Source organism: Capsicum annuum, chromosome 8, assembly GCF_002878395.1.
Source record: "Capsicum annuum cultivar UCD-10X-F1 chromosome 8, UCD10Xv1.1, whole genome shotgun sequence".
In the NCBI taxonomy this organism is placed as follows: Eukaryota; Viridiplantae; Streptophyta; class Magnoliopsida; order Solanales; family Solanaceae; genus Capsicum; species Capsicum annuum.
The window spans coordinates 69266838-69338926 of NC_061118.1; the positions used below are offsets into that span (position 1 = coordinate 69266838).

At 31.7% G+C, this 72089-nt stretch overlaps 2 long non-coding RNA genes across 2 annotated transcripts; both read left to right on the forward strand.

Annotated features, from left to right (window-relative positions):
• Positions 1–30329: 30329 nt before the first annotated feature.
• On the forward strand, positions 30330–36134 carry LOC107856985. Its single transcript, XR_001670757.2, has 3 exons — positions 30330–30653; positions 30731–30827; positions 35836–36134. It is a non-coding gene; the product is annotated as an uncharacterized LOC107856985 (long non-coding RNA).
• A 4255-nt stretch (positions 36135–40389) lies between these two features.
• Positions 40390–46203, forward strand: LOC107856982. Its single transcript, XR_001670755.2, has 3 exons — positions 40390–40740; positions 41982–42803; positions 44702–46203. It is a non-coding gene; the product is annotated as an uncharacterized LOC107856982 (long non-coding RNA).
• Positions 46204–72089: the final 25886 nt, after the last annotated feature.

Sequence of the window (72089 nt, forward strand, 5' to 3'; positions counted from 1 at the left end):
GGTGTAGATTATACCACAGTGGGCTTGAATCTTCTTAAAGAAAGCAAGATATCCGCGCCTCAACCAAAAAGAATATTATCTTATTTTTTTCAACTTTTGTTCATTTTATTTTCAACTGTAACTATTGTAATTTGTGGTATATACACCAACAATTTAAGGAGATTCATGTTTTGTTACAGTTTGAAAAATCATGGATATCATGATGAGAGATCTCAAAAGATGAATGGCAAGAGATAACCACGTAAAGTATCTTTCTACTTCTCTACTCAAGCAGAAGAAAGGTAAAACTTTTCTGCTTATTGTGGAGAAAAGCTAAAAAATTACCTATTATTTTTCATGAATAAAATGATACTTTTCATGAAAGTTTATTTTCTTAAAGTCTCAAAATAGTGGGAGTTAATGAAATGAGAAAAAATCACAATGAAAAATGTTATTTTTGCATTTTTGAGGAAGATTTGAAAAAAAGTTACAAATGCATAAATTAGTCTTGGAATAAATCACATATTACTATTTGTAAGTGACTTGGGGGTTTGGGCCACTGGTGACAAAAGAGTTTTAAAATGAGGTGTAGGTGACACAAGTCTTAATTATTAGTTGGAGGCGACAATTACTTTATTATGTATTAAGAAAGTTGGAGAAGTTTTAAAATAACCCACAAGTTTTTAAATTTATACTTTGATCCCAATGTATACTTAATAACGGGAAACGGAGGGAAAAAAACTGACTTTCTCTCTCTTCTTATCCATTGTTGTTTTCTCTCTCTTAGCGATTTTTGTTGTTAATTGTTTCTGTTTCTACTGCTTTATTCATCATCTTCTGCTTCATCTTCTTCTTGTCGACCATTTTTGGTTATTGTTGTTGTTGTTGGTACAGCGCTACTGCTGCGATCTGACCAATTTCTTAGGTCAAATTTTGTTTACTAAATCACTTTCCACTTTGGCATTACTTCATAGGTTACTTTCGTAAGTAAAATTATGATTTTTATTCGTATTTGTCATCTGGGTACACTTCTGTTTTTCCAACAATGGATAGAACCCCTATTATGAATCCAGTACAAGTGCCCACAATTTAAACAGATCAATCATCTGGTGCATCAGATAAGTAATCTGTTGCATCAGACTATTTATCTGTTGCATCATCATATTATCTGTTGCATCAGACGTATTATCTGATGTATCAGAATGTTTATCTGTTGCACCAGACTAATTATCTGTTGCAACGAATGATTAATCTGCTTGAAACAACACAAATCAACCCCTTCCACAAACCCAACAGATAAATCTTACTATTGCTACTGGATTCTAAATTATTCCTTTTTATGTCGAATCGTCGAAATATTGTTGAGAAGATAATAGACAGAATAAAAATTAAATATGAATTAAAACGTCAAAGATCAAACATAATTTATTTATTAAACAAATAAAAATACATATGATAGACTAAAAGAAAAATAATAATCTAATTATTATTATTATTATTATCAGCATCATCATTGCCAGCTCCTCAGCCTACGTATCTGTGGAGCATTCTTGATCTAACTCCTCCCAATTCCCATTGCAGATCACGAACTTGATTCTGAAGTTCATTCACGGCGTCTTGCAGAAAAGCAACGTCCCACACTGGGTCAGCCATAATCTTATCTTCTAGAGTGTAATATGAAAGACGAGATGCAATAAATAAATAGAGTGTGTATTTGAATAAACGATTGAGTAAGGACAGACCTATTTATAGAGGATTGAATTTGAATAAGAGGCAAAAAGGCGCGACTATTCACCTCCATACATTAATTAAATTTTTGATTAAATTAAAAAAATAAATATTGTGATATAAGTTATGACTTGTCAAATTATTATTATTAATTAGTCTTTCAAAGAACCATTTTTATTGAGTTGTGGTAACAAATTCTATAGCTGCTGCATCAGATAACACATCTGTGACAATAAATATATTATCTATTGCAACAAATAAAAAATATGTTGCATCAGATAACATATCTGTTGCAACATATAATCTAACTGTTCACCTCTATTTATTAATTATATTTTTTATTAATGTGAAAAGTAATGAAATAATTAAATTAAGAAATATTGTGATAAGTCATGACTTTTCAGATTATTATTATTAATTAGTTCTTTCCAAGAACTGCTTTTATTGAGTTGTGACTCGATATAGGTTGCATCAGATAAATCATCTATGACAACAGATATATCATCTGTTGCAACCATAGTGAACCTGTTGCATCAGATAATTTAATTGTTGCAACATATAATCTACCTTTTTAAAAAAATAACTATATCATCATATCATTAATCCAAATTTGCTTACTTTTTTATTTTATAAATAAAAAAAATACCTTTTCAAATTCCTTAATAAAATAATAATTATTTTATTATATAATAAATAATTTAAAAAATAAAAATGGTGAAAAGTCACGATCAATTATTAAAATTGTGATTATAAATTGTGTTTATTATTTATTTTCTTATTATTTATATATGAAACATTTTTCATATTGAATAATTGGAACTCCGAGTCATGTCTTTCTTTTCACCCTCTCAATAACAACAATAGCCTTTTTTTATTAATAACTGCCAGGTGCAACATATAATCGATCTGTCGTAGCAGATTAACCTCTAACTGTTAACACAAATTGCTGCTCAATCCCTACCACCAACCATTGACATGTGGAGAATAAGGAATAAATAGAATGATTATTATTAAATACTACATAAGAATTAAAAATTCAAAGTCGACAACAAAATGAAATGAATGTTCATAGATTTTTGAATCCCTTGGGTAGATTTGATATACAAAAAGAGGAAAATAATCGCTAAAATAAAAAAAACATTACCTAATTATTACTACTACTACTATTATTGTCAATCAGACATCTTTCATTCATCCGGCAGCCTTGCTCCAAAGTCAGCCAAATATCTCTCTGGAGTTCATCAATCAAACTGCCTTTGAAGTTCACTCAAGGACTTGATATGAATATTCTTGTACGAATTTGGATCATCCATATTTGTAAGGTGAGACCTATTTATAAATTATTGTATCTCAGAAAGAAAAGAAAATTGCTTTAAAATAAATCTAACAGATGGGTAATCTGTTACAAAATATATTCTTTCTATTAGATAACTTACAACATACTGGAAATCTTTTTGCAATAGATGTATATATCTGTTTGATTTCTGTAACAGGTTGATCACTGTCGTAACAGATATCTCTAATTGATTGACAATATAAACAGTTGTGTCATCTGTTGCAACAAGCTAGTCATCTGTTTATTCAATTTAAGCCATAGTGGGCTAGGAATAATAAGGTGCGTATAGATGGATCCACTATCATATGTGTGGGAGTTAAGTATGTATTACTGATAAGGTTACAGGAACAACACACACAAAGTACAATGTTTTTGTGAATGCAGTTTTTAATTGATTAGGCATTGATCATTCAAACAAGATCCTGTATTGTACCGTTAAGTTTGATGGGTTCAAAATTGATAAGGCCGAGGACCTCATGGAGATGGTACAGATACCCTGTTACGAATTACTGATGGTTGGTGCTCGTGTTTATGCGTGTCAAGTTTTAAGAAGGGATCAGTATTTGTCGTCACTGCAAAGAACCAATATCGATTGGACTTAACTTTAAGTATGCATTGGACCCTTAGAGAGCCCTCGAAGCCTCGCACTGCATCAAACAAGAATGGAAAATCAATATAGTTATTGCCCTGGCCAAAATTTATATGGTTGGGTTGCTCGCTCAGGTTGATGATTATATGCCAGAAGGTGCGGTAAGAGAATGGTTTCAAGGGAAAATGGGTTGTTGATGAAAGACTATATCATCTGAGAGCTAATTGAAGGAGAGACACAGGATAGAAAGTAACTTCTAACGAATCTGGCCAATGGAATTATCTTAATAGATGCGAAATTTGAATCAAGTACAAATATGAAAGTGTATCCGGTAATGTAATTTCGTCTGTTGTGTCTCTGAAAGAAAAACAATGCAGATGGACACTTTGCTAGGGAACTGCATGGTCGAGATTATCACCTAGGTAGAAAATAAGAGAAGACCAAAAAAGTAGCCTCATGGGCATCGAGGGTAGAAATGATGTTCAGCAAGTCTAGAAAACTTACGGCAACAATAACTGCAGTGAAAATAAGGAAACTAAGAGAAGGCGGTAATTTCTGAATTTTAAATTTCATCCCATCTTCTTGTTTTCGATCAGGTCCACTGCCATTGACCTGATCGAAACCACAAACGAGATTGAAAGGCAATAGAGTATCATTGCTTCCTTAGTAATATGGTTATAATTGATTGTGTTTTCTTGCCTTGACATGCTTTTAACATTCTTTGGAGAAGATTAGATGCTTGCTGCAGTATGTGAATCCCGATAATTTTCAAGTTTGCCTCCAGCTTGTTGATTCTATATTCAAGTTGGTCGTTACCATCTTCGAAGTTGGTAAGGAATTCCTCGTCTCTTGTGAGCTCGATCAGGAACACTACCTTCAAAGTTGTGGCATTCTAGAAGCCCTTCAGAATACTTTCTCTTCAGAAGCTTTAAAGGAAACATGGAGGGTCGCCGTGTTTGTTTTAGGTCAAAATATGTTGATGCACGTTGAAGATGTGGTCCCAACAGTTGAACAACACACTTTTATCGAGCATTGGCATCTTGCTAACCTAATTTGATAAATTAGTAAGCATGGAGTTACGTAGCATGTGATTTAAATCGGCTCTACCAAGCCTATCAAACGTTACGTAACTCCAAGCTCATTACCCTATCAAAACAATATGCCCAAGTTAGTGTACATAGAAAAAAAGCCCAATCTTTCAGCCTTTCTGCTGATCACTCTTCTCCAATATAGATGACAAGATATCTGCTATGAAAAAGTCTACACCATCGCCAGACATGATTGCCTGGGAACATGTCTGGTGACGGTGTAGACTTTTGCATAGCAGATATCTTGTCATCTATATTGGAGAAGAGCAATCAGTAGAAAGGCTGAGATATTGAGCTCGTTTAATTTATGCACTAAATCGGTTATATTTTTTTTTATAGAGTAATGAGCTTAGAGTTACGTAACGTTTAATAGGCTTGGTAGAGATGATTTAGATCACACGCTACGTAACTCCATGCTTACTAATTTATCAAATTGGTTGAGCAAGATGCATGGAGCAACGATAGGTAAAAGTGTGTTGTTCAACTTTTGGGACCATATCTTCAACGTGCATCAACACATTTTGACCTAAAATAAACACAGAGACCCTCCATATATCCTTTAAGGCTTCTGAAGAAAGTATTCTGAAGGGCTTCTAGAATGCCACAACTTTAAAGGTAGTGTTCTTGATCGAGCTCACAAGAGACAAGGAACTCTTTACCAACTTCGAAGAGGGCAACGACCAGCTAGAATACAGAATCAACAAGCTGGAGGCAAGATTAAAAATTATCGGGATTCACATACTACAGCAAGCATCTAATCTTCTCCAAGGAACGTTGAAAGCATGTCAAGGCAAGAAAACACAATAAATTATAACCATATTGCTAAGGAAGCAATGATACTCTATTTGCCTTTCAATCTCGTTTGTGGTTCCGATCAGGTCAACGACAGTGGACCTGATCGAAAACAAAAAAGAAAGCATGGGATGAAATTTAAAATTCAGAAATTTTTCGCCTTAGCTTAGATTCCTTATTTTAACTGCAGTTGTTGTTGGCATAAGTTTTCTAGGCTTGCTGTACATTATTTCTACCCTCGATACCCGTGAGGTATCTTTGTTGGTCCTCTTCTATTTTCTGTCTAGGTGAGAATCCCGACCACGCAGCTCCCTAGCAAAGTGTCCATCTGCATTATTTTCTTTTTGAGACACAATAGATGTAATTACATTGCCAGATACGCTTTCATATTTGCACTTGATTCAGATCTCGCATCTATTAAGATAATTTCACCGGCCAGATTCATTAGAAGTTACTTTCTACCCTATGTCTCTTTTTTAATTAGCTCTCAGATGATATAGTCTTTCATCAACCACCCATTTTCCTTCGAAAGCATTCTTCTACCATATATTCTGGCATAAAATCATCACCGTGAGCGAGCAACCCAGCCATATAAATTTTGGCCAGGGAAATAAATATATTGATGTTTTGTTCTTATTAGATGCAATGCTAAGCTTCGAAGGCCCTCTAAGGGTCCAATGCACCCTAAAAGTTAGTCCAATCGCTATTGAATCTCTTTACAATGACACAAAAATTAGATCCCTTTACAATGCTTGACAAATAAACATGAGCAACAACCGACATTAAATCTTAACAGGCTATCATAACCATATTCATAGTCCCTCAGCCATATCAATTTGGACCTAACAAACTTAACTGTAAAATTATAGATATCTTGTTTGAATGATCTATGACTAATCAGTAAAAGCATCATTCACAAAATCAGTGCACTCTATGTGTGTTTCCACGATAACATTATCAGTAATACATAACTGCCACATATGAAGTGGTTCCATCTACAAGGAGCTTATTCCTCTGATCTCATCTTTACTTCAGCCTCTTGAGATAGTCCATCAAAAGTTGATCAACTATCAGTTCCTTATATCTATAAAGAAGAGAAAAAAAATTAATGTCATAAAAAGAACATTGTCCATCTGTTTCATCATATGTGGAGTCTGTTGCAACAGATGTGGAGTCTGTTGCAACAAATGTGAAGTCTGTTGCAACAAATGTGGAGTCTATTGCAACAGATGTAGAGTCTGATGGAATACATTAAACCAACCTTTCTGGTGGTTTTATTTGTTCCAACAGTTTCTCCATCTGTTACAACATCAACAGCAGCATAAACATCAACAAAAAAGAAACAACATTTGTTCCAACAACATCATCAACAATAAAGAAGCAACATCCTTTGTGCCAGAACCATCAACAACACCACAAGTTCTAACAACGCCAACCCCACCACCAACATCAATAACTGCATCAACAATAATAAAATAAATAAAATACATACAAAAAAAATGAAACTGCCAACAAGGCTTTTAAACTTCTCCCAACAGATGACTTTTTTCTCATATTATAATAAAAATTCTCGGATTGTTTATTCAACACTTACAAGTTCCTTAAAAAAATTTTAATAAATATGATATGGGTAAATAGTAATTAAATAAAAAAGTAGATGTAAATAACATGCAAAGAAGAAGACGAGAATGAAAGAGCAATAATGAACCATACCTTAATATCAAAAAGGGAATCAAAATAGAAATTTAAGTCGAGGAAATATATGGATGGGTTTAGATCCAAAAAAATCTTTATGAGAAGAGAAGAGAAAAGAGAGAAAAAAGGTTGTGACCCTAAAGAGGAGAGAGAAAAAGATGAGAGTTGAATAAAATAAACTGCAGCTGAAGGAAGAGATGAGATAATTTCTATAGATGTATTGTGTACGTAGACGTGGTGATTTTTAATATTCATTAATTAATATTCATTAATTTCATTAATAATTTGAGGGGCACGAGAAAGACTAAGACTACTGACATTAAAAAGACAAGACAAGACTGCTCAATGAACTCACTTTTAAGATATCCAAAAAATATTTTTTACCGCCTTTAGTAGTAAGTACTACTACTTGATATTATCTACTTGGACCAGAAGCTTCTTGCTCTAAAATTAAAAGAGATAAAAAATTTTCAAACAGATATGTCATCTGTTGCAACATATATAAATATCTATTTAGAAATCTGAACAGCTCAGTCATCTGTTATAATAGATATAAATATTTGTTTAAAAATCCCAAAAGCTCAGTCATCTGTGATAACAGATGAAAATGTTCATTTGAAAATTAATAAAATTAGATATGTCATCTATTACTACAGATACAAATAATTTTTTGAAAATTTTCAACAGCTCAGTCATCTATCACAACAAATACAAATTTCTATTTGATAATTAAATTAGATATGTCATCACATATATGTACCTGTTTGAAAATTTTCAATAGCTTAGTCATTTATTGCAACATATTTCATAGAAATTGATTTGAGTGGAACTAGGAATGAATGAATAAGCTCGCAGGATTAACTACAAATCTAATCGAGTCTTTGCAATTGCATGGCGTTGGTATTGCGCTCATACCAACTCGAGTCGTTGATCGATCACTCTGAATTGAAATGAGTTCTCATTAACTCAATGTTAGGATAATGATAGTACCTAAGTTTATTTAGGTGAAACTAGGGATGAATGAGTGAGCGCGCAGGGTCAACTACAAATCCAATCGAGTCTTTAAAATTACATGGCATTGGTATTGCGTTCATCCCGACCCGAGTCGTCGATCGATCACTCTGAGTAGAAATGAGTTCTTATCAACTCAATGTTAGGATAGTGATAGTACCTAAGTTGATTTAGGTGGAACTAGAGATGAATGAGTGAGCTCGCAAGGTCAAGTACAAATCCAATCGAGTCTTTCCAATTGCATGGCGTTGGTATTACGTTCATCCCTACCCGAGTCGTTGATCGATCACTCTGAGTTAAAATGAGTTCTCATCAACTCAATGTTTTAAAAACTATATCTTTTAAAATTTTTAAAATTAATTAAGATCAATTCGGACCAAATTAGCAATTTTAAAACTTGTCATTCTTTTCCAAAATTACAAATCAACCCATAAAAATCATCCATTTGCGCGAAAAACTTTTTATTTCAAATCTTAAGTTCTCGCTCTTCTCTCTCTCTCTCTCGGGGTGTCCTCTTCCTCTCAACAATACAAATAATACAAACAACAACTACTCAACATAGTGCTCAACCCGTCAAAATAGGTCGATTTTCTTCCCATTTACGACTACATATAGTTGTTTTTTTCGACTTTATTCCCTCTTGTATCCATTGTTTTCTCTATCTTCTCATGTAACAGAGTTTGAGAAGAGTTCTACATTTGTTCTTTATTCTAAAAAATAGGGATTTTTAGTTAATGATAAAAAAGAAAATTTTTAGTTGTATTATCTTCAAGAATGGGTTAATAATTTTGAGTTTTGATGCAAAAAAAGTAGGAAGCACCCAAGAAAACCCTAGTTTTTCTCTCAGTGTTTTGTTGAATATCGTGGTATTGTTGGATGGTATTTGTAGTATTGTTGGTGGAGTTGGTATTTGTGCTTTTTAGCGGTGGTGTTGGTGGTGTTGGTGTTGGTATTGGTATTGGTGGCATTGGTGGTGATCCTGGTGGCATTGGTCATGACATTGGTTGTGGTGGTGGTGGTCCATCTGTTACAACGGGTGAAAGATCTATTGGGAGATATTAAATAGGTCTTCAAACAGATTCCCCATCTGTTCCAACTGATGGATTATCCGTTGGAGTATTTTCTTGTAATGTGGTAGAGAATAATTTATTGAAATTTCTCCACCTATTGCAACAGGTGGAATATCTGTGGGGAGATATTAAATAGGTCTTCAAACAAATTCGAGTTCCCCATCTGTTCCAACTGATGGGTTGTACGTTGGAGTATTTTTTTGATTATGTGGTAAGAATAATTTATTGAAATTTGTCTCACCTTTTTTAAAAAAAAGTTATGCAGACATCAAATCTAATGTATTTTTTGTTGTTCTTTTGTTTGTAGTTAAAAGATGTCTCCCAAAAGAAAAGAAATAGAAAGTGGATCAACTTTCCATCACTAAACAAAAAAGGCTAGAGTACAGATAGATTCAGAGGAACTTCCATAACAATCTCAGTCAGGGCAAAATAAAGCCGAGGAAAGTGATAACTTCTCCTCACCAATGATTTTGTCAAAATCATTAGTGTTGACAAGTTTCGAGTTGCGATGCCGATGAATAACCTTAATACTGTATTTGGTGATCTTGTCCTTAAATGTCAGTTGGGGAAATCTTTTGACGAACTTAGGAGTATTATGAATTAGGAAAACATAGATGGACTTTTTAAGAAGAGCTGCTTTGCACACTTTCTTGAGCTGTCTGGGCCCCGCCCTCTCCGTTTCTCAATGATCATGGTATATGGCCTTCTCAAGCGCAGGATCATGTATGCGGGGGATGATGGAGGTCCGAAGGACAACAGAAATAAGATGGATAAAGTCTGGATCAACTACTGTGGCATGCCAATTTGTTTTGGATTGAAAGAGTTTGCCATTGTGACGGTCTTGAGATGCGATCGTCCAGAAGAACCTGCCATCAAGAAAACACCCCACAAGGGGTCCAACAAATGCAAGGTAAAAAAATATGGGTTGTTGGGCATTGTTGGACCTAGCTACAAAGTGAAGGATTTGATAGTGGATCTCAAGAATAAAGACATACCAAAGCACTACAGGGAGAAATAGTGCTTAGTTTGGTTTGTCCATTCCATTTTATTGGCAAGAGACGTCAAGAAAGTTATAGAACGTGATTTGTTGGCGTTTGCTGATGATTTTGGGAGGTTCAACGATAAACCCTAGGGCTACGACAGCTACTACTTAACTGTCAAATATTTACTGAAAGAGATAAAGCCAAAGACGACCACATTATACGTCTTTTCTTGGGCTTTCATGGTAAAATTAATCACTATTTTAACTCATTCATTAATTTATATTGAATATACTTGTGATTATTTTGCTTGTTTCCTGTTTACAATTTTTAGGCTTGGGCATGTGAAGTCATTCCTCCCCTCCGAAAGCATTTCACGAATTACTCGGATAAGGTTTCTCATCCAACGATCCTTAGGTGGTTGGCTGCAGTAGAGAGCAGCAAAGAAAATATTAACGAGGCTGATCTCTTTAACCCTCCGGATGATGCAGTACGTCTTCTTTCAACTAAAATAATTTTCCTCAAAGAAAGATATTAAAACAGATGTTCCAACTGTTGCAAGAGATTACCCGTCAACTGTAACTGGTGTAATGGGTAATATGTTGCAACAGACGATCGATATTTCACAACAGATTAACCATATGTTGCTCTATTCTCTGAACCCTACTCAACAAATTACCCATCTACTGTAAATTGTGCAACAAATGGGTATTCTAATGCAACATATTATCAATCTGTTTCAAAATATAGATCAGCTGTTTCGGTAGCTAGATCGTCTGTTGGATAAGTTGGCTGTGTTAACATAACCCGAGATCCATGTAACCTAACTCACTGTAAATTATTATTATATGATTTAAATTCCTCCTATCATTTTTATAGGTTGTGCATCCTTGGATCGTGCCTACCATTGATGAACTGGGGATGTATTCTTTCGTACTCTGGGTCTTGTTGATACAAAAAAAGATCCAACGGTGGAGTTAATAAAGAAGGAATTGGGTGGAGCAACATCCATAAGAAGAGCAGTTAGGCAAGGTCAGTCTAATCTTGAAGCTCTTCACGACCTAACTCAAAATGCAATAGATTCGGGTGCTTCTTCTGGGGGTGTTACTGATGGAGTTGTTTGCGATGGTGGCAGCCATCTTGCTTCTTCTTATGCTGCCAGTCGTGATTATGAGCATGTTGGTGCTCAGCAAAAAATAAATATATTTGAAAACACCCCTTGCACAGGTCCTCCCTCCCACCCATATACCGGTCTCTCCCGCCCTTACAGTGGTCCCTCTCACCCCTCCTCACCCTCATGTTCTTATTACAAATATAAAGTGTGCAAGGACAGAGAGGATAAATTTCTCAAAAAGCTAGAGGCTATTACTGAAGCTGCAGAGGAGTTGAAATCTAGGAGGGATGTCATACCATCCAATGAGGTGAGGGAGCCATGCACTCCTACAGTGGAGGTTAGGAGGAAGAGAATAAAAATTAGACAAATTCTCTCCGTTCTGAAATCAGCAAAAAATACAAATCCCCCACTCTAATAGTTGTTGAAGTTCAGGGGACGCCGAAGAAGGTGGACATATTTGCGGCACTTGGCAAGGAGAAGATGAAGGAACTGGAAGAATTCATCAAGATGAAGGTTAAAAAATAATACACCATCCATTCATTTGCCGCCAAAGACTTCTCGAATATAACAAATATGTGTGTGTGGTACGAGGACAAGGTAAGTTTACTTTTGCTAATCTACCCTTCCAATATACTCCATGAAGAAGAATCTACGCAGAAGATGTGTAATCTGTTGTAGTAGCTTGGTATTCTGTTGCAACATAATACACATCTGTTGCATAAGTTGCGTTAGCTGGGTAATCTGTGAACTGATTCAGAGAAACCTCTGCATCAGATTCTTTTCACTGTGTTTTTATTCTTTACAATTACTAACCTATTTAAAAATTATCTTCTTATACCACAGTATGTTGATGAACTTCTCTGCCTCATGAGGGGCAGGCAATTAGTGTACCCAGATGCTTATGATGCTGCTGATAGGATAATGGACCTCAACTTCTACAATAATTTCAAAGATAGGTACGTTGATCTTCATAATTTAGCTGATTCTGGTGGTCTGGATTTGATCAGTTAGTTTCTGCATTCCAATAGGATGAAGAAGCAATTAAATATGTTAGAGGAAAGAGGTCATATCCACACGGCAAGAGCTGGACCAAGGCAAAGAGAATCTTTGCAATCATGAACGTGGATGTCACCCATTTTCTCACTGTTGAGATACTACTATATGAGGGAAAGATTAAGGTTTATGACTGCAACTTACCTGTGTTCAGCGAGAAGACATTTTTAACCCACATGCAGCCACTCTTGAAGTTGTTACCCAAGTTATTGACGCAGAGTAAGCTGATGGATCATTTACCGGCTGAAATCCTAGTGAAGGAATCATTGGTTTTTGAAGGTCAAAATAAGAACATCCAGCTCTCAAAAAATACAACCGGTGTAGCGTGCGGGCCGTAATCGCTTGCATACATGGAGTGTTTGCTGACCAACACACAAATGACCGGTGTATGTGACACCATTGTGGGAAAGATACAATAAGTCTGGCCATATGGGGTATTAACTAAATGGTTGGAACCCGTGTATAAAAAAAAACATGAACAAAGACAGAGATGAACACGATAATAAATTTTTATTTCAAGCCAATTCACTATACATATAGGGGCAATAATTTTTATGTCTGGCAAAGTTGAATTTTTATAATGCAAAAGATTTTATATCTATTGTAATAGATATAGTACCTGTTGTGATATATTAATTATCTGTTGGAATAGGTTGGTCATCTGTTGCGTTATGCAGATGTTCTCCGTCTGTCTGTCGCAACAGATTTACGATCTGTTGCAACATATAACTTATCCTTTACAACTGATTGGTAATCTGTTGGAGCAAGTCAAAAAAGTAGGAAGACCTGTTATATAATTTCCAGCAGATAACCTACGTGTTGCATCTCATGTTGCAACATATGTCTAAATCTGTCTGATAAGATATGTCGTCTGTTGCAGCATATGTATTATCTGTTGCGATAGTTGAATCTAATACTCCATTTCAATTAACATGTTCAAAACTCAGAATTAATTATATTCATAGACAGAATAAAATAAATCGAAGCATTCAGAAATTACATGAAATAAAATAACTCAACAAATAAATGAAATGTAAAAAAAATTATTATGAGTACAAACGATCTACTCTACAAATAAATCAACAAGTTAAACCAATGAGGATAGGTTATTACATTGGCGGACTCGAGCTATAAAGATCTAATCAATATGGACAAGTTGTTCTTCATCTAGTGCTATGGAATTCGGCTTTGGTAGTCACGGATATTTAACGTCGGTTACGTACGGCTTCTGAGCTTTCGCTTCTCCATATTTCCATAAAAGACCAGCATATCTTTTGCAAAGTAATCCGACATCAAGTCCATCATTTAGTACTTGTAATCCATCGCTCAAATACTCGGCATAGGTGGCAACATAAGGACCGCAATCCCTGCGTTATAAAAAAATAGATAATCCATATCTTGCAGTTCATGTAAGCGTTGTGAAATAAAACTAAATCATGACACTTAAACTTACAGGCTACCAATGGTTTATTGAGAAATTTCGTTAACGTATTGTACATCAAATGGATTAGCCATTTTATCCCGGTATGCTTCAATCATCGACCAATCAGTACGAACCTTTTGATCCAAAAAGTTACTCATATCAAGGTAAGTAGGCAATATTTTGGACAGCTTTTGTAGCTTAGACAACGTCCCGAAACATCTCCTTCGCGACATCGAGTCATAAACTCGGATGCGCCTCTCTTTTAGAATGACGACAGCCAACACCCAATGGAATTCATACCACAATTGATTGGGATGTACACTTCATCGACCAAATAATGCTAAAACCTTTGATGATGTTAATTAAGCATTCCTCATTTCGGGAAACTTTCGATTGTTGTGGACAATACCTATCATAGGCATTATTAATGTAAACTTTGTATAAACAATTGCTTGTTGTGTATCTGTATTGTTCTTGTATTTGCAACTTGGCCTTCTTTCGGAGGTAGTAAAAAATGACATCGATGTGCTGCACATATTATCAAATATTTTAGATTACGTGATGAAAAATCAATACACAGATGCAATTAAATAAAGTATTAATTAATAGTAATGTGTATGGCCTTTAAACCTCATAATTCCAACAAGTTTGAGGCTATGACATCAAATAGAACCAATTCTTCATTCCAGGATATGCAATAACAAAGTCGAACATAGAAAAACCAAGACTCGATTCGTTCACTTTGTAGAACTCGTCATTTTGTTTTCTACATGATGATTTATATGTGTTAATGTTAGTTTCTTACAACAAGAATTGTATAAACCAATATCCATAAAATTGATTTATGTACCTGCCGGTATGATGCTTTAACAGTCATCAGTAATCCATTCTGAATAGTCGTTGATCAACTATATTAGTTTTTTTGGAGCTTCGTCCGATATGTTGAACCCGTCAAACGAGTAATTCTTCCGTTCTTCCAAACTGATAGGCTCCATTTTTTCTTCATCTTTGGAAGCATTTGATGGATTATCAACTGTCATATTATGCTCTTCGGCAGTAGTTGTGACATCTACCTGAAAAGCCAAAATTATCAATGCTAAGAAGAGATATACAATAGATTTTCCATCTGTTGCAACAGATGATTCTTATGTTGCATCAGATAGATTATCTGTTGGGATAAATTCGAACAGGTAAATCAGAGCAGTTCGATAATTTCAAATAGATAACCCATTTATTGCAATATAAGACTCATCTGTTAAAATAGATAACGAATCTGATGCAACAGGTTAGACAACAGTTACAACAGATGTATACATCTCTTTGATAATTTTCAGCAGATGTATCATCTGTTGAAATAGATATGTGCTTGTTTGTTTTTGGAACAGATGATGTACATTCACCTTCTTTAGCTCATACTGCTCTTCTGTGGCCTTTGCACACTAAACATCGATGGAAGACAAAGACAGAGGCATTGCAATCTTGCTTTTCTTGATGATTATGATACCTTGGAAGTGTCTTTCCTTCTCCTCTTAGCCGCTTTGATCTCTAGTGGAGTGTCTGGATATGAAATCCTCTTTGATGGAATGACACCTCTCTTAGATGTCATTTTTTTTAAAAAAGCAGTTAGTGCATTAATAACATTAATCACTCCATCGTGTTTTGCCTTGCAGTCTTGACATTTGCATGAAGAACATTCGCTAGATGCGGCAAAATCTGAAAAAAAATCTGTATAACCATTATGATCATAATCATAATGGCTTGTTGTTTCAAAAACTATAAGAGGAGCATCATTATCCCCACCTTCTAAAATTATTTTTCTTGTGATGGCTGTTGCTCTAAATAATTCCATTTTTTATTCCATCAATGACCTTAGGGTTCGATAAAGTTTGCACAAAAAAAATGGCATCTTCAACTCTCGGTTGGTTGGAACAATCCACGGATAGACAATCTAAAATAAATTGGTACATATATTAAGAATGATGATGAAATTATTTAATAATTAATTAAAATAAAAACTTAATTAGAATTGGACTTACTGCTTCCTTGGGGGAATTGAAAAGATCAAGAAATTTTGCATTTTTATCGGTTTTAGCCGACAACCATCTCAGAATTCTTGGACAGGAAACTTCTTCCTGGTAGTTCACTTGTTGTCTCAAATAAGAAATGGCTTCAAATTCCCAAGCCTATAACATAACGCCAATAAATTAAAAGCATTATTGAATAAAAAAAATGATGAATCATATCATGATAAAAGAAATATTTACCATGAAGGCCCATGAAAAAACATATAAGTTGACTATTTTTGGCGTTAACGGAGTCAACAAATATTCGACAGTCATTTTGAAGCTTTCATAACTCCAAGGATAGCTGTTAAATGCCTCAAGATCCTTAGAGAAATTTATTAAACCGAGGCTTATGTTGTTGTTAACGTCTCTCGCCCAAAGAATATTATGTACAAACCAAACCAAGCACAATGATTGCGTGTACTTCTTTGAAAGTCTTTTACCTTTCAACGCTTCAATCAGATTTTTGTTTTTGAAGCTTGGACCAACAATGGACACCAGGCCATCACGATCACTCGACTTGCCTTTTTCTTTTTTAGGTGTGCGAGGTGCTTTTTTGGGTCAGAGCAGGTATAACTTGAGAAGGAGAAGGAGGATAATATTTTAGTTCGGTAACTATGGCAAACTCCTCCCAACCAAAACAAACAGGCATGCCACAATAATTTATCCATACCTCATCCATCTTATCTTTGTTTTCATACATAAACCTGCACTTGAGAAGATCATATACCATTTTACCCAAAGAATTTTTTCCGAAATAAGAATCCAATTTTTGTTCTCAAAGTATTTTTCTGAAGGCGTCGAAAGATTTTTCCATGACTGACTTAATCATGAGATCAACCGTTAAATCTGTGGCACCATCGCACTACATTCTTACAGGGTAACGATCAATGCTGAAGGTTTTGACCAACTCTTCGACGAAAGGGCTATTAGCATTTGGATCATCTCTTTTGAAAGATTCCTCCCTCTGTGTTCATTATCTTCTGCTCCTGATTGAGATAACGCTTGTAAAGCAAGCTCATAGAGTGGTGGATGTAGCTGAGCTGCTGTACTTGTTCCTTTACTTGGACTTGATTCAACTTCTTTTATTTTGGGAGCCATGTTATCATAAATTAACAGGAACATAACATAGATTATAATTGATTAATGTATAATAGTAATATAACAGTTCCAACAGATAACTAATTTGTTGCACCATGTATGTTATCTATTGCAACATATAACTGACCTGTTTTAATGGATGAGTAATACGTGGGAACCATGAAAACAGCACTATCTGTTGCACCTGATATTTATATGATGCAACACATAACTGACCCATTGCAATGGATAAGTAACCCATTGGAAATAATAAAAATAGATCACTAATCTATTGCACCAGGTATTTTATCTGTTGCAATATATAACCGACCTATTGCAATGGATGAGTAAACTGTTGGAAAGAATTAAAATGGATCACTAATCTGTTGTACCAGGTATGTTATCTGTTGCAACAGATAACCAACCTGTATGAGTAAATCGTTGGAAAGAATAAAAACAGTCCTAATCTGTTGTAAAATGAAGAGTAAACCGTTGGAAAGAATAAAAATAGATCAGTAATTAGTTATCTGTTGGATCAATATTGTTTAGATTTCTTCCAAATAGAAGAGTCGTTTGTCGCAACAGATGAATGATCTGTTAGATTGTTCACCTGTTGCATCAGATTTTCATAGTTGCATCAGATTTTTAATCTGTTGCATCAGATTTTAAAATGAAGAGTAAACAGTTGGAAAGAATAAAAATAGATCACTAATTAGTTATCTGTTTGATCAATATTGTTTAGATTTCTTCCAAACAGAAGAGTCGTCTGTCGCAACAGATGAATGTTCTGTTAGATTGTTCACCTATTGCATCATATTTTCATAGTTACATTAGATTTTTAATCTCTTGCATCAGATTTTCATCTGTTGCATCATATGTTTCATCTATTACATCAGATATTTCAACTGTTGCAATATCATTTCTACCAAGACAAACAACAAATCAACCCAGCAACACCAACATATCACACACACACATACACACTAAGAACATCAACTGTGACCAAAAATCATCAACAAATTTGAATCAACAGTACCACAACGAGAAGAAGAAATACAAAAATACCAGAAATTAGGGTTTTATTCAGTCCACATTTCAATACCAGAAGAGTGGTTGGCTTAAGTTCCTCTGTTTCATCATAATTTTTTACCTGTGAAAAGAAAATGGGAGGACGAAGAACTCGAAGTTGTTGTCACCGGAGAAGTATTCACGTCGATTGATGGTTGAAAGTCAAAAAAGAACTCACCTGACTATTTATCGTCGGAGGTTGAAGGGAGAAATTTTGCAGAACTGTTGGTTGGAAGAAGCTGGAGAGAGAGAGTGGTTGATTAGGATTGAAGAGGGGTGTGGGTTGGGTTGATTTGTATTTTTAAAAAGATTAGAAAGTTTTGAAAATATTAATCAAGTCCACAATTAACTTAATCAAGTTTTCTAATGATGTTTGACCCTATCTGTTGGTCAATGTCACCAATCCTTCATTCAAGACTTAAAAGACACCTTTCCTTCAATTTTCTCAAGTGACTTGATGTCTTTAAATATGGCTTTAACATATTATCAAATAAAGGATAAAAAATATTGAGTAGCCATTTGACATTAAATATTTGGGTGAGATAAATTTCATTCTAGGAATGAAAAATACCTAATAAATCATGTGATGAACTTTTTCTTGACATGTCACATTGTGATGGAAAAAGAATTGTGAAATACATTTTATTGATTATATGAGTCATGCAACTCCTTTTAATTTAAATATATAAAAGTTGTGTGAGAAAATAAAAGGAGTTTACTAGCCTAGTAAAATATGAGATATGGCTAATTGTACTTGGCCGAAAATTATATAAAAGTTCTTAAGCATGTTATACAAGCAAAATTAGGTATATTTACTTGAAATAAAAATGTGGCTTGTTTTATTAAAATAAATCCTGTTGTACTTGAAAGTATTTTTGATGGAAAAATGAAAAAATAACTTGGTGCTATTCACTGAAATAAAGAATAAATTATGATTTACTAACTCAATTATGGAGGTTGAACTAACTTTTTTAGCTTAACTAGTAAAAAAGTAAATTGATCAATCACTTTATGTTGAGAAATTAATTTCTCTAATTTTGAGTTATTGTGATAACACCAAAATTTATTGATAGAGCATAAACCATTATTATAATGGTAAATTCAGACCATAAGGAGAAAAATGCAATATTGTGAGATCATATTGATCAATGGTATACCAATATTAATTGTGTTAATTTTATGGTAATCTTGTAGATGAACTAGGCCTTGGCAAGATAAAAGGTCTGAAACGTATCGAGGGGGAGGAAGGAAACCTATAAAAAATCATGAGTCTTATATGAGAAAACTCAACCTAGGGACTAGAGATCCTATAACCAGGCTCAATGGGAAGAACGAATCATATAATGACTTTGTGTAAGATGAATTATTATTTAATCCTTTCTATGACGTGAGTGCATTTCGTTCCTGTAATAATTTGTGAAGGTTGATTCTAAGAACTCTTAATGAAATTACTTTGTATCTCGTATGAGTGGGGTGTCAAAATTATAGGACCACCCTTGACAGATTTCATCTATATGAGTGTGGAAGTAGACCTTTTCCTATGAGAATGGGGATTATTCTAAAAAATACTCATGAAAAATCGGGATAGCGCATGGCCATAATGTGCAGGCTATTAAAACTTATGTCAATATCTTGATTGTTGTGAGTAAGCATTTATACTTTATTTCCCTTAAGCAATCATAGTTCCAGTCCGAGACCACTATTGACTCTGAAGTAAAGTCTATTGTTTTACTATGTGGAGGTTCAATGCAGAGCACACCTTCATTATGTATAATGATCTCCTTCAACTAAATTGGTGAAGAACTCTCTTATTTGAATATTAAAATGAGTGGGAATGTTAGTGCATTTTAATATTTTAATTATATTAAAGTGCATTATATCAAATGACAGAGTGTGTTGTTGATGGTTGCACTTCTCCAATGAACATTAGTGAAATATTATTAAGAGTAAAAGTGTGTATTTACTTTGTGTAACTCTTATAACCACTAATACTTTATTTCACTGATTATTTATGGTAGGATGTGACATTTAGTTCTTGTAACATCTACCATTCGTTTACCTCATTACTCTTGTAACTCGTATAAAATTTGTAACCTATAGACTATTCATGTACCCACTTTACTATACCATATTCTTCTTATTCAATACAAGGATGAATTCCTCACCTATAAATAGAGGTGATCTTGCATGTTATTGTATGGACAAGCAAATATGATAAGTGTGAAAAGGATTATAGTGTGTAGTAGTGAAAGAGAGAGTTGAGACAAAGAAAATATTCTAAGTCTACAACTATATTCACTATACAAAAAAGAGTTATTATATTAGTGAAAGAAAGAGTTGAGACAAAGAAAATATTCTAAGTCTTTAAATATATTCACTCTACAAAGAGAGTAAATATATGTTGAAGGAAGGTGTTCCTGTGGTGGAGCTTTGAACTCTTCAATTAATTCGGAGTTACTTGAGTTGTACAATAATGATGGGTTGTTGTATCTTAGAGGGGACAAGTCAAGAGATATACTACTGGATCGGTGCAGATTATGCTGCAGTGGGTTTGAATCTCCTTAAAGAGAGCAAGATATCCGCTCCTCAACCAAAAAGAAGATTATCATGTTTTCTTCAATATTTGTTCATTTTGTTATTTCAACTGTAATTATTATAAATTGTGGTATATTACACCAACAATAAGTTTTAAAAACTATTAAAAATAATCATAAGTTTGTAATATCAAAAATAAGAAATATGTTGCAGTACTTACGGGCAAAACATCATAAATAAAAATACATTTGCGTTGCATTAAGTTTTACTCACACTACTTTTTAACAAATATAATGGAACAATATCGTTATATATTTGAGAGTCAAACAGCAAAAAACACATCATAAATAAAAAAAAAAGTATATAAATTGAGTTACTCCTTCATGGTGCGTTTCTCAAGCTTGTCAAAATTTGTTTACATATCCCCTCGCAGGTCCTAATTTGTCTTCTTCAGGGCAATCAGTGAAGCACCTCTTTCTTCTCTTTCGAAAGAGGTAGTAACAAGGTATAGTGGTGTTTTTATAAAAGACTAGTTTAACTGTAAGTGCCTCGCACGTATAACAATTGATTATTAAAATTAGACGATTTTGTCTATTGCGAAGATTTTTTATGAAGTGCAAAAGGTTTAAATCACTTCTCAAAGATCCTTCACACTTTAATAAAATAATATAAATATAACATATATTTTATTATAAGCACATATATATTTTACCACTAGAAGTTTCAAGTGGCTACTAGATTGTCACTTCTGTATTTGTCATGTAATACCTCTTTTTCTTGTTGCTTGAGGCTAAGAGAGATGCATCGAGTTGAACCATGTTTGTAGTATGATTATTTCTTTTATTTTTTCTATATTTAAAATCTTTTCTTATTTTTAACGTTAAATTCTTAAAAAATCTTTGATTACTTAAAACTTTTAAAAATTTGGTATTTCTTATATTTTTCTTATTCTAACGCTTTCATATTTATTTCTAAATTTTAAATCTTCTTAAAATCAATTTTAGTTGATTTATAATTCTTAAACTAATGAAAAAGGTATTAGTTGTCATTAATTTTGATGACTTCTAATAAGGAAAGGTTTTACTATAAAATATTTAATTAATTTTAACTCTTAAATATTAGAAAAATAGGGAAAAGATGATTTTATCTAAAGCAGAGACTTTTAATGAAGGACAAAAAGTTCAAAAAATATTTCTAAGGCCCTTTACACTTTTAATTTAGTTGTACGTAGAACCTTCTCTTCTCTCAGGTTTAGAGGAAAACTCCTAGTTAAATCTCTTAGCGTTTCAATGGATGCACATTGATAAGAGGAAAACTCAAAATTTTTGTCATGTATGTAGTACACAACAACTTTTATCTATGTGAATGAAAAAGTTGATATATTCATCATTCAAATAAAAGTTATGGATACTAAGATTCAACATTTTATGATAACGTAATAATTTAAACTCAACCAATAATAAGTTTAACTAAAGATTCAACTATAATACTAATGATTCAAATAAAAGTTATGGATATTAAGATTCAACACTTTATGATAATGTAATATTTCAAACTCAACTAATAATAAGTTTAATTAAAGATTCAACCATAAATTTAAGAATAATATTTCAAAATATCGTCAAACAACATAATCAAAACTAAGACACTTAAATAAAAAAAGAAAGAAAAAGGGAGATAAACCTTTGAGTTTTTTTTACCACTTCATTTGACGGAGACATACTTATTTATTTCATTTTTTTGATCAAAAATTTTCAACTGAAAGAGAAACACGAGAAATTATAGGAGAGAATTCATTATCAATACCAAAGTAAGGGGGAAAAGTAGAAGTAAAGCGTATGTATGTTTTTTTTGTAAATTTTGGTCTAAATATGATTTATATAGAATTATAGAATTTGTTTTATATAAGGTAAAATTATGTTAAATATTATAATTTCTTACCTAAATTAAAACATTATAGATTAAAGAAGTTGCCGACAAAATTAATTGTAAATAAAACTTTATCCAAAATCTAAAAGAATGTATGAAAAAGAGGTACTACTAATTAATTGAATTTTTTAAAGATTTACTTAAGGTTAAAAATTTAATTGAATACGAACACTCCAAAAAAAAAATGTATGAAAATGTATATTATCAATTCATTACTGTTATGAAATATAAAGTAAATACAAGAAGAATAGAAAGAGAAGAGAGGAGACTTCTTTATTTCTCATGAGGAATTCTTGAGGAGTGAATTACAATGAAGGAAACCCCTTTTATTTATAGGGAAAAACTAACCTTGGGGTTTCTAATTTTTTCATAAATAGTCATTCACTATATACGGTAAAGTAGACATTCACTATATATGGTAAAATAGACATTCACTATATATGGTAATATATTTATAACACCCCCCCTTGAATGTCTAATTAATAGATAATGTGTCTCGTTAAAACCTTACTAGAAAAACCCAGTGGAAAAAAAATCTAATAAAGAAAAAAGAGTACACATCTCTAATAATACGCATATAGGTTGCCTCATTACAAACCTTACAAGAAAACCCCATTGGGACAAAACCTCATAAGAAAAAAAGAGTACAACGCGTATTAACTCCCCCTAATGAGAACATCCTTGAACCTTTGCATCTCGATCTTATTCACCATCTTCTTGAAAGTTGCAATTGGAGGAGACGGGTGAATAAATCAGCCACGTTGTCACTTGAACGAATTTATTGCACGTTAATATCACCATTCTTTTGTAGCTCATGTGTAAAGAAAAACTTTGAAGAAATATGCTTCATCCTATCTCATTTTATGAATCCTCTATTAAGTTGTGCTATGCATGTTGCATTATCTTCATAAAAATCATGGGTACTTTATCACATTTCAAACCATATTTTTCTCGAATGAGATGTATCATGGACCTCAACTATACACATTCTCCGCTAGCATTATGAATAACTATTATTTCAGCATGGTTCGATGAAGTGGATAGATAGAATGTCTTGTATATCTCCAAGATGTGATAGTATCCCCACATGTTAACACATTGCATGTTTGAGACTGAGATTTATGCGGATTAAATAAATACTCGGCATCAGTATAATCACAAAGATCGATACTGCAATCCTTAGAATAATATAAGATTATATGTTTGATCCCATTTCGATGCCTCCTAGTAGGAGAAGAAATATATCTTGCTAACAAATTGACTGAAAAGGCTATATCATGCCTTGTAGTATTTGCAAGATACATGAGTGCACCAATTGCACTAAGATATGGTATTTTATAACCAATCCAAATTGGTATATTTCTCATTTCAGCAAATAATCTATTGCTTTTGAAAACTCTCCAAGAGTGTCAACAATTTTCAAGCTATAAGTTTATACAATATAAGGATTATAAATAAGTTTCCTAGAAACTTTTATATGCTTCAAACATTTTGAATCCTTTAGGGGTTTTTATATAGATTTTTGTCAAGTGACAATATCCAGAATTTCGTATATGACATCTTCTAGTCTGGACTGTAAATCAAATAAGTTTGATGCTTACCAAAATGAATCCTTTCATGTTACTTGATAAATGTTTCTACGTCAGCATGCTTAAATAAACGTAGAATTTAGATCCTCGTATCCTTTACAATATTACGCTAATATTGTATCAATGATATTGATGATACATTATTTCGTATCGATTCACAAGGTGACATAACATTTTGATATCGCATCACTTCATTATTTTCAGGTACCAGAACCTCTCATAAGATTTCATGAAGTGTTATGCCATAGGCTTTTCAAGCACACATTGCCTTCTTATTATGATTATTTGCTCTTTATTCGTTTCAAAAATTATTTTATTTGGAATCGATTGGTCTACCACACTTTACGTATGCATAGACTTTGTTCTTTTGAGACACAAAATAGGAGCACTTGCAGCTTAAGATGAGATGCTTTCGGCATTTGACTTGAATTATCTTTTGAATGAGGATCTGATAATAAGTCCTCACATATTTCATAGCTGCTTATAATCTCCCCCTTATGTTAGAAAAACTAACATACATCCTCTACTTCTTTGAGGAATCCATCTTTGTGCATCAAGATATATTCATTAATCGTATACCGCACATAAAAAAAATTAGATGGAATATTTGGTTTATGACCTTGAACCAATTGGGGGGAAAGAAATAATCATAATCTATTAGTCTAATGCATACAAGTGCTATTGTATGCAACACATCATATTTCAGACCAACACATGAAGCTTTGTTCTCATTAGCAATGATTTAGCTATTTATCAAAGGCATTCAATGTCAAACCATCATCATCAAGATGAATTGTCTTGATTATACAATCTGAAAGTTATGTTCTTAACTCAATTTTATTGAGCAAGCAACTTTATGAATGTCAAACTGCAGGTTGACAATGAATGTACATGTGATCATCTTAGTGATGCATCTTTTCAACATATCACATGATAGGTGAACAGACCCTTATTCACCTTTTGTAATTTTTAGATTTTAAAGGATCTAATCCCAATATTAGTTGGTCCAACCAACTTGTCATGAGAACAAGCGACATAAACAATTCTTGAAGAATCTTTTACCTCTTCAACATATGTCTAATACTCAATATGCGCATATTCATAATGGCAAATCATTTATGTTAATAGATTAAATGATTTGTATTAGTAACTCCAAGTTATCATAACATGTGCAAAAATTCTTTAGTAAACATCAGGTTTACTATTGCATGAATTTAGTATCAATAAATCATAAACTCTTAATTTATTATGGCATGTGATTTCATCATGCTTGGGTAACTTTTCACATTCGTGTTTCTTATTATAGTAACTTGGAAATATTCAATCTTCCAATTATTCTACCTCCTTTAGAGGTGGATTGTGATATCTTCACAACAAAAAATACGTTCGAGTATATATACAGTCACATTCACCTCTAGGGTATAAATTTGTATTTGTAATAATCGAAATTCTCATTCCCAAAAATGAAATATAATCATGCGTAGCGTATCAAATTATGATAGCTTAGAACCTCTTTCAAGATTGAGGCATACATATGATGTAGAGAATTTTTTTCTAACATATCTTATGATCATAATATGCATGTGAAAATATCATCACTTTTGATGATCATTATTATATTGTCCCTCCACACATATATTCATGCATTCAATCACTTGTCTTCTTTCAGACATATTATGCAATGCTACCACAGTCACTTCAGAGAATGGAGCAGTTCAATGGGACTTGTCACGTGAATTTTCACCAAAAACACATTATTTTTGTCTTAGTCATCATAATATCATCAGTGTGGTGCATTGAGATTCAAACTCAAATACTCAATACTTTATCCATATAAAGACGTCTTAGGCATAAATCGATGGGACTTGAACTCAACATCTTATCATTATGGTGCATTGAAACTTTTAACCCTATATCTTACCCTCTTAATGAGATGAGATTTAAATCCATCATCATATCTTTTAATTACATTGTTCTTCATGAACAAATTTAAAGCATAAGTGGTTCCAAACCAATTATTTTTCCTCAAATTCAACAATAATTATATCATTAATAACAAAAGACTAATAACATAAGGAATTACTAACCTTGAAATTATCTTTAGATTTATAATTTCACCTTGTTTGGTAAAGTCTCGTGTTGATAACGTGTTATGAAATATAAAGTAAATACAAGAAGAATAGAAATAGAAGAAAGAAGACTTCTTTATTTCTAATGGGAAATTCTTGAGGATTGAATTACAATGAAGGAAACCCCTTTATTTATAGGGGAAAACTAACCTTGGGATTTCTAACTTTTTCATAAATAGTCATCTATTATATACGGTAAAGTAGATATTCACTATATATGGTAAAGTAGGCATTCACTATATATGGTAATATATTTATAACAATTACTTTCTTTTAAATAATTTATTTAAGGTAAAAATTTCATTGACTTTTATTTCCTAAATTTTTAGGTACATTATTCAAATAAGGAAAGGTATTAGTTGTCATTAATTATAATCACTTCTAATAAGGAAATTTTTTACTATAAATATTTAATTAATTTTTTATTTTTAAATATTAAAAAATAGTGAAAAGACGATTTTGTTTAAATCGAAGATATTTAATGAAGGTCAAAAAGTTAAAATAATATTTCTAAGGCCCTTCACACTTTTAATATAATATAAATAAACGTTTGACGTAAAATTTGAACTTCTAAAACTTTTTAAAAATATAATTTCGCTCAAATACTACTCTTTTTAATATTTAAAAAATTAAATTATTTATCAAAAATATTTTTCAAATAATGATAAATTCTATAATCAACACTATTTATTAATTTTTTCCTCAAGAATTACTTGAAAAATCTATGACTAAACGGTCCCTTAATTATCACATGTGATTTTTTTTTAGCTAAATCATTCTGTTGTGGAGTACAGTAGGACGAATTTTTCTGATGTATAATTTCATTGAACTTCACACAATTCATCAAATTCATTGGAGAAATATCCTTCCCACCTATAACATCTTAACATTTTAATTTTCCCCATCATATTTAAATTTGTTGAATTTCTGAGAGGATTCATCATTTTTTTTTATTAAATAGATATGTCTATATCTAAAATAATTATCAATAAATGTGATAGAATATCTTTTTCCTCCTCTTATTATTTCATTTAATTCACATATATCAAAATGTCTAAATCCAAGCAATTTTAAATTTCTTGCAGCACTAAAAAGAATATTTTTTTTCATTTTTAGTCAAATTTAAGTTTCACATTTATTTGATGATTGTGTGCTAAACACCCAATTCTTGACATTTTCTTTTAGCTAAAATTGGGCAAAGGCTCATTTTATTAACAAAAGAGATGCTTAACAGACTAGGCCCAAAAGTGGTGTGGCCCAAAATGCCCCACACATATTACAAGGATAAATTACACAAATCTCATACTCAAGAGATTATGTTACATAATATCCCTTACTTTCTAAAAATCTACATAAAATTTCAATTTTCAACTTTACTCTTGATACATATCAACAAAACCCCACAACCTATTTTTACTCTACCATTAACTCATTCAAGCTATTTTTTTTTTCAAAGATTTTCTTCCCTAAAATATCTCCCTAATATCAACAATTAAATCATCTTCCTTTCTGTTTTTTTCTTTTCCATTAATGCTTAAATCATCTTCCTTCCTAATTATTTCTCCTCCATTAAAGCATGCAACATTTTTTCCCTCTCTTAAATCTCTCCCATAATTTTTTTAAAAAATCTATTGATACATATATGAATTTATTTAGTTAGTCATACATATTTATTCTTTTAATAATGATTCATATGAATGATAAATATGATATCATTATATGGGTATTATGATGATTCATACGATAGATACATTTGGTATGATTTTAACGGATGATACATATGATATTAGTGGGTGATACGATATACGATATGATATTAATAGGTGATACATATTGTATTATGGTGATTCATATGGTAGCTCAATTATTTATTTCAATTATTGAGTGATTCATATGATATTAGTGGGTGATATATATGGTATTATGGTGATTCATATGGTAGATACAATTATTTATTTCAATTATTGGGTGATTCATATATATGGTATTATGGTGATTCATATGGTAGATACACTTATTTATTTCAATTATTGAATGATTCATATGTTATTAATGAAAGGTAATGATGTAGTCAGTGTAGAAAATAAAAGTAATAATATTTTTTTAAAAAAAAATTAAAAGCAGAATTGAAACATATTAATTTATCCTATTAATATACACAAAGAACGATCACATTCACAAGTAAAAGACTTCATAATTAAAGATGAAAAAAGAGAAAAAAAGATGAAAAAAACATATCTTTCATAATTAAAGACCAAAAAAAGAGAAACATAATTAAAACACCTAAATTAAATCTAAAAAAAAGGAGAAAAATTAGATATCTTTCCTTAAATAAAAGAATACAATGAATAAAAGAGAATCTATTATTTCCTTAAATAAAAATCTTTGTTAGTTTCAAATATTTTTTATATGTATCACTCTATAACATATGTATAATCATTTCAAAAATCGAGATAAAATGTAATTAACAAAATAATCAAAATTTTATATAATATCACTATTCAAGGATTTACGTAAGCTACCCATGTTACAAACAACTAAATCTAACAACAATCACACAAATTAGGAAAGCTTCAACCAAGAAACTTCTAGGCTTCCTTGATCCTTATCTTTCAAAACTGATGTCAAAATTGATGTTTTGATAGGGTTACAAAGGAAAATTTTAATATGGATGAGGCTTACCCAACAATAGTTATGTGAGGCTCCTCTTAACTTTTTGACAAGTGTTTTCATGGGATCTATTTTGTCATCAAATGCTTTCTCTACTCATATTTCCCTCAATTTCTTGTTTATATTTCACTATTTTGTTTTTCTTTCTTGTTCTTTTTTTTTTTTTTAAAAAAAAAAGAGCATTACCTCTTTATTTTTTATTTCAATCTTCCTCTTTTCTCATTTGTACTTTTAGCTCTTTTTTAGGAGGATTTTAGCCATAAAAAGTATAAATATTTTAAAAATATATATTTAAAAAAATATATAATATTTAAAAATTAAAATTGTGTTTGATCATAAATGTGAATCAAAGGTATTTTTAAATTTTTAGGAATAACTTAACGTAAAAATATTTTTTGTATTTTTTAAAAATATTTTCACAAAGTCAAATATGAAAGGATCTAGGATTTTTACTAGGAGAATTAAAAAATAAAAATTATATGCTTGAGATTTGAATTTAGAACTTTAAAGTGAATTTTAAACCTCCAAAATCACTGTTTCTACTCGTAATATAGTGTCAGGTAATTAAAAAAACTATATGGCTACATAAATAATAAAAATTACCTTATATATACAACGTGATTTTTTATCGAGGTGGTTCTTCTTGTCCTTTCAGATATGTCTATGATCCAGGTACTTCTCAAATGACCCCTTGAAAAAAATGTTCCTATTCTTAACTCATTCTTTGATTTTACTCCGACATCGGATTTTCCTTCGTTCTAAGTGACCATGTGTACATGTTTTTTTTTTCCAGTATAATCTTATATTTTTAGGTTCATCTAAACTTAACCCTTATTTAACTCTATGCACTTTTACTAATTTTTTTAGTATTTCATCACACAAATCAAACAGAGAGATAAAAGAAGCCATAAATGTTGTGGGTTAGAAGTTTAGGAGATCTAAAATAAAATTAATTTGATAATCTTACTTCATCCGTTTTATATTAGTTGTTCATCAAACTAAAAATAGTTGTCACATATTGGTGTCCACCTTACTAAATCGAGAAAGTATTAATAATTTATTTTAATATTACCTTTGCAATTATTTCTTTGTGAAAGTGTTCACGCTTGTTTGTAAAATTTTCAAAAAAAATTTTAAGAATAAAATAGTAAACCTACTTTTTTATTTATGATTTTTTAACATCGTGTGAAAAAAAGACTAACTAATATAAAACGGATTGAATATAATTTCAAGAAGTTATCTATTAATTTTTACTTGTAGCTAAGTAATAGAAGAAACAAAAAATAAGAAAAAGTTTAAATTAACTAACGAACTCTAGATGTCAATTATACTAATATATGCAGCAACGAGACAGTCATGACTATAATACTGAATTTATATGAATTTAGTTATGATTAATTAGGAGTTGTTAGAATTAATTAGGAGTTGTTAGAAAAAGAAAAAAAAAGTGAACAAAAATAAAAGAATTGAAAAGATAAAATAAAAAGAGAAAAATATGAAAATCAGTGGCTGCCATAACTTTATGAGTGAGAAATACACACTTTTCATGCATAAACACCCTTAGACAGTCTCAACCATGTTAAAGTTTTCCGGGTTGCAAACTCCACTTCTTTAGCTGCTATGTGATGACTATCACCTTCTTCAGTTTCAAGTTTAGCTAAGTCAATGGGTCCTTTAATCGAGCCTCATCTTGTTCCTTTTACTCAGATCGATGGATTGAACTTCAATCGAGGTTGATACCACTATCAGGTCTCAATAATTAGAACTTGATACCACTGTTTGTGAACTAACCATTATTTCTCGTAATAGGTACAATCTGCTTCAAATGGGAAGGAATTAACACCAACTACTGTACTTGCCGCTGTGGGGATATTTGTACCCGTCTTACGCCAGGCTCACATCAGGTGTACGTACGCCCATTTCTTGAACTTTTTTCGCACAATGGATTCCGATTTGTTGGATTTTTGTTTCCTTTCCATGTGATTTCTTTTTGTTTACCTGTTTAAGAGAATGTATTTTCCTTTACACCCACTGTATTAGTTGACTTGTGCACATCTTCTGATATAGGTTATTCCATGTTTTTCCAACTCAATTATGCTTCTTCCTCTAGCTCGTACCTCTTTTATGTTGTTCAACTGATATTCACCTGCAAAATCAAAAGCTAAATTAGTGAAAAGTTCAGCAAAAACGTCACCTTCTCACAAGAAATGTATTAATCATACTGATATGTGTCTCATTAGACACTTGATGATATTAATCTCCACAGCCACATTCCATGGGGTTTCCCAAGTCCCCCAAATGACTTGAATAATACTCCTAGAATCAGATTCTACTATGACCTATTGTAAGGAGTTATTATCACAGAACATTAAACATCTCCTTATAGTAATAGCCTCAACCACCAAGCCGTTTGTGTCTTGAATTTTCTCCTTTAGCCACCATTAAATCTTCATTTACATCTCTAATACAAAAAATAACTGAGTTGGGGATAGGATTTCCCTTTGAGGCCCCATTAGTGTTAGCTATCAACCAACCAGTAGGTGGAAGGATCCATCTCACCACTCTTGAGATATAGGAGGTTATGTACCTCTTTAAAGCATCAACAATAGCAGTCAATTAAACCACTCTTGATAAGGAGTTTCTGTACCCTTTTAAAGCATTAAAAATAGAAGGCCAACTTTTCCCTTCATCTCCATGTTATATCTGAGTTTAACAGACCTTCCAATAATCTTATTTATTTCCCACATCACCTTTCTGTCATGATAAGAACCACTATGTAGTCTAGTGTTTCTTCTTTTCCATAGAAACCAAAGAACAATGAGTGGTATCACCTAAAAGATTTACTTCTCTTGTATTTCCATTCTTTTCCCTCCACATCCTTATAGTTTGTGTCAAATTCAATCTTTGGTCAATAATACCTGTAAAACCACAATAGTGATGCCAAATCTTTTCTGCTACCTCTCCTCTTATAAACAAATGTTCAATTATTTTCTTTTTTTGGATTGTGACAACATCCACAAGTAGCAGAAATATTAGTGTCCCATTGATTCATGACTAGCACCTTCGCTGACTAGATTCTCCATATAAGAAAGGAGAATTTGAAAGAGATGCATTTACACCAAATAGCCTGCAAATTAACATTAGGGTCAGCCCTTTGTCTAAGTATCTCCCAAGCACTCGTGATGGTGAGCTTTCCATTGCTATTCTTTGTCCACCAAGGTTTGTCTCCTACATTCTCCCATTAAACCATATTCGTCTTAGTCCTCACATGTTCAATCACGTTCTCTGGAATTACTTCAAGCATGTGGTCAAAATCCCATCCTTCTTCATTTAATAATTATGCAATATCACTCATGGGATGATAGGTCTGTACAGTAGTAGGTTGCAAATATAAAGGATTAATGTTAGTCTAATGGTTATACCAGGTTACAGATGTCCCACTCTTAGGCTCCCACTATATGAAATTCTCCAATTTCTCCTTATTTTCCAACATTCATTTCCATACTTGAGAACCTCTTTTCCACTGAACCAGAGCTGGAATTTGTTTCTTGCATTACTTATTCCACACAAAATTAGTCCACAAATTGTTGTGTCCTAAACCTCTACCATATCTTAGCATACATTACCTAAGAGACATCATGTAGGGATCTAAATCCTAAACCTCTTTCTCTTTTAGGTAAGCACACTTTGTACCATGTAGACCAGTTCTTTCTTCTACCATCTTCTTTGTTGTTCCAAAAGAACTTTGCAAAAATCCTATGCAGTTCTTTGATTACACACTTTGGGGGGGAAATTGCAGATAATACATATATAGGTACATTTTGTATCACACTTGTCAGCAACACCTCTCTTCCCCCACAAGACAACATCCTACCTTTCCATGCCTATGGTTTTCTTCTAACTCTCTCCCACAACTCTGTAAAATATTCTTTACTCTTCTTTGGGTGGGATATTGGGTATCCCAGATATTTCAAAGAAAATCTACTTTTGACATTCATGTACTGTTTTTCACCTATTGCACCACTCTACTAGTAGTATTTGATGCATGTAAAAGAAACTCTTATTCTTATTTACCTTCTGGCCTATACTTCTATAGAACCTACATTATTTTTTCAGTAGAATATTCATTAGAAGAAGCAGAAATTGTTGTATCATCTACATATGTCAAGACTCTATTTAAGCATTTCATGTCCCAAGTATAAGGGATTTTCAAAGAGGCAATTTAGAGCCCTTGTTAAGACCTCAGAAGATAAAATAAAAAGTGCTAAAGAGAGAGGGTCTTTCTGTTTCACCTCTTTAGTGGAATGAAAGAAAACCACGGCCTGACCATTCAATAGAATAGAGTAATAGTTATTTGAGATTAATCTCCAAACCAAATCAGTCACCCTGCTGGAAAAGTCCTTAAAACCTTCATCAAGAAAAATTAAGAAACTCTGTCATATGTTTTAGCCATGTCCAATTTCAGTACTACATTAGCAGGTTTTTCTCTTTTTTCAATATCTAAAATCAACTCCTGTGTTAATATCATATTTTCTACTATGCTTCTTCCTCTTACAAAACTTGGTTGATTGTGTGAGATCAATCTAGGAAGGATACCATCCAACCTGTCATGAATTATTTTTAAGAAAATCTTATTCACAAAATTGCTCAAACTAATAGGCATCAAGTCTGAGAAGGGTTGCATATTCTCTTTGTTAGATAAGGACTAAATTAGTATATGAGTAATTAATTTTGGGAGAGTATTTCCTGCATCAAACATTCTCCACCATCCTAATAATATCAGGACCTACTATATCCCAACATGACTAATAGAGCAGTCTAGAAAGGCCATCAAGATCACAAGCACTGTCTCTATTTAGTCTAAACATAACCTTCTTAACCTCTGCTTCATCGGGAATGGACTTTAAAATCTCCTTTGTAATTAATTTAGGGACATGATTCAATAGAGAAAATTGATTACCTTTTCATTCCTGGGTAAACTACTTCTGATAGAATGCAACAACCTCATCAGCAATTTCATTATCACTTTCCAGACACCTTTCCTGCTTAGTTAGAATTCTACTAATTTTGAGATTGTTTTTTCTACCTTTTTACTAGATTATTGAAGAATATAGTATTTCTATAAGCACTTTTAAACCGTTCATAACCTGCTTTTGATTGCCAGTAACTTTATTCTAGATGCAAGTTTTTAATATATTCATCTTCAGGTCTTTGCATCACTGCTCTATTTTCCTAGGTGGGAAAATATTCAAACAACTTTTCTTTAATATTTGCATTCTCCTTTCTTATGACCAACTGCTAAATAATGTCATCATAGGTGGCCCTGCTCCATAAGGATAAAGCCTTCTTTACTTGCTTGATTTTTCTTTTGAAATCCAGGAAAGGGTATTCTAAAAATTCATCATTCTTCTAATTCATTATAACCACAAATTTGAAATTCTCATGCTTAGTCCAGAACTTCAAGAATTTAAACGGCCTTTTAGCATTATTGATACTATTACTGCAACTCAGGAAAAGTAGGGCATGATCAGAACCATCCCTAGGCAAATGCTTCACTTCAGTGTGAGAAAATAAACCCTTTTAACTCCTTATTAGCTAGAACTCTATCTAGTCTCTCAAATATACAATCATCCCTAGCTCTACCATTCCACCAAGTAAACGGACTATCCTTATATTGAATTTAAAGTAGATCACATGATTCTATACAGGTCTGAAAGTCTTTTATCTCTGAAGCCATTACTGTACATTCCCCAATCTTTTCTGCACTATTGAGGACAACACTTAAGTCACCCCCTACCATCCATGGTCTAATGATATCACTCGCAATAGAATATATATCCTCCCATATCTCAAGCCTCTAATTTCTTTCACATTTTGCATAGACTATGGTTGTTAAAAAACTAAGACCTAATGTTCGATTTTCCAGAAGTATTGTCAGTTGCAGCTTAGAATTACTGACAGTTGTGGTATCAAACCCATGGTTAGTAAGCAACCACACCTTTCCATTGAAATTACAAAATACTAAAGGCATATGGAGTCTATTCCTATAACTTTGAATAGTTCCGACATGTTGAAAAGACTCCAATAAAGCTATAAAAGAAAAATTGGGGAATTTATGTAACATCTATACCCTCTAAAAGGCCATTTGAGACTTAAGAGATATTGTATTCCAAATTAATGCCTTCATCATTATTTACCTTTCTGGGTACCCATCTTTCTCTTTGGTTGTACTCTACTAGGCTGTAAAGCCTCATCGTTGACCTACTTTTTCCCCTTTTTGCAAAATTTAAAAACTTTAGAGAACTTGGAGATAGGTTAACATTTCCGTCAGTTCCTTACCTTGAACTCAACGACTTTTCCCTTCTATATCTTCAATCAGCATCTACTTTTATACCACTTCTTGTATATTAAGAGTAAGAATTAGATGCAGCACTTTATTTGGATGAGGTTGCTCACTCCATATTTGTTTCACATATTCGTCACAGTTATTGGAACATCAATAATTGCTAATTTATCACTCAGTTGTGTGATTTGTGATTAAGTTATCAACATCTTCTCCATTTTATATTTTTACCTTGTCTGCACCAGCCTCTCCTGTTTCACTTGTATTTTGCTGCTCTGCATTAGAATTTAATGTCTGATCAGTGCTTGATTCATCTACAACTCCCCTATCCCCTGATTTTTCCTTGTTAGTGTTGCCTTCATTAGCATTAGTATTCATTATTTCACATGCATTTTGCTTATCAGATTTTACCCGTGATTCTTTTTCGAGATCCGTGGCTGCTTCATCTACTTTATTCATCTTTTTGTTGTGCCTAGAAGTTGATGTATTGTCTTTACTCCCTTTTTATTAGATATCAACTTGCTAGCATTGCATTCACATGGGTTCTGATTGTTATCCACTTGTTTTGCAGGTGTCTTATCTCCTTGGCTGATGTGAAAAGACCCGGATATCCAGTCTTTAGTGGATAATTTGCTTGCCTCTCCACCTTTCCCATGCTCTTTATTTGTAATTTTTTCTATTGATACTGATGTAATAAGATTCTTTTTTGCATTACTACTCTCTTTTTCTTCTTCTTCATTTTTTAAAGCTCCAAAGGAGTTGTCACTGCATATGTCCTTTTCAGGTGATGTTGCTTTTTCACTTAGATTTCCTTTGTTGATGAACCTTCTCCGAGTGGGATACTATTGCTTCTTGTGGTGACCATGTCTATATGACTTCTCTCTTACATTAGTCTGCTCCCCCCCCCTCCAATTTGGTTATACTCTCATTGTCTTCTTTCTTTTCTTGATCTTGCTTCAATTTCAGATGAAGCACTCAAAACTCCACCTTATTATTCCCCTGTAACATACATTCCTTATAGTACTTTGGCAAAAAGTCATTGTATTTTCACCTTCTCAACTCTTAACTCTTTAATTACTCTGTTAAAAGTCTCCATTTCAACAAACTTTGGAAAGTCTTACAGTAGGTTCACCTGCACCTAAAATTTAGCACAACTTGGCCTAATCTCTTTCACTGTAGCCATATCCAAGTGTAGATGTTTTCAAACTGCTACGACTAGTGTGAACAGAGATTCCTTAAAAAAAGAAAGTTGGTTTTAGGTCTGGAAATGATATCCAGCCATTGTTTTGGTCGTTTCTTCATTAACATTGAATTTTACAAGCATCACAGATCAACGACCTCATTTGGTATTAATAATCGTCCTTAGCAGTGAGATAGTAAACATTTTTAGACAAAATGTTTACAAAATGCTTAATTAGATTAAAACTAATTAGAATATATCTATTCCTTAAGAACCCTATTTTACAGTCACCTTTTAAATTAATTAGTTTAGGAATTAGGGTTCTCAATTCTTTCAATTTCGGCCAACCATATGAGAATTTACCAATTACTGCATAGTGAAGAATCTCATTTGTGTTCATACGATCCACATATTCATCGGTCCACATTATTCTTGGACTTTCATCGATATATGAAAGCTTCTTAATGGGGATAGGCTCCATAGAGTGCTTTTGTGTTGTTGGGTTGTTAATATTCAGGGGTTTTAACAAGTTTGCATACTGACCTTGTTTAGACGTAGAGGCATGTGAAGGAGATGAACCGGTAGGAAATACAATAGTATCTATAGCTTAGGGGTAGTGGAGGAAAGTCATGGAAATACAATAGTATCTATAGCTTAGGGGTAGTGGAGGAAAGTCATTGGTATTAGTATCATGAGAGGACTAGCCAGCCATGGAATTTCGCTGACCAGTGGCCTGATTAGATATTTCTGGTGGCCTTAGGGTTTAAACGGTGGTAGCTTGGAAAGTCATAGAGAGAGAGAGTCATAATTTTGGATCAAAAGTTGATGTAAAAGACATAGTTCTTGACATAAATATCATAGAACCAAAATTTAAATATAATTGACTCAGCTCTCATCTTGAACAAATCATTACAATAGTATACTTTCAACAAACATAGAATTCATAGAAATAATATGTAACAACCTTCGTAATGATGTATAGACTATTCTACATTTTGATTATTTTGCCCTTTTCTATTGTCTTATGATAATTTATCTGTCTAAGATGAACAAGTGTTGCAGCATGCAAAATTGCATGACCCTAAACAAAAATGGGCAACTTAATTTTCATAAGCAATGGTCTTACTATCAACTGCAGATATTTAATTAATGACTCAACAAGGCCATTTTGAGTGTGAGCATGGGGTACAGGATGTTCCACTCGTATATCAATCGATAAGCAATAGTCATTAAATGTTTGGGATAAAAATTCTGCAGCATTATCAAGGAAAATAGACTTAATTTGATTATCAGGAAATTGTGCCCCTAATCATATTATTTGTGCCAATAATTTTGCAAATGTCAAGTTGCAAGATGACAAAAGGAACACATGAGACCATCTAGAAGAAACATCTATTAGGACCATCAAGTATCTAAACGACCTCCTAGGTGGGTGAATTGGTCCACAAATATCCCCATATATGTGTTTCAAGAACGCGGGAGATTTAATGCTAAATTTTGTTAGCAATGGCCTCACAATCAGCTTGCCTTGATAACAAGTATTGCATGAAAATTCACCATTCGAAAGAACCTTCAAGTTCTGTAATGGATGCCCATTTGAATTTTCTATGATTCGTCTCATTATTGTAGATCCAGGATGTCCCAGACGATCATGCCAAAGTACGAAAGTATTGGAATTAGTAAACTTTCGGTTTACTATAGAATGTGCCTCAATTGCACAAATCTTTGTCCAATATAGGCCAGAAGATAAAGCAGGGAACTTTCTATAACACATGTCTAGCTAAAGACATTCTTGGTAATACCAAGATATTCAAGATTCATCTCATTAATTGTCTTGATATGATAACCATTTTCACAGATATCTTTAAAACTCATCAAGTTTCTTCGAGACTTGGAAGAGAACATAACATTATTTATAATGAGTTTAGTTCCCTTGGGCAAGATTATAGTGGTTTTTTTGAAACCTTCAATCAAATTAGCACTACCAGAAATTATAGTAACACTAATCTTGCCTATGTTTAGATGAGAGAAATGTTTCTCGTCTTTGAATATCGTATGTGTAGTGCCAGAATCAATCAAACAAACATCTTCATAATTGGACAACTTACTTTGAAAATTATCCATATCTTAGTCTTATCCTTCAAATATCCATATCTTAGCCTTAGCCTTCAAATTTGAGATAGTAGAGTCTCGTGCTGATAACGTATTATAAAACAATAAAAGACAAGAAGAACAGTAGAGAGAATAGAGAGAGCTTGAGGGATGATTTACAATGAAGGAAGCCCTTATAAGAAAAATTTGCTCCTAGTTTCACGTTAAAAGACAGATATATCAAATTTTGATAGACATCTCATTGATATATATCATAACAAGAAAAATTTTACAATGGGAGAGTCACAACCAACAAAAGTTGTGTGACCCTCCATTAATATTTTGACTCATAAGTTGTGGGCCCCTATCTTTTTGATTTTATATAAGTCATCTGGTCTTAATTGATAAAATAAATTGTGTTAAGTAAATATAACAAATAAAAAAGAGGAGAATTATATGGCTCTTGTATGAAAAATATGAACGGTAAAAATATAATTTTTTTCTTTATGATTTCACAAAAAATCACGTCAACTTTTGATCATTATTTGAGATAAAAATTACGCCTAATTTATGTATAAATTCTATTTCTATCAATAGATATTTCATTTGTTTAAATTTATGATTTCTTTTTAAAAATTTTTAAAAGACATATTTTGATATTTAGTACAGTAATATTTCTCATGAAATATCACAAATGAGATTTGAGAAAGGTAGAATGTATGCAGACTTTATCAGAGGGAGTGCTTTATTTTATTTAATTTTATTAATAATTTAATTATAAAATAATATATAATTTTTACTCCCAATTAATAATTTATAACAACATAAATTTTTGGGTTATAAAATACTATATTTTATCTCAATTCAAAATTATTTATTTATTTAAATATATACCGAGTCAAAACTCTCACATAAACTAAAATATATAAAATATGTGTAAAATTGACACATAGACAATATGCCTTGTTTATTTAATTTTATAATTAAAATGCAATGAAACTCAATCTATCAATATTTATAAGGATCTTCTTGGTTATAAAATATTAAAATGTGAGTATCTTTTTTTTTTTTTTTTTTTTTCAGAATAATTTTTTACATTTATGTTTAAAATTCAATGTTTGACTTTAAAAACAGTTTTGAGTTTTTTTTCCAATAGAATTTACACTTTTATGCGTAAAATGTTAAATACTTATTTTTCTACTAATCTAAAACATTGAAATATTATTTTATATATTTATGTAAAAGTTTTGACTCGATACATATTTAAAAAATAAAGAATTTTGAATTGAGATAAAATATAGTATTTTATAACCCGAAAATTTGTGTTTTTATAAATTATTAATTGAGAGTAAAAATTATATATTATTTTATAATTAAATTATTAATAAAATAAAAAAGGCGAAGCACCCCTTCTGATAAAATTTGCATCTACTCTACCTTCCTTAAATCTCATTTGCGATATTTCATGGGAAATGTTATTGTTCTAAATACAAAAATATGTCGTTTTTAAAATTTTAAAAAGAAATCATAAATTTAAACGAATGAAATATCTATTAATAAAAATAGGATCTATACATAAATTTGGTGTAGTTTTTATCTCAAAGAATGATCAAAAGTTTACGTAGACTTTTATAAAATCATAAAAAAAATAATTATATTTTTACCGTACATATTTTTGCATACAAGAGCTATATAATTCTTCTTTTTTCTATTTATTTAACACAATTTATTTACCAATTAAGACCTATATGAATTATATAAATATATTTTCTTTTTTATTCTTTACTTTCATTACAAAATTAAAAAGATAGAATTCATAATTTATGTATCAAAAAATTAATAGAGGAGGACACAACTTTGATTGATTGTGACTCTCCATTCTAAAATTTTCCATCATAACAATTATTGTTTTATTAACAATACCGTACATAGCACACAAACCACCATCCAAACAGTGCAACTCGCATCAGTCTTTCCCCTTACCGGTCCTTTTCTCCTCTCACCTCTACATGTACCACCACCATCAACCGCCGCATCACCATCAACACCGACGAGTACAACATCGAAAATCACCCCTCTTCTTTATTTCTCCCTCCTCTCAACATTCAGCCACCGCCAACCACCAAAACAGACCCACGACCACTCTCCTCAACGGACTCCGGCGAAGAGTTTAACTTAAGGCGGATTCTCATGAACCCGCCACCGGTATGTTTCCTTTTTTGCATTATTATGTTCGATTGCTATCCTTGCTACTCTGAATCATCGTGTTCTCCGGATAGATTCCGAGATTCTAAATTTATTCATTTCGTTTGGGAAATGTTTGTTTAATTATTTGTTGTCCATTTAGACTATCATACTGATAAACCCCAATTTTTATGAACTTTGTTTTGTTTTTGGATATTGGTTTTGCGCAAATTTTGAATCGTTGTTCTTTTACTCTTTGGTTGAAGTTTACCGTTGAATCACTTTGACATTATTGGTCTTGCTTTTTCCTTTTGTTCAACAGGATTCTGAGACTCTACTTTTGTATGTTTAGTGTTAAGTTTTTAATTGATTCCCATCTATTCGTGCTCCCATATGCTTTGCATATTGTTCATACGTGAGTCGTCTTGAATTGTGTTATTCATCTTGAATCGCGTTATTCATCTATTAATTAAGATACATATTCGCATTATCCCTGTCGAGCATGAGCACTGTGATTAGGTTTTCCTCGAATCCACTCATAGTTTTAGTAATATTGACCTTGCATTGAATTCTGACCGACCTAAGTGCCCAATTTATGAGGTTAGTTCTACTTTTGTATCTGATTTTTTTTTTATTTTTAACATGCTCAGAAGAATAGTTGTATTTCAAATACGTTATTTTATTTTATTTTATTTTTTAAAACTTATTTGACATTATTTGTTTACATAGAAATACATGGAGGATGTGAAGATTTTTTTGTGTAATGTCATGTTTCATCGTCAAGAAAGTTTGTTAATTTTTGTTGTTTATGGCATATGATATGCATAATCCGTGTTACATGGAGCGTATTCAGTGTTCAAACTAAATTTGTTGCCTTTGATTTAAATATAAATGCAACACTATTCATATATATAGGGGTGCTTTTGTGAACTAGTTGAAGTTGGAGCATTCTTTCAATTGGTCTAGCCATTTTTATTGAAAGCTAACTAGGAGTCAACTTCTACGCGAATGCTGCTTGTGTTATTGTATTACAGCTGTAGCAATGTCTTTCTACTTCTCATCTTTTGTTGTTTTTTGGAGGCTTAGAGCTTGTTTGGATGGGGTTATAGCATTTTGCTTATAAATCAAAAGCTATAAATTAGAAATTCTAATTTATGTTGTTTGGCTTATTTTTGATTGGCCCACCGAATCGTACCAACGATTCTTGAATGGAGTCTTCCGCAGCGTCACACAATGTTTCTCTTCCTGTGTCATTGTCTCAGGCTTCTAGCAAAGAGTGGTGTACTGTCTCTGAGCAGTCGGTTCAAAATTCCAGCTTCAAGGTAACTAATCGATGATGCTAACTGTAGTAACAAGTGGCATTGATAGGGAGTTCAAGATTAAGGTGTCATTTGAAAATGGAAGAATAGTCTCAGTAAGTCCTCTCCACTTATTGTTATAACAAAAGCTGAAATATGCGAAAGAACAAAAGGTAGTCTATTTGATCACCGGTTTAGGTCAAAGTCTTACAATCTTTGGGGAGATTGTACTGTATCTTTGCTTATCATTTATGCATTTATTGATAGTAGCATTATGCAGGGGATTGTAGTGAGCACATTGATCCAAAGCAAAAATTGTATCCTTTTGAACTTTCATGTCATGTCCTCATGTTGGTGGTGCAACTAGATATGTAAAGTCATTTCATTCAAATTTGTTTGAAAATTTCTACTACTAGGTCTTTGCTTATCTTGATATTTGGCATCTAATCAGTCTGTTATTTTAGTATTAGTATTCAAAAAATTTAATTGCTTCTGATACTTCTGTTTTCTCCTTTTAAATTTGCTTTGATATGGGTTATACATGAGCCGAGGGTCTTTCGAAACAACTTCTCTATCTTCACGAGGTGGGAGTAAGGTTTGTGTATACTCTACCTTCTCCGTATCCACATGTTGGATTACACTGGATATGCTGTTGTTGTTGAACTCTTATGTTATGACTACTGCCTTCAATTAGTACAAGATTGAAGATTTGACTTCAATTTATCGCGACAAAGCACATTGATTTAGTCCCGCTGGTTTCTAGAATTCCCTATCATAGGGTAGCAGGTGAGTTCTAGAAATCTTTATTGTTTCTTAGATCTTCCTGAATTTCTCTTCTAGTTAAGTATATGATTTCCTAAATTTCTCTTCCAGCTAAGTATATGATTTCCTAAAAAGGTATGTTGATAGTAAAAAGAAACTGAAGTGTGGTTAGTTAATTGTTTGTGATTCTTTTTCTACTAATAATATGCTACTTGGATTCAAAATCAAGTTATGACTTGTATTATCTGACATAGAGCTTAAATTACCTCCAAGTTCAAACTTAAAGGAGCTTTCTAGATCAATTCAATCATCATCATCAAATTTGAAAAGAAAGGATAACTATTTATATTTTCCTTATCTTATAATAAATGATGTTACAGTATGGGCACATCCTACAAATGCAAATTTAAGTTACTAGCTCTCAAAAGGGGGTGAATATATGCTTATGTTGTAGGAGTCTATGAGGAAAAACAAAAAATTATTTCACAAGATTACAACTCCTCAAAAACTAAGTTCTTTCTTATGGGCAAGGTAATTAATTACCAGAAGCTTACATATTAATCATTATTTGATTTACTAACTAGATCCACATATTTTATTTATGTAGTTACTAGTTAAATACCTAGCAGTAATTTTACTCTACTACAGAAAAACACAATATTAGTACTGCATTCAGTTGCAATATCTTGCAAGGTTCTTCAAGATCAAATACAAGTCTCAAAATTGCATCTGATGTGGTACTAATTCATTTTTGCACATGAAAGTAGTGCATTATGTTTGTTGTACAATTATAAGTTGATATGTTATTTTGATACTCACAATATAATACTTTAAACTTTCTAGGAAATTGCAACATAAGGTTCATTTTTAGATGTTGTTAATTAACTAAAGTATTGGTAGGAACACTACAGTCTAGAGTCTGCTTCAAATGCATATATCATGCTAGAGTCTATTTTGAGCTCCATACTTCATGGACAATATTTCTATTTTATTTTACCTAGTTTTTGAAGCATGGTTTGGCTTTGGTTAGGCTTAACCACTTTAAAATGGAATTACTTTTCCATGAGTTCGGGCATGCTCTATATTAATTGCTTTCAAGAACATTCTAGTTCTATTCTAGTTAAATTTGCTTGTGATTTTTAATTGAAAAAAATTCAGAAATAGCAACTATAGAGCCTTAATTATAACTTTTACAGCAACATTTTCAAAATTACGAAAACTACCAATATGTATTTTGTATTTTAGTAAAATATTGCTATAAAAATACATATACAAAGATGCTAAGTTCCTTATTAATCTCTAATCAGTTAGAGTTAATTAAGGGATACTGTTCCTTATTTTAAGCAACATTTAATTAACAGATTTCTTTACCTTTTATGTCTTTTTTAATTTTACCTTAAACGTTAATATGCTTATTCAAATTCAAAAATCGTTTTTCATATTCATCACGTAAAAGCAGATTCAAAAAAAGAAAATTGAGAGATTGAAATATCATTGATGAACGTTTGTATTTTACGAAGAATAATTGAATAAACAACGCAAAAATTACAGGTATAGATAAACAAAGTGTGAGATCATATTTATACAATTGTGTAAAAATGTAGAAACTTAATAACAAGATGGGTTAACGATGGTGAAGTTGAAAGTTTTAGATTTATTTTTGAATTTTATAAGTTATGGGTTAAAATATCATTATCGACATTTTTTTTTTCAAAATCAATTTTTTTTTTGTCGTCATGTATTTATAAAACTAAATTAAAGTTCTTATACGTTAAATTTGAAATTTAGTGAATGATTCACATTATTCGACAAAAACATTGGTTTTGCGTTGGAATTTGTTTTTCTATTGTTTCTATACAAATTAGTGATTAATTGTATGCAATACATATTATATAATTGAATTTGTATTTAATATTTTGCAGTGTTTTGGACATTAATAGTGGGAAGCATACCTGTTCTCATTAAACATATTGGTAGTATGAACAACATTGAACAACAATATGAAGATTACATCACTGATGCGATATTGTTGAGTATTAAACGCTTCGTATAACCAACTCTACGAACTACTAGCTTCGCACTTGGATGTAAATTTGTCATGCAAGAGCATTCAAATTGAATATCAGTTAACAAATTTTGAAGGTAAAATGCGTATACGTAATGACATGGGTTTAAAGGTATATATTTTACAGAAAAGGGAGATAAAGGCAATGAGTGTTTTGCCTTTGTATGCAAGTGTTTCAAAAAAGGATAGTTTCAACACATTTGTTAGTTCATCAATATGTAATGCTGAGAGTATGAATTTGTCTGTTACTGCTCGTAACGTGGTAAATATAAGTACTGAAAGATCATTGATAGTGAGTACTTCAGATAAATGTTTGGATGTATTTGAGATGGATACAACTAAAGTAATTATTTTGGACCCACATCACAAACATATTGAGGTTGAACGAGTTTATATCTCGAAACGTGTGTTAAAATTTGTGATGAAGGATTACACGATTCGAGAGAAGTTTCAATCACTGTCTGTCAGATCAAGTAAAACATAGTAAATTTTTCATGTATATATTTTTTTTTTGTTTCCATATTGGTAAATTGTATTGCATCATATGTATTTACAATATACATATGTATTAAATTTTTCATTTTTTCATTTTGGTAAATTAAATTTCAGCATAAGAATTTTTTTTATTTTTTTCCAGTTACACATTGTTGTGCAGATTCAGAAATTGTGATTTTTTATTCTGTACATCTGATATCAACAAATCTGGAATGTTTTGTGTTAGAGAATTCTTACCAGAACACATAAGTCCGATAAAGGATAAGATTTATCCTAAGTTTTATGTTACCAGTAAGTTGATTGGAGGTATAGTGAAACAAAAGTTTAAAAGCCACAAAAAAAATACAGTGCGACTGAGATCAGAAGTGACATGAAGGATGATCTGGGTATGGATTTGACATATATTATGTGTTGGTCAGCTAAGGAACAAGCACTTGAAGATTTGAGAGGAAAACCATCTGCATCATATGGGAAACTACCTGCATACGTTCATGTTTTGAACACTACTTACCTGGGTTCACATGTACGAATGAAAAAGCATGAAGATAATGAGTTTTTGTATATTTTTGTCGCACTTACTACATTCATACAAGGGTTCGATCACTGTAGATCTGTGATAGTTGTTGATGCAAGTTATCTCAGAGGACTGTACAATGACACATTTGTAGTTGCCTGTACAATGGATGGAGCCGGTAAGCTATTCTCAACACGTGTTTGACTCTATAAATAGCTGAATGTATTTATAATGTACATATGCAACATATTTATTTTTGTACAATGTCTTTCTTATGTTTTCAGATATATGTATTTGTATATACTAATGAATTATGTTTAAGAAATAAATGATAGTCACATATTTGACAAGCGATATGTGTTTATAGAGTACTTATTAATTTTTATTTTTTAAGTTGTCTGGGAGATAGATTTGGTTCCAGCTATATGTATATATAATATAGCTATGAATTATATTTATGTGTTAAATGTCAGTTACATTTGGTTCCAGCTGTATATATTTAAAAAATACATTTGATTTTTTGTATGTCTGTATATAACATACTATTAATGTATTTGTTTCATGTTCAAGCCATATTTTTTCATTGACATATGGAATATTAGATTATGAAAATGATGCATCCTGGACATGATTCTTTGAGAATCTAAAGGAAGCATGTGGTGAAAGACAACATATGTGTGTAGTTTTCGATCGTAATGCAAGCATTATAAAAGCTGTTGCTGATGTGTACAATAATTTACCACATTACGCTTGTATGTGGCATCTATGAGGTAATGTGAATTTTGTTTTTAGAAAGTCACATGATGCATTGTTGAAAATCTTCTATACCATGGCAAAATTATACTCAAAGTTCGAATTTCATCAGTTAATGAATAAAGTGGAGGTAGTTGATGTTACGGTGAAGAATTACTTGAAATTAGCGGGATACGATAAGTGGGTTAGGTCATATGCAACAGTTCATAGGGAATGGACTTTAACATCAAATATTGCAGAGTCAATTAATGCCGCACTAGTATCAGCTAGAGAACCTTCTATATATGATTTTCTAAAGGAAGTTAGATTAATGTTTGGTAGATGGAATTGTGAAAATAGACAGGAGGCATTGTACACATGCACGGATCTTATTGAAAAATTTCAAGCAATTCTCCTACAGAATGAAGCAGAGTGTACCCGTAAGAAGGTATGATGAAATATATATATAAACATTAAAAGTTATATATACTTGAATTTTGATATGTTGTATGAAACATATCTTCATATACAAATTAGTAAAATTTTAATTAATGTATATGCTGTAATGAAAAAAAATATGTGTATCATACGTAGACATAGTAATACAGATCTGCTATTTTTGAAAAAATACATTTGTTAAACTGTAGTAAATTGAAATGTCAATTTATTTTTAATATTTTTTTATGTATTAATATTTTCAGGTTATACCAGCCTCAGAGTACGTCTATACAGTCCATGACAAGGAGAAATATTTTATTATTTGTCTAAAGAAAAAAAATGTTCTTGTCATGCATTTCAATTGGATGAGATACCATGTGTGCATGCTTGTGTTGTACTTGATAGCAAGAATCTTGAAAAAGGACTATATTGCTCTAATCTATACAAGCCAAAAATTGTGTTGAGAACGTATGATCTTTCTGTATATCCTCTTCCACATAAAGATGACTGGATGATAGATACCTTAAGAAATATTGGATGATGTAGTTTTGCTCCCGAAATACAAGCGGCCCCCTGAAAGACCTGCAAATAAGGAGCGTGGTAAATCAGAAAGAGATATGTTCAGAAAGAAAAGGAAAAACTGTTGTTCATGTGGGCTAAAAGGTCACAATAGGCGTTCATGTAGGAAATACAACAAATGATAAGATTGTTCTTGTTTTTAGTCAAAATTCAGTTGCTTTATTTTTTTTCAATTTGAATTGTGTCATTTTGAATTTTAAATTTTTTATTGATATTGTTAATTTGTTAGTGTTCAGATGTTGCACTTTTATGAAATTAAACTTGTTAAATTATTATAGTTCAAATATTTAATTTTATCATTATATACATACATACATATATATATATATACATATATATATATATATATATATATATATATACATACATACATACATACATATATATATATATATATACATATATATAGTGTAAATATATATATTGCATTAAACTACGTTTGAATTTGTAATAAAAGGAGCCTTATGTATTTTGAAAAAAAAATTATGTTTGCGTTAGACATAAATAAAAATGCAAACTGAAATAATCATTAGTATTGACCATAATGTTTATCTTTCAAAATTACAAATGAAAATCTGAAAAATACATATGTCTGTATGTGTATTAACTAGACACGTACATATGAAAATCTAATAAAAATACATATGTATCATATCAGTAATGGCATATGTATTTTAAAAATACATTTGTTGGTCGTAATGAACATATATATATATGTGTGTGTGTGTGTAAAAATGCATTTGTTTACTGGAATGACATATATATATATATATATATGTTAAGAATACATTGTTCACTGAAATGGTAATATGTATTTGAAAAATACATATATTCACTGGAATGTGCATGTTTGTTAAAAATTTCGTTGTTCACTGAAAGTGCATATGAATGTTAAAAGTATAAATGTTCACTGTGATAAGCATATGTATTTTAAAAAAATATATGTTCACTGAATAAGTGTATGTATTATTATCGATATAGACATTCATTGTAAAAAATACATATGAAAAATTGCGTAAAACAGTTTATAGAGAAATATACTAATCATGAAAAATTGAAGATTAAACGATTAAATGATTAAACATAAAAAACTTAACATTAAAGGAACATTAACATACTATTTTTGACCATTAAAGTAACATATGAATACCATGAAATATTTTTAAAAAAAAAATTTCTCAACTTAATTTTAAATGTTGTTAACATCAACAAAATAAAATTCAAATCAGATATCATGATCTTCAGTGCCTTCCGTTAACTCAATTTTTCGAAGAGGTCTCAATGGTGCTTCATCATCACTTTGTGCCTTCGCTGCTGCTTTCCTAGTACCATTATCCCACAACAGCGAAACATATTTTATCCGAATGGAATTTGGATCAAAATCAACAGATGAAACACCTTCACCAAAAGTAAGGCACTCGACATACGTAATGATATATAAGCCACAGTCCCTACAAATACATACATTAATAAATAAGAAGTTGTTACAAGTTTAAAGCATATGTATATGTACAAGTAATATGTAAAGTCATTACTTACAAGCTGCCACTTGGTTGATGAGGTAGATTCTCCACAACTGAAACCATCAAACGAATCCATCTTATCATTCAATTTGTAATTATGATGATTGTCGATGTCAATACCCTTATTCTCGTAGAATTTACATGCAATAAGACATATATGTATAACCTCCGCTAACTTTTCAAACTCAATAAGCACAACAGCATCATGATCAGCCGCTGACAAAGAATCATATACATATATGCACCTATGACTGAAAGATATAGCCGCAAGAATCCAAAGATGTTTGGCCTTTACGTGAACAGGAATGAACAAATGATCAACCGTATGCCATGGCACTGTAGCATGCATGCGGAATTCACTTGTGTACTCATTCAGATGATATTCCTTTCCTCCAACATTAAGATATGCATCATCCACTTTATACATATCAAACACCCTTCTAACAATGTTCATGAAATTGCAATCTACAGTGCTGAACTTATATGAGTTATTGGGATCATACTTGGACTTCTTTCGCAGATAGTATAAGCATACATCAATTTGCTGCATTATAAATAAAAATCATACATAATAGTAAATAAATAAATTAAGACACAAAAGATTTCACAACTACATATGTTAATGTCATGTACCTATCAGTGAACATATAACATACTTCTTATGTATATACAAATATACATTTTCAACTATAACAATATAAGTAGGTACAAAAATAGATATGTAATACAGAACTAATATTTATTCTAATATAAACTCATCAACATAATAATCCATCACTTACCTCATCTGACCATATCTGGCTAGGAGTACCCATAACGTAGAATCAATTCTTGTCTTCAATAGATAAAATATCAAAATTGATAACTGGTATTTTGGACTTGCCCTTCAAATAGTGTTCTTCTTTGCTATTTCTGTTTATTCCTTATATATATTAGTAGGCCATACATAATCTTAAATAACAAAGTTAGAACAATTAAGTTGTAACGTATATACCTCTTTTAATGGTATTTACGAAAATCCAATGAAAGCCACGTCATGAACTTGTAGGTGACCTTAGTATCTTCTATACCATTAATTGAATGAGATATGAAGGGATACTTCTGAGTGAACGCTCTTAGTTGCGCTTCTGTACTTCCTTTATTATTAAGACATGCGAATTATGTAAATATAATTAATAACATAAGATGATGAAGTATTATTATAAATAAGTATACTGCTGAAACAAAAAATCAATTATATGCCTTAATACTGCCAGATATGTACTTATGAAATACATGTTAATAACTGTATTTTTTACTACTTCAGTGTTACATACTAAGCTATCAAAATTCAAAATAAAGAAATTGTCATCAAAATATAACCACATCTCATTAAAAACAGATACAACTGATCCAAAAATTAAACTAAACATCAAAATATAAATTCATACTTCATTATCCATTGCAAATAAAAAAAATTATTATATAAAGTAAACGAATTTGTTAACCAAAAAAATTATATTAAGAATACTAACCCTCTGCTGAACCAAAATTCATTGTGAAAGGAGACTCTTTGTATCTAGATGGTCGCCTAATCCTTGAAACATGCATTGGCGTTTGTTGTGCTTCATTTGTCGATGAATATACGATTATACTTTGTTCAAGATTGACATACGCATTAAGACTGAGAAGAAGCTCATCAGGAAGAGTGATATGAGAGTTAGGCAAATCTGGATCAACATTGCTTTCATCATTTACTCCCTCATGAATGTAGATAGAGTCGTCTGTTGCTGATCTAAATTTGATTTATCCACATCATCTACCTCTAACTCATATTTTGCTGGTTTACTAACATTAATCTCAACAACTCCTTCTTTGTTCTGTGTAAATTATTTAAAGATCTAGCAAGGTTGAATTTTCAAATAAATAAATAAAAGCAAACAATGCACGTATTCAAGATATCTTGAACTCGTCTTCGACTTCAGCATTGGCTATTTTTATGAAGTCAAGATCAATGCTTCTAAGGACCTCATCTGAAAATGTGTATTGAGATTCTGATATTTGTGCTTCACCAATACTTTCATCAATCAATTTTGGGTTCTACACAACATGTTCATATAAATTAAATTAAATAATATTTTTTCAATAACTAAAAAAGTAACCTAGTTATATTCAACATACCATAAAGGCACATACATCTCTTGCTTCATGCACATCTATATGAGTTTTCCCCTTTCAAAAAAGAAACAATAAAAATTAAAACATTTAATATTCATCAATGTAGGTATACCTAACCAAAAAGAAAAAATGCTCTACCACAACATCATCATTATCCTCATTATACCCATCAATCTCATTATACACATCATTCATACTATTACTTTGATATCCTGCCATCACCTCGATAACCTGTTTTAAAATTGATTTTTGTAATGAAATATTAGAATTGTATATAGAAAATAAGTTGCATATAAATGTACGAAATTTAATTACGGTAGCTATTCCTTCAAGGTTCTTATTAAACTCGTGAATAAACTTTGAAGTCGCTTTATGTGGTGATGTATTCTTAACATTTTCATCTGTTGGTGGCTGATCAGATTTTCTACCTTTGGCTTGTTTCTTCGCCTTTAAAATATGAAAATATAAAGCAAAAACAAATAGTAAACTAACTATTTATTTTAGCTCTGCATATTTATATATGATTATACATATCACAAACTAAAAAATACATATTAAATATGTGACAAAGACAATGAATCTGACATATGAATTTATTCAAAATTCATAATCTCCATGCTGTATTTGTATTTAACATAACTAAGGTATCATATGACTATGTATTTATTATTATACATATTGTCATTTAGAAAAATATATTTTTTCAACTCAAACATACTCAGCAAACTGTATATGTATTTTTAGAAATAGAAAACACTATAATTGTATATGTATATATGCTGTATTTGTATTCAACTACAATATATATATATATATATATATATTTTGAATATGTATTTAACATAGCAAATGTATATTTTATAAAAATAGTTTACATCAAAACTGTTGTATCTTATTTTCATTAATTGCATTCATCATCTGATCAAACCTGGACGATATTAGGCCACAGAGATCATTAAACTCTTGTCAAACCTAAATTCAAATAAAATAATTAGAAATGCAAAAATAAATTAATCAAAAACTTAAACAGAAATTATCTTACCACGAAACTTATCAAAGACTTTCTTTGAGACAACGACGTCTTTATCTTCAAAACTGAACAAAGACGGAGCAGGCGACTGAATCGAAATAGATTTTTTTACTATCAGTCTGATTTATGTCTTTCCTCTTTCCACGTAGCGTAGCTTTTGTTTGAATTGGCTTGTGAATTGGAGTCCTCACAAAAGGCATTTTTGCAGCACGGGGTGGAGGGGTCTTTTTTTGTGTCTGCTTATCTACACCTTTAGGATATGGCTTCAATTTTTTCTTTGCAGGTGAAGCTGATAATTCGACATGATGTTGATTTTTTATGGTTAAATTGTTTTTGTCTTTGTAGAGGATCCTAAAAATCATCATCCGAATCAATATCATCTTCATTGTGACTTGCATCTCCAGGAATAAGTTTCTTCAGTATTTGAAAAACTGAAATCTCCTTTTTTGTTGGTTCGATATTCTTAAAAAAAACCTACAATTTAAATTACATAATGCAAAAAATAATTTAGATGCTAAAATTAATGATATTATAAAATAGTTAACTATGATTCATACCAAATAATGAATAAACAATGACAAATATTATTTTGTATATATACATATACCAGATCAGGAAATATACTTATAAAATAATAAACAACACATGAAAAAGATAAAAAGTAAAACTAACCTTGTCATCTGTATCATTAAACATACTTTCAATAAGAGTTTCATATCGTAGGCGAGGAAAAATTGTCTTCTAATTTAAAAAACGTGAAATTTGAGAGTCCACCTTGAAAGCAACATTACGAGGCACACTTGAACAACACTCGTACAACCAAATTTGAATAGCCACTGGCATTCCAAGAAGCATATAAATTGTTCCTTTTGGCTTCAACTTTTTGTGCAAGCTTCTAGCTAATTCTTCAAATGCAACTGATCCCCAGGGATAATCACTGTAGCGATCACTCTCTACCAAATCAAAGTGTAGGCGTGGGATAGCTACGGTATCAACTGACGATAGTAAGAATGCGTAAATAAAATACAAATTGGCAAACTTTAGCGCATCTTTATCGTTATCATTTCCCCAAATTTTATCAGAAATAGCCGGAAATAACACTTTTTTCTGTAAAAAACACTCACCATCAAAATATTGATCAATAATTCTGTTTGGACGCTCCTCGTCAAACAAAAAATTATCCTTGTTTGTAACACAATTCAAACCAGTCACCAAAGCAAACTCTCTAGTTGTGAAATGATGAATTGTGCCCTTTACATGAATGACTATGGCACTTCTAGAACTTTCCTTAGTTTCAAGTAACATAATGCATCTCCTTAATTGTGCTTGTACGCCACAATCTTTCTTCTTCATGAAGAAATCAAATATACTTTTAGTACAAAAGATCTTAAACTGATTCTTCGTTAACATTGACTTAATATGGTCTTCAATGTCATCGACCGTATTTCATCCTATATGAGGAGCAAATTTGGACAATACTTGTGCCATGTATATTTATTCACGCATGACCTATACAACAAAAAAAATACAATTATATGTCAAAACAGTGACTTATATATATTTATGAAATACATCTTAAGATTTGTTTATACAAAGCAGTGTCTTATATGTATTTAAGAAATACATCTTAGAGTTAGTTTATACATTCTATACATAAATGTATCATATGTATTTTGTGAATAAATAACTAGTAAATATCTAAGTTATCAAAACATTAAAATACAAAAATTGATTTCACCTGATGAATAACAAATACAAATATGTATGTAAAAAGTACATTTCAACAAACAAGAACTACATATCACATTAAAAATCTAGTGACTACCAAATACAACTTAACATCGAATACAATTCCTAGCGGTAAGCATAAAAACACATATCTAAACTGAATGTATTTTAAAAATACATATTACAATTATATTCCAACAAACACATATGTATTTTATAATTATAGAACAAATGTATTTACAGAATACATATTACACTTCTATATAAAAATATATATACAAAAACCTTGACAGTGATAAATACAACTATCTTACACAAATGTCATATGTATTCTGAAAATACATATGCTCACTGGAATGGTCTTATGTATGCAAAAAATACATTTCAACAAAGAAGAACTACATATCAGATTCAAAATCTAATGACTATCAAAAACAACTTAACATCGAACACAACAAATGTATTTTCAGAATATATATTACTCTGATATAACAATACATATATAAAATCCTTTCCATTGACAAATACAAATATCATACACAAATTTTATATATCAAATACATATTTAAAATAAATTGTATGTAACATATACAATTCATATCAATAACAAAATTTTCGAATAGCACCATACCCCCTCCACTTTCTCTTGTTCAGATTCATAATCTGATGCAACGGGACTGAAATTTTACTACATTCTCCCTTTTCATCCGACTTTTTCCTTTTTAATGATTTTTGAAATTTTGTGAACTTTGGGGATGAAGATTTTTTCAAAGCTGTTCTTTTCATTATTTCCACAATCTTTTCCGGATCATTACGGTGCTTCGATCTCACCTCTTCAATGGTAACACCTTCCTTAGAGAGAATATTAGTAGAATCCAAGTTAAAACCTTCGTCTTGTGTTAAACCAAGACTAAACGATGGTAATTCATCGGAAACTAAATTCTTCGGTTGATTTTCTCTAACTGAACTACTACGATTTGCATGTTGAGCCATTATACATTCACTCGTGAAAGTTCAACCGAAACAAAAAAATTGAACCCAAACACACGAGTTTCGTAGAAAATTTTTGATAAAAATGACGATAATAAAAATCTCAACAGAAATTAAATTGAAAAAAATAACATGTATTAACTGAAAAAAACCTTACCTTAAAAAGTGGAGAAGATCTTTATCGCGATGTGGGAGTGATAGGCGGAATTTGGAAAAAAAATAAAAATGGAAGTTGGGGAGTAGTGAAATTGGTAAAGTTGAGTAAAAATAGGGATATGAACAAAATGAGGAGACTTCACGCGCTTCTAAACAAAATTGGTAAAATAATGCTAGTTTTATTATTAGTTGTAATTTTGTCAAACTATTGTTATTTTTTATAATTAATGTCTTGAAGTTGCTAGTTTATGTAATTTTTCCTTTTTAATTTTGCTTTGAAATACTCATTGAGTTCACTTGATTGGGTAGCTACTTGTGCAAGATGCCAATACTTTTCTGGTATGAGGGTGCTGTTTGATTTTGTTGAAACGCCGTGAAACCAATTTGAGTGAGCCAAATGCTTCATTAGCTATGAAGAGAAATGTTTAGACGCACACTGCTTGTATTTATTTTTAATTTGTATCATGTTCATTATAGAATAAACTACTTCAGGTTGTGTAGTTTTATTTAATAATTGTAATTTTTATAAATTGATAGTGATCTAGTTATACAAATTGTATATAGTGTTATGAATTTAAATTTCATCAGATGCTTATAATTATTGCAAAGAACATTTTATTCTCAAAATTACTTTTGGTGATGATCACATGTCATAAAAGTTTGACATTTAGTTACAAGTACCATCCTTTTCCTAAAATTGCCTACTTATTATCAATAAATTAGCTTTATATTTTATGACAAAATGTAATTGTTGCGAATTGCTACATTTATAGTGACAATCTTTTTTGTCAGAAAAAGAATCAGCATGATCATTTTCAACTACAAAATTCTAAAAAATAAATTTGTCACTAATTTATTTATTTAGGGACAAAAAGAATGTGTATGTAAGAGGTAGATTTTAGTGACGATATAGTGTTTGTTTAACTACTAAATACATGACATTCGAGATAAATGTTGTCGTCACTAATTGAATCGACCTTAATAGCCTCTTTAGTGACGAAAAGATATTATTATCTATAAGATTTTATAATTTCAATGACGAACAAATTCATCATAAATATTATGCAGTTGAGGGCAATTTTTTTTTTTTTGTGGTTAATACAATTTTATTTAGTGACAAAATACTAAGTTGTCTTAATATATATTTAGTGACGAAACAAAAAGATTCGGGGACGAACGCTTAACAAATTATTTTTCGTCACAATTTTTTTTTTTGTGACAAAATATGAATTTTAAGTGAAAAAATTACTCATCACTAATAAGCACATTTATTGTAGTGTCATTCAGTCGTTACTAAAAATACCTATGTTAAAGGTAAATGAATCTTATTTTTCATAGAGTTTGGATCAATTCCTTGGTATGTGAGTAAATTAGTTATGAATTAAGGTCACACAACACCCCTAGCACAGAGTTAAGTTGAAAGTGTCCTTATCAATTTAGTTTTAGGGTAAGTTTAAACTAGGGTCAACTTCCAATGAGCACTCCTCCTACAACATAAGCAGTTATAAACTTATGGGGTTCAATACCCACCAAATTAAAGATCTAAGAGTCTTCTTTCTAAATAAATCAATTGTTTGTTAATCTACTTCTCAAGTAAAATGTTATGATTGTTTCACTAAAGACTATTCATACTAAAATATTGAGGCTGCCGTAGCGGGTTTAGGTCGCTATAGAGGGGCCGCTATAGAGGGAATTTTTTCTCTATAGTGGGACAACAACAATTTATAAGCTTATTTTGATAAGTTTCAATCCATAAACTTCAAAATTTCATTTCTAATTCCTAGAGAGGTGCTTTGCTTATGGTTGGGGTGAAAATCCTTCGTTAATGTAACATTTTTACTCTCTTTTAACATCAATAATACGTTCTTCTAGAATCATCAGAATAAAAATTTATGGTGAAATTCTTGTTGTTTAGAATCCTAGGTTCATGAAATTAAGAGGAAAACTTATGGATATAGGTGTTTTTACCCAAGATTGATTTTAGAGCATAAAGTAACTCTTCCTAGTATGAAATTGTGGTTCAAAAATATGAACTTTGACAGTTGAGAACCTTAAATTCTATAAAGATGTGACTTTTAGCTTTAAACTCCATTAATGGAGGAAGGTTGAGTATGATAGATCTAGTAAGTGGTTAATTAATCCTTAGATATTGTTATAATCATAAATAAGAGTAGAACTAATGGATTTAAATTTTCAAAGTATTTATTTAAAAAATAATTGATTAATTACTCTTACACTTGGTGTTTATTAAATGATTTATCTTTGAAAACATGTAGAAGAATGAAGATCATTTTTGGCTGTAGCTTACTTGTTGCAACAGCTTGGCACCCAGATAGGTTAAATTTAATATGCAGTAGATGTTGGTTAATTGTATCACTATAATTTAGTTTGACGGGAAATTTCGTAATTAGGCCTGTGGGTACGGTGAATGGTTGGTAATAATCAAAATATGAACATGAATGAAATCTAAATTCGTTTAATTACAATTTAGGGAAAATCTTGTTGATTAGCGAATTATGTGTTAATTGTGCTAATTTTTGAAAATATATGTATATTGGTGTCTAGTTATGGGACCATGGATTGTGAAAACTAGTAACTAATAATTACAGTGTTTTCTGAAATTGAAAGGTGTTGATGTAAACTGATTATAATAAAGCAGGAATGGTAGTGAATGGGTTGAGAAAGTTTGATTGAATTGGTGGATTGATGTGTTGACGCTCTGACAACACATTTAAAGTTTTTGACTAGGAATAATTACAAGTTCTTAAGCAACTTTTGTTGTTTTTAAATATATTTTATTTTGTTGTGTATGGACTCATGAGAAAACCAACGAAAATAGGCTAAAAAGGGAACTGCTGACTTGAGTTAACGGACTGTCAACATGTTGATGAGCCATCAACTCTCATTGTTAACCTGAATAAAATCAAGCTATCAGGATGTTGTTGAAGACTTGAGTTGACGGGCTATCAACTAGTTGACAAACTGTCAACTCTCATCGTCAATCCTAAGCAGAAAGTCACTTAAAGAGGACTCGGTTGAAGACTTATGTTGACGAGCTGTCAACTTTGATCGTCAACTGTGAGCAGGCTAGATCCAAAATTTCATTTTAAATTTAAGTCTCCTCTACTATAAATAGCACCTTTTAGGGTTTCTCTCGTTATCTCTTGTCAGCTTATTTCAGACGTTGCATTTGCAAAAATATTCAAAGCTTTGAATTTGTTCTTGAATTTTAAAGAATTCTTTTGGTCTTTAGAAGACAATTGAAGTATGAATCCGTATTTATAAGGGTAATTTTCTGATCTATGAATTTCTTTTGTATATCTTCTTTCAAAATTATGAGAAGCTAAACTCCCACAACTAGGATTATGAGAGACTAGTGAAGTTGATTGTTGTTGGAATTTGAATAATAACTGAAATTGTATTGATAATATTTTTGTGCTTAACCTATTTCTAATGGTTTCAAATAATACAACAAGCCTTAAGGTTAATTATCTTGACATAAGGAATTAAAATGAGAAAAATTCTCAACGAGGCTTTAGAGCTATTAACCTCCGTCTAATGGTTGATGCTTTAACCATATTGACCAACTCAAAGTGAATTTAAATTTGATTAACATAATCTTTAAGATTGGATGAATTAAAGTGCAAATCACTCAATTTAGGTTGAGAAATAATTGGGTGAATATTAAAAATCGATAACTTTATATTTCTTGATATCAGGAGAATTCTATGAAATGATTGATGCTTCACTGCGATAACAACCATGGTGAACGCAGTCCTTGTTCAACTTTTCTACTGAATTATATGTTGAAAACTTAATTTTGATTACTAGCAATAAATTAAATATTATGTTACAGACGTTCATAACAAAATCCCTCTATTTTATGAAAATTATCGACTAATTATCAATTAAACTACATAAGTCTTGGGTTTTCCCATATTCCTGTGGGATTTGATCACAACCTTTGTTGGTTATATATTTGGCACTGACCACTTAAGGAGTTGTAATTTGAGTGTCTCAAATTTTGACGTCGTTGCTATGGAATACAGTTGTCAATTAATTGTATCTATTTTATTTGACTTATAGTCTCATTTTCTAATTTTACTTTTATTTAATATTTTTGTATAGTTGTGCATGACAAGTACTCCTCATTCTGGTGAACTATTATTGTCTTGCAACCTTGATAGAACAAGAGGAGAAATATAGATGCACAATAAGAAGCAGAAAGACTTGCTCCACTTGCTGTTGCCCAACTGAATCAACATAATGTAGATGAACTTAATCATGTGCAAAATAATGACAATGAAAATCTAGGTGGTGATGAGTTGGTTGATCCTGTGAATGGGCAGGGTCTTGATAATGTTGCTCCAGCCAAAACAAATAATGACCAAGATGTAGAGGGCGCCAATAGCCTGCAGTGATTTTTGTTGTTGATGATCATGATGATAATGTTGATTTGGATGGGGTTGGTGCTATTGGAGTAATTGTACTACCTCATCTAGATCCTAGGACAAAGTTTAATATCATCAGCACGATAATTCAGTTGCTTAATTCAAAGGGATTATTTGGTGGGTCGTCTGGTGATGATCCAAAAAATACATTTGGCCAACTCATTAACATATAAAAGTCCTTTTATTATTCGAGAGTTAGTCAGAATACAATTCAGTTGAGGTTATTTGTCTTGTCTCTATCTGGGGAGGCAATGTGGTTAATTGACATGACACCCAATTCTATAACAAACTGGAGGCAATTGAAATAAGCTTTCATAGAAAGATTTTTTCAACCTTCTAGGATGTTACAACTGAGAGATGATATAAGTAACTTCAGGCATCTGTCGAATGAGGCATTACCATAGACATTGCTTAGGTCCAAGAAGAAATTGAGGCAATGTCCAAATCAAAGATGACCAATGTGTACTTGATGGAAAGTTTTTATAGGTCAGTGAACTCAAACACAAAACCAATGATTGACAGTGCAACTGGAGGTACTTTCATGGCACACACTTTTAGATTTGTAACTTTGATACATGAAAGATCGGCAAAAATTAGTATAGCTTGGCATACCAGAGATTTTGAGGTAGAAATCAATACACATACAATGGGTATGTCGGTCGAGCAACACTACAAAAAAACTCGGATGGATTTACTAACCAAACACTTGTTAATCAGTTTTGTTGAGAAGGTGTAGGCGGTTAGTTCATGTAGTAGAGCAGTTGAGTTTGATTTGGAAGAATAAGCTAACTATTTGAATAACTAGGGATTTTTTAGGCCATTGTCCATGGATACTAAGTAGAAACTATCAAAGAGACAATTATCATGGTAAAAATAGTCATAGAGATCATGAGCAAGGAAATTGAAAGAATAAGAATGATAGAAGTAGATTATATGTACCACTAGAGAGTCGTAATAATACTTCTAATGATTTAAGAAAGCTTTTTGTGGAAGTTATGATGGCTAAATTATTGAAAGAAATGAAATCCACTGATGCAGGTATTAAGGAAATGAAATATGATTTGTATTTAATGAGTCAACTTATTGATTCTCATTCCACTTTAATCAAGAAATTGGAGCACCATATGAGTCAGTTATCCACAACTTTAAGTAGTAGAAGAGCGGGACTTTGCCAAGTGACATGATGCAGAACTCAGAAATAATGGAAGTTGGTTAGCCATCACCACAAGAAGTGGTAAAATCTTACCAGACAACCTATGGTCCAGACATAGGTAAAAGATTTAGCTGATAATTATGAAATGGTAGATGATGCTAGCGGCGTTGGTGAGATTTTGACCAAATCTAAATAGTTCAAAGGTAGTGATGGTGAAAAGGTAGATACTGCAAAATCTATCAACTTAAAGAATGGTTATGTCACAAGCAAAGATAAGGATATGGAGATGACAAAACCTTAAACCCAAATGACTAGACCCCCCACTATTCCTACACAGAGTGAAAAACAAAATGGAGGATGATAAGTTTCATAAGTTTTTGTCCATGCTTAAGAAGTTGTCGGTAAGTATCCAATTAGTGGAAGCTATTGAATAAATGCTGGGGTATGCTAAGTTTATGAAAGACTTGGTTATAAAAAAAAAGACAGTAAGTTAAGCCTGTAGATAATCTTCAACATTATAGTATGATTGCTTCGCGCTTATTGGCCTAAAAAAATCAGACCTAGGGGCATTCACTCTTCCATGAACAATTGGTTAATTCAGTTTTGCTAAGGCACTCTGTCATATTGGGGCTAGCATTAGCTTGGTGCAACTATCAATTAACCAGTAGTTGGGTTTAGGAGCCCCCAAACCAATATTATTGCAGTTATTGATGGTCGACCGTTCAATCAAATGGTTAGTTGGGATTTATATATGTATTGGTGAAAGTAGATAACTTTATATTTTTTGTGGACATCGTGATTATGGATTACAAAGTAGACTTTGAAGTACCTATAATCTTGGATAGACTATTTTTGTACGCCGAAAGAGTATTGGGACATATGGAAAGAAATGAGCTAAAATTTAGACTCAATGAAGAGAATGTGGAATTTGATGTCTGCAAATAAATGAAGTAGTCAAGAGATATGAGTCTTGTTTTGATCATCGACACTATTGAATAAAGAGAGATTGAAGTGCCTATTGAGGAGAGTTTTTTTCATAAAACTGTAGCTGTTATGTTGATAACTTTTGATGGAGATGGAATTGAAGAGTATGATGAAACCATTTGCGCATTAGCTAGAATAGGATCATATTCGTATGCTCTAAAAAACTATACCTGGATTTGAAAAATAGGCTAGCTCCTCTTACAAAACCATCTATTGAGGAACCGCCAGTGTTAGAGTTAAAATAATTGCTAGGCCATTTGAGGTATGTGTTTTTGAGTGAGAAAAATACTTTACCAGTCATTATTGTTGTTGATTTGGTCGAATGGCAAGAAGAGGCTCTTGTATCAGTATTGCAAAGGCATAAAAGAGCTATTGGGCGGATGATCGCAGATATAATTAAAATTTTAATGGGCATTCGTACCCATAAAATTTAGTTAGAAGAAAATTGTCTTCGCACTATTGAGCATCAATGTAGACTTAACCCATTATTGTAAGAGGTGGTTAAAAAGAAGATAATAAAGTAACTTGACAAAGGAGTTGTTTACCCAATTTTTGACAACAGTGGGCAAGTCCAGTCTAGTGTGTTCAAAGAAGGGCTGTATGACTGTAGTAGTAAATAAGAAGAATAAATTAATTCCAATAGGCCCATCACAGGCCAGAGAGTATGCATGGATAATTGAAAGATGAACTCTTGGACTCTTTGAGATCATTTTCCAACGTTCTTTATGGACTAAATACCTAATAGATTAGTAGGAATAAGTTGGTACTATTTCTTGGATGGTTATTCAGGATATAATCGAATATCCATTGCAATCAAAGATCAAGAAAAGACCATATTTACATGCCCCTATGGGACCTTCGCATTCAAGCAAATGCTATTTGGGTTGTATAACACTCTAACTACCTTCCTTAGGTGTATGGTTGCTTATTTTTCAGATATGATGAAGGACACTTTAGAAGTGCTTATGGATGATTTTCAGTGGTAGGCAATTCTTTTGAGGATTCTTTGACGAACATGAGCAATGCTTAACAATATTGTGAGGAGTTCAATCTTGTGCTCAATTGAGAGAAAATGCCACTTTATGGTTAAAGAGGGTATTGTGTTAGGACAAAAGATTTCTAAAAAGAGTATTGAGGTTGATCAAGCAATGATCTAGGTTATTGAAAAACTACAACATATGATTTCAAAAAAGAGTATTGAGGTTGATCGAGAAATAATCGAGGTTATTGAAAACTTCCTCCACCAATTTTAGTGCAAGGAGTTAGAAGTTTCCTCAGCCATGCAGGTTTCTACTGGAGGTTCATTAAAGACTTCTCTAAGATTACAAATTATTTTCACAAACTATTAAATAAGAAAGTCAAGTTTGTGTCTAATGATGATTACTTAAAGTTATTCCAGTGCCTTAAGGATAACTTGGTAGCTGCGCCTATTATTTTTGCTCTAGATTGGTCCAAACCATTAAATGATGTATGATACAAATGGAGTTGCACTTGGTGTTGTTATTGGGAAGAAGAGGGAAAATTTCTTCCACCCTATTTATTATACAAGAAAACCATTCAATGGAGCTCAAAAGGACTATATGGTTACTGCACAATAACTCCTTGCAGTGGTCTATGCATTTGAAAAGTTTAGGGCGTATTTGATTGGTACTAAAGTTGTCGTTCATAATGATCATGCAACATTGAGATATTTGATGGCAAATAAATATGCCATTATGAGACTGATTAGATGGATTTTTCTGCTACAAAATTTGACTTAGAAGTCATGGACCAAAAAAGCTACAAAAATCAGGTGGCAAACCATTTATCTTAATTGGGGGATGAGGGAAAAAGGCTAATAAATTAGATATTGATGACTCATTCCCAAATGAATGGGTACTTACAGCTACCCTTGATCTTATGCCATGGTATGTAGATTTTTCTAACTACTTAGTCAGTGACATGATCCCAGTAGATTTAAGCTTTCATCAAAGAAAATTTTTTCTACATAATATGAACAATTATTTCTAGTATGAGCCTTGTTTGTTTAGATAATGTGCTGACAATATCATTCAGAGATGTGTGCTAGAGGTAGAAATGCTAAGTATTTGGTAGGCTTGACATTTTCCCCCAATAGGAGACGTCATGTGAGTGACCGTACAATGAGAAAACTTTTCTAAATTGGGCATTACTGGCTTACTATTCACAAGGATGCATATGATTTTACCAAATATCTTGATCAGTACCAGAGGCAAGGGTCGATCTCTCAGCATCAAGAGATGCCTATGTCCAATATTCTAGAGGTGGAATTATTTAATATGTGTGGTTTATAGGGCCCTTTGTGAGTTCATATGGGCACACATACATCTTGGTTGCTGTGGACTATATGTCCAAGTGGGTGAAGGCTGTGGCATTAGTAGATAATAAGGCTAAAAGTGTTATGGCGTTCTTGAAAAAGAACATATTCTCTCGTTTAGGTACTCCTTGCACAATTATAAGAAACGGGGGTTCCACTTTTGTAATAAGGTATTTTGATCTGCTGTTACTAAGTATAGTGTAAACAACACAAGGATACTACTTATCATCCCCAAATCAGTGGGTACGTGGAAGTGTCATATAGAGAGATGAAGATGATATTGGCCAAGTGTGTTAAAGTAAATCAGAGTAAAAAAAATTGATGATACTCTTTTGGCTTACCGCGCTACTTTTAAGACGCCAATAGGTATGTCTCTGTACCTAGTAATCTTTAATAAAGCTTGTTACCTACTGGAAGAACTTGAGCACAAAGCTTTGTGGGAACTCAAAAAGCTGAGTTTGAGCTGGAAAAAGGTGGTTGACAATAGGCTAGATCAATTGAACAAGATGACTGAGTTTTGACTACGTGCTTATGAGAGAACCGCTTGGAGTTTTGACTACGTGCTTATGAGAGAACCGCTTGTTATAGGGAGAAAATAAAGTTGTACTATGACAGACGGATTGAAAAGAGAGAATTCCAAGTGAACAAATTAGTATTATTATTCAACTCAAGGTTTAAATTCTTTTTGGGTAAGCTGAAATCTAAGTTGTCCGGACCTTTCAAGTGACCCAAGTGTTTCTATCCAGAGTTGTGGAATCGGCAAACAAGATGGGAAACTATTTAAAGTAAATAGTCAATGGTTTAAGCAATATGTCAACCTGTCAAAAGAGGTAAAAGTGTGTTTACTAGTATATTTTGATGAATTTTGAGTAATCAAAATACCTGAGTCATGCCGCGATGTTAAGTTAGGTATTGTTGGAAGGCAACCCATATTTTGTTGTGGTAAAATATTGTTAAAGTAGGTTTTGTTTGTGAGCTTGGTTAATGGTTTGTTGAAGTGTATAGGGATAAGGATACAATAAAATTGATCTCAACTGATAACATTAACGACTAAGAATAATGAGCCATCAACTCTATATCATTAGTTGAAGAAAAAAAATACATATTCTAGATATGAATGTCGCTGAAGGTTGACGAGCTATTAACTAGTTGACAAGCCATCAACCTAGGTCGTCAATAATGGTATTAGAGCACAATAATTTGGATAAGGTTGACGACTTAGTTGATGAGCTATCAACATAAGTCATCAACCGTTGTGTTAGATGGAGTCACTCTACTTAAGGTTGACGAGCTCATTGATGAGCCATCAACCAGTTGATAAAGAGTCAACTAAAAATCTAACCCAGGTAAGTATGTCCCCACATAACTAAACCTGACCCCTCATCCCAATCCATTCCCAATAGATTCAACCACTTAAACCAAATATTCTAAATTCTAAATCCTAAAACCCAATTTTCTTTTTCTTAAATTCAATAAAAATAAAAAATTCAGACAAAACCATTGGTTTCATAACCTTTCATCTCCCATATTAGTTACCTCTCCACTACTCCCTTTTCAAACCCACATTCATCCAACACTCATTATAATATCACCTCTTTATCTTCCTCATTCATCTTTTAAAACAATTTCACAAAAATAACAACACCAAAAGTATCATCCATCATAATACTTGTGCACAAAGTGACCAATTTAAGTTCAAATTTCCTTTGTAATTCATTTGTTCTATGTTGTACTTCAATAAAAAGGTCTATACTTTCTTTAATTTATTTCTTTTCTTTTAGAGCTTGAGGTAATATTAGCAAGTAATGTTGAATGAGATGGGTAACACATTTTTCTCTTAATTGAATTTTTTTAAGAAAACAAGATTACCCATCATATCTGTGTGGGTGAAGTTTGAGTATCTCCCATTGTGCACTTTGGAACCATTAATATACTCCTATGTTATAAGACATACACCTCATTTGAGGGAGTAACCTTGATAACTCAGTGAAGGGTTAATAATTCTCAAGAATATTGCTCATTCTTATGAAATCTTATTGAAGAACATGTTGTTTAAGGGCGACAACGAAGGTTGATGAGCCGTCAACAAGTTGACGAGCCATCAACCAAATTTGTCAACCGTGTATAATTTTGGGGTTATTCTGTCTTAGGTTGATGATGGAGGTTAATGACCTTTAAACCAGTCAATGAGTTGTCAACTCAAGTTGTCAACCTTGTATATTCTTTTGGTTATTCTGTCTTAGGTTGATGAGCTGTCAACCCAAGTCAACAACCATATCAAGTTTTGTAAGTCATTTTATTTTAGGTTGTGGACAGTGGTTGATAAGTCGTCAACAAGTTGATGAGATGGCAACATGTCATCAAACATATAAATATAAGGTGAAGTTTTACATTCTTTCTAGATTTCCTTTAATTATTAAGTTAACATTCTTATTCTATGGGTACAAAATGACTCCAGATGTTCATTCCAGATATGGTGGTAAATCTAATCGAGTAGGCAAGGAATCCTCAACTCAAATATCATTTGATGAGTTTGAAGATAAAGGCGGGGAGGCTGGACCCCAAGGTTACTGGACAAGATAAAGTATGTGTCAAATAGAACCAACTCCCTAGTCTGATGAAAGTGTGGAGTCTATTAAAAGTGAAGCAAGATCTGAAAGTGTGAGTTTTGAGAAGAAGGTTGAATAAGACACTGCCACACCTAGCAACCTTGATGCAAAAAATACACAACCTCAAAGAGATGTGATTAAAAGAAAAAACCCTGGCATCTGAGATAATATGAGATAAAAAGTAGAAGGATCATCCAATGTATACTATGAAGGCTTTACTTCTACTGAAACATAAATTTAAGAGACGTATATATGAAGAGGTCAAAATCATAGAGATCAGTAAATATCCCAAAATTGAACATTAGTTCAATTTCTATGACTTGGGATGGACTAGCAAGGACTCGAGATCGCAATATCTAGCTATCTGTGCGTGAGTTTATGCAAACTACACAACCATTCTACAAAACTCATGTAAAAAGGGGGAGAAAGCTATGGACAAATCCAATATGGATAAAATTCTAGTTTGGGGTGTGTCAGTTAACTTGTCTGATCAAATGATTAATTAGTTCCTACATGGAGAGAAATTTGTATCACTATATACCACTCCAGAGTCCTATCACAGAATGAGTGATCATGCAAATCAACATCCTTGATTATCTCAGGTGTTGGCCGAAGGGATTCTAGAGGGGGTGGCAAATCCCAATGCCAAGATTACCAAAGCCTCCTTATCTCAAGCGGCAAATTTTTATGTGGAGTTATGAAATTCCAATTAACGCCAACAATAGGTGATAATACTTTGGGTTAGGGGTGTACAGACCAAACCATCAAGTCAAACCGAATAGACGAACCAAATCAAACCAAGAAAAAAAACCGACTTATGATTTGGTTTGATTGGTTTGGTGTTAGAAAAAAAAATCCGACCATTCTTGGTTTGGTTTGGTATTGACAAAAAAAAAGTCAAACCGAACCAAAATCAAATCGACAAAATATATAAATATACTGCATGTGTCTCGCACGTGTAACCTTTGATTATTTAAAATTAGACGATTTTGTCTATTGCGAAAGCTTATATAGATATTTATATATAACTTTATTATAAAAATTTAAATAGTAATATACTCAAATAGAGTGGATTATAAATTTTTACAAAGATATCTAATTATAATAACATTGCTTGCTTACAAATCTTATGCCGAAAAAGACTAAAATTGGACACAACAGTAAAATTAAAACCTTATCAATTACATGCACAAAAGATGATAAAAGAAATATTCCTAGAGAAAAAATGCAATATTGTAGAAGGCAAAAATAATTGAGAGAGTAATAACTTAAAAATTTGTGATGAAGAATGTTGAATAACAGCCTTTTATATATAAGCGTTCAGATCCTTCTCCTTACATAAATATCAATTGAATTTTCGTGTTCATATCTCAAATCTATATAGTCAGATTTTTTAACTAGATATTTGAATTATATGTAGTCGAATTCCTACATCTACATTTGTATGTGCCTGCATTATCAAATCTTTAAATTTAGATTATGAAGATCAAATATCCACACGTGATTACAAGCAACCAAGACATTCATATATAAACTAAAACCAACTCAATCAAACCCAACCTTCGATAGAGGAGGGTACTATGCATAATGTGATATTGGTGAAAATGACTATACTACAAACAACTTTTTTGCTTCGATTTTGTTTTGTTCTTTAAAATTCCATAGCAGCCTTTTTTATGTTATTCTCATAAATTAGTATTATGATTTTCTTTAACATAAATAACAATTAATATGTCTCACTTACAAATAATATGGATTTCTATAGTGGTTGAATTGTACATAAAAGTTACGATATTACAGAAAACATGACTCATAAATATAAAAGAATTTAACCTCCTATCCTAATTCGTGACCTTAATATATTTTTTTTTTTAAAAAAATGGGATTGGAGCCCTTTTTATGTCATGATTAAGAAAAGAAAGTAAAAGAAAAAAAGAGCAATAAACCTTTGATTTTTGACAACTTCATTCCGCAGCAACATACTTATCCAATTTTTTTGTCAGAAACTTTCAACTAAAAGAGAAACACAAGAAATTATCAAAAGAGAGAATAAATGTCAATTGTTGATTATTATTCTTCATATATAATCTTTAAAGGTATGATTTAAAAAAAAAAATAAAGGCAAAAGGGATGATGACAATGATAGTAAGAAAACACGTGAATCAAAACTAAAATAAAAAGCAAAAGTAGAATATAAGAATTTGTTTCGTATAAATTTTGATCCAAAATATTACTTAAATAGAATTATAAAGAATATATTTTATATAACGCAAAATTCTATTTTTAGAATTACTAAATATTACCTAGATTAAATAATCAAAATCAACAAATATATGTTATTAAATCCTAAAACTCATGCGTAGGAACAATAAATTAAATTTATTCTATTTATCAAGTTTTCCTTTTATAAATCATATAATTAAATATAAATTTTTCCGCCTCCTTTTTTTTAAGTGCACAACAATTTCTTCCCTTTTTAACTTTGATTTGTCCTACAATTTTATTCATAATATTCTATTTATTCTTATTTATAATTTTAAATTATGAAGTACTAGAAGTTTTTAGTTTATCAGGATTCTTTCTATATATTTTAGGAGTTATTAAATTCTTTTCATATATTTTTGAAGTCTTTAATCTAATTAAATAATAAATTGAGGAAAATAGTAAAAAGACGTTTTTATCTATTGCAGAGGCTTCTAATGAAGGGCAAAAAGTTCAAACGTCATTTTTAAGGCCCTTCACACTTTTAATATAGCATAGATATAATATTCAAACTTTTTTATACATAAAATATTAATTATAATCTACTTTTTAAATACTTTGTCAACTAGTTTTAGTAATTTTCAATAATTTGAAAGTAGATGTAGATATATATTTAGATTTGGGCTTTTAAGTTGTAATATTTGTCCATTAATTGCTAAATAAATGATCCAAAACCCAATATAAACTTAAAACCTAAACTTTTCACTCTTCATCTCACTTTTTAGTTTCAAGAGAGTTTTTGGCTCCTCATTTTTTCATAATTATGGTTTTTCATTAGCACATGAGTGAAAACATATTGGATCTAATCACAATATAATTGTAAAAACTAAATATTATTTAAAAAACCCCCAAAAAAACTGAAAAAATCAAAAAAAAATCGACTAAAACCTAAACCAAAAAAACCAATTTTATGTTGGTTTGATTTGGTTTATAGTTTTAACAAACCGACCTGATTGGTTTGTTTTTTCTTTTTAAGAAAAACCTAACCAACCCGGCCTATGTACACCCCTACGTTGGGTGAATATAGAGCAAATTTAGTGGTGAGTTTTATGTCTTGTTTCAAGTTGAATTTTGGAGAAATAATTACATAGGAGATCAAAATAAGAGACATAAAGTTGGACCCCTCATTTCTATTGCCATGATTGATCATAAAGTTGTGTATCTGCTCATGTTCCCATATTAGTTGGAGTGGATAATAAAGTGACAACCACTAAAACATATAATTTTGAAATATCAAAGGATGAGAGTAGGCCCATTCTATGATTGGGTAAGCAAGCTGATTTGGAAGTTGACTGATGTTGGGAGTATTTATGCATTCTAGTGTTACTATTCTAGCTTGATTAGTCTTGTTTTGAGGATAAATTGTATGCTTAATACGTTAATTATGTTATAAATATGCATATAAGTGTTCAAGTATGGTATTACAATGATTAAAAGTGTTTTCCAACAAGTTTGTACTTAATTGAGTCATTTAGAGTTCAATCGAGAAAACTAGTTTACTAGCTTGAGCTAGTTGTGTTTCTAGTTGGTTTCATTGAATTCTATTGTGTTTAAAGTGTTAAAAATATTTTAAATATGTAATTATGAGTGGAAAAACTTATTGGTAATGTGAAAAGTTCAATTAGATTAAGTGTATAGGTGGAACAATAAGTTGAAGATTAGCACAAATTAACCTAGTCTTAGCTCTTGTTTTGATTCATCATTATGGATATTTTGTTGTTTAAATCTATAATTCATGGTGTGTGATTATGTAGGAAGCTTTGTGAGCTGAATATGGTGATATATAGAGGATATACAAGCTAAAACCTAAGGCAAAACAACACCACAAGGCAAAGGAAGAAGCGGATGAATACTTAGAGAAATATTGGACGCAAAAGGCCATTCCAGTGTGTGGAGACGATTAGCCCATGATGACCCAACCATAGTAGTGATCTAAAGTAGGCACAACCCCCTCTATATAGGCACTCTACAGCAGGCTCAACCCCATTTGGAGTGGTGCAATACACAAGGCGGCGCCCCTTCTACTACCATGCTCAAATTGTTGGAATTCTCCTTGTCCTACACAACTTTGGCTTACCCTTTTGCTATTAATACATCATTGCACACGTTTTTAATTATTTTGGTACATCTTGTAACATCAAGGAGCTTCTACTACATGTTTTTTAAGGTTTACATTCTTTTATTTAGCATTCTATTAGACTATATCATGTATTCAACCTTTTGGATCATAATTATGACTATGAGTGGCTAGAAACCTCTTTTCCGAGGTTAGAGTTAAGAACATGAGTACTATTGTTGTGGATTGATTTTGTTTAATTTTTCTTATAATTATTGGTTGTTTGTTTATTCTTGATTAAATTATTTTGAGGCTTGATTACCCTTAGAATACATTAATTGTCAACCTTGTGATCTCGAGAGAGGGAATAGGGAGATAGAACATAGGAATAAACAAAGTATGGTTTGTATTCTTTTATGAAATCAGGAATTCAAATTAGTGTCTAGGAAAGGGATGTACTTAGATGCCTTACTTGATTCACACATAGGATGATAGCTTAGGTAAATAATTAGAGGCCGGGAGACTATGATCATGCAATTAACCCTACGAATCAATAACTAAGATAAGCAAGTTAACTAATGAAGTTCAATAATATAGTATAATTATTCAAAGCGCTTTAAACCTGTGCTTTACTCCATTGATTATTTCAAGACTTTTATTTTCTGCATTGTTCACTTTTCTTTAGTTACAAATTGCAAACTCTCATTTAGTTACTCTTGCACCAATTGAATCCAAACTATGAACTAGTATTGAATTGTTGTTGAAACAAGTCCCTGTAGAATTGATACTCAGCTTTCTTGAAGGCCACTTTACTACTTGATAGACCAGGTACATTTGTGTGTGCGCTCGGGCACAGTCATTAACACTCTGACTACATAGGGTACAAATATAACAATGGCAACCCCAGGATTTGCACCAGGTATACAACTCTCTTTAGGTGAGTCTCTTTGTACTACCTCTTCCACACTTACTTCACCTAGAGCTGAGACTACAGAAATAATGACCCCCTCATAATTTTAAAAAAGTGTTCAAGCACGGGAAAAAATTTGGTGT